General features: G+C 35.2%; 2 protein-coding genes across 6 annotated transcripts; one reads left to right on the top strand and one right to left on the bottom strand.

Moving 5' to 3' along the window:
* Window positions 1–44,808: 44,808 nt before the first annotated feature.
* On the bottom strand, window positions 44,809–47,959 carry LOC120260004 (phytoene synthase 2, chloroplastic-like). 2 transcript variants are annotated; one of them, XM_039267458.1, is made up of 7 exons: window positions 47,178–47,959; window positions 46,834–47,054; window positions 46,696–46,746; window positions 45,786–45,958; window positions 45,475–45,710; window positions 45,207–45,399; window positions 44,956–45,138 (listed from the first exon to the last, which is right to left on the bottom strand). In XM_039267458.1, exons 1-7 carry the CDS (start codon window positions 47,255–47,257, stop codon window positions 44,956–44,958), a joined length of 1,137 nt encoding a protein of 378 aa, XP_039123392.1. In that variant the 5' UTR covers window positions 47,258–47,959. The 2 variants fall into 2 exon arrangements, with proteins under 2 accessions (XP_039123387.1, XP_039123392.1); XM_039267453.1 differs by having other exon boundaries at window positions 44,809–45,138; window positions 46,834–47,257.
* Window positions 47,960–60,244: 12,285 nt separating this feature from the next.
* Window positions 60,245–65,567, top strand: LOC120264519. 4 transcript variants are annotated; one of them, XR_005537460.1, is made up of 9 exons: window positions 60,245–60,455; window positions 61,301–61,347; window positions 61,699–61,837; window positions 62,596–62,794; window positions 63,677–63,806; window positions 64,206–64,382; window positions 64,646–64,913; window positions 65,054–65,184; window positions 65,259–65,567. XR_005537460.1 is itself a non-coding variant. In XM_039272342.1 (7 exons), the coding sequence occupies exons 1-7, from the start codon at window positions 60,287–60,289 to the stop codon at window positions 64,805–64,807; spliced, it is 1,023 nt and encodes a 340-aa protein (XP_039128276.1). In that variant the 5' UTR covers window positions 60,245–60,286; the 3' UTR covers window positions 64,808–64,991. The 4 variants fall into 4 exon arrangements, 1 of the variants encoding a protein (XP_039128276.1); XR_005537458.1 differs by having other exon boundaries at window positions 64,646–64,878; window positions 65,054–65,567; XR_005537457.1 differs by having other exon boundaries at window positions 65,054–65,567.
* The last annotated feature ends 4,053 nt before the right edge of the window (window positions 65,568–69,620 follow it).

Below are 69,620 nucleotides of genomic sequence, written 5' to 3'. Positions count from 1 at the left end.
AGCATCAACTAATGTCCGATGGACTGCAATGATGACATCTTTCATGTTAACATCTCTTGTTGAGCAAGCAAATCTTGACCTTAAATCTAATAAGGGATTTAAGAATGTTGCTCTCAACGCAGTTGCAAGAGCTGTTAGTGCAAGGTTCAACCTAACTGTAAGTGATACACATGTCAATAATCATCTTCGGCATGTAAGAAAAATATGGTTAATTATTAAGAAAATTAAGAGTTAAAGTGGTGTGTCATGGGATGATGTGGAGAAAAAAATAGTCATGGGGGAAGAGGAATACCAAATATACATACAAGTAAGTCATATATTGTGGTTAATGATTAATAGTTCATATTACATTTTGCACATTAACCTTAATTGTAGAATGTAATGTTTTTTATATAGGCGCACCCCGGAGAGGAGATTTATATCAATAAACCAATACAAGATTATGATGAAATGGCCATTGTATGTGGAAATGATCAAGCAACAGGGTCTTTTGCAAGAACGGGTGCTCAAAGTGCTAGGAGCCTAGGTGCACGCATGGTTCAACCACCAACATCACCGGTAATTGATCTTGACAACCAAACACAAGGATTTTATGATTTTGATGACTTTGCACCAAGTGAAACTCCTACTAATGACACACCAACGACTGCAACTTCCTCGGCTAAAAAAAGTAAAAAAAGAGCGAAGCATGCTAACGCAGATCAAGAAATCATGCAAGATGTAAAGTTTGAACTAGGAAGAATTGCAAATGCGTTAGAGGTGGACAAAAGCAAATTTATTAGTAAAGAATTGCTTGATGAAATCATGACTTTGAGTGCTCACTATAGTGAGTACGACCTTGGACGAGCATATGACTATTTGCTCCAAAATCTTCCTTTAGCAAATGGATTTATGAATAAAACCCATTCTCTTCAGTGTATTTGGATGGATGACTTTCTTGATCGTTTAAGGGATGATCGCCGAGCATGAGTTAAATTGGGCAAATATTAGGTTGTGCCTTGTTTGTTGTTTGGACAATATTATGTTGTATTGTATTTTGTCATTTGGACAATTAATGTTGTATTTTATTTTGTCATTTGGACAAATGTATTGTGGTATTTTAGTTTGTTGTTTAGACAAGTATTATATCATGTTGTATTTTATTTTGTTGAACTCATGGACCAATGTTGTATTTTGTTTTGTTGAACTCATGAACCAATGGTATATTTTGTTTTGTTGAACTTATTATGATGCTAAATTTGGACTAATGTTGTATTTTTTAGGATGTTACGTTTTGAATGAATGTTTAATGGTGCATTTAATGTCATATGTTTAATGGTGCATTTAATGTTATATTTTGTTTTGTTAAACTTATTAATGGTGTTTATAATCAAATTTTGTAGCATATATAATAACATGATTATAAAAATAATAATTTATGCTTTATTTAATTTAATATTATATTTTTAAAAAACCAATTTGTTATTTAATTTAGATAGGAAAATACTTTTATGGCATGTAAGTAAATTGTATTATATTTTTAAATTAATTAATTTTTTAAATTAATCTTAATCCTAATTAATGCGAGTTAAATAATTAATAGTTTTTAAAGATAAAATTGAATCATAATATATAATTAAAAAAATTTATAAATAATATTAAATAGTTAATGTTAACAATATATGATAGGGGTAATCTTACCACTTCACTTACGTGGTAATTATATCCCACAACTTACATCAAACCAAACAAAGAAAAAGCAAATACAGCATTTCAAATTACAGCAAACCAAACAGATATAATGTAAGTTAAAATACAGCATTTTCACTTACACTGTAATTTTATTTACATGTAAATTCACTTACTGACAACCAAACAGCCCCTTAATAGAGAATGGCCACCTGTTGATGAGGTGGAGAAGATCGAGCTACCGTCGAGCAGTTCTTAGGGCTCTTTGCATACCGAATAAAGGAAATGATTTAGTTTTAATACAAAACAATCAATATAGTACATATAAATGTCCACCATAGCAAACTTAGAAAAGGAAGAAATTTAGGGGTTTGATACTTGAACTAGCTAAGGTGAGAGATGGGAGGTGGCGCTGGCAGTGAGAAAGGTAGTGAGAGACCTCAGGCAAAGCTTGGAGATTCCAATACTTGTACTGATTGGGGAGAGAAATGGGATAGTGACGTTGCACAGATGGCACAAGAGGTCGTGGTGAGTAGGAAGGGAACCAAGGAGGTGCTAGTGGGAAATTAAGGCCCCCTTGGTCCCGACGAGATCCCGTTATTTTGGCTGGAGCCAGCCACCCTCACCATCGATGGTTGCCCATCTTTCCTTTACCTGTATGTTGCAGCCCCTCTCTCCACAAGGCTGAAGGGCCAATCTCTCAAGATGGCTCTTTATCTCCTCTCCTTAAATTCTGCTTCCGGGTTTAGGCATCGGTGGTGCCTCGTGATATGTACAAATTATATTGAATTGGATGGTTTATACCTCTTGATCTATACAAATTACATTGGATCTATGATCCAGCCACAAGATTTAAATCAATTAAGTTTGGAAATTGGAATTTGTGGGCTTGTGTTGTGTGTGAGACTTGTGGGCCAGCAGGCTTATATTTTATGGGCTAAGGAGAGGCAAGGCAGCTAGCATATTTAAACTAAGTTCTGAAAATTTTTTATATTGGTTTGCATCCTTGCAATTCTGTACATTGGTTGGAGATAATAATGAGTATATTAATATTTTTTTTTCTTTTATTCAATCATGCATTACTTCTTAATGTAAATGAGAATGAATGTATAAAATTTTTGGGTGAAAAACATAGAACGTGATTGGCAACTTCATCTTTGTGATACGACTACAATGTGTTTGATTAAATGCCTCAATGCGATCATTGAGATGTAATGTTGAGAATATCAAACATTACACAATAGTATATATCACAATGTATATATGTATAATTAAATAAGGTTTAGTGTTAAGTCTACATAACAAAATGCATAAAAAAAAAAATTGTTATATCTACATAGGAAAATGCATAATAAAATTGGTTGTTTAAATCAAAAATATATTGTCACACTATTTTGTATTGGAAACATTTGTTATGTTAAATGAATTTTCTTTGACATTTTGCCCTCAACCTTCTATAATAAGTCATAGTTCCGTTCTTGGTGGTGAGTATCAAGAGTGGGGAAGAGATGAAGAAAAGGACGAGATGGAGGTAGGAGTGCGTAGGGTTACCACCAAAGATGGGGGAAAATCCAATATATATATATATATATATATAACTTTCAAGAAAGACAACCAATAAATGATGGGCAAATGTTCACTCAAAACAAACTGGGATTGTTTGGTTTATATTACTACGGTAATGAGGTCTAGAATACTATATACCCAAGTTGTGGTAATTTGTGATAACCATATTTAGTTGGAAACTCATATTATATAGTAATTAGTAATGTTCCAAATTTTCCAAAATACCTTTATATTTACATTATGGGCTAATTTAAATTTTTAAGTAAAACAAACTTTGGGATCAAAGTAATTAAATTATAATTTCAAAATTTAATTTTTTTCACATTTTCCCAAAATACCCTTGCATCTAAAATTTTGATTAAATTTAAAATTAAAATAAAATAATTTTTAACATAAAAATAATTAATTATAATAAAAAAATAATTTTTTGAAGTTGAAGATATTTTAAAATAACATCATTCAAATTTATTTTTTTTTATATCCAATGAGTAAAGTATGCAATTTTTTTAATTATTTTTTTAAAAGTATATTTGTTAAAAGAAATCCATTTTTCTTTGTGAGGGAAGTGGAAAGTATTGGGACACAGAAGGAATAAAACCTTCCAGTTGACTCATAGCTCCCCGACTTCCTCCCATTCATTCCCTTAAATGGGAAAGGGTAAAGGTGACGTACAGACTTAAGAATATATCCAAATTGAATAATGAGGCTGGCTTAGATGTTCTAATGGGGCATTGACATAATGGGAGAAAGAAACTCACCTATGAATGACTCCCTACTTGGTAATTCAACATAGCCGCATGTTTTGATGATAATGGAATTATCAAATTATTTAAATAATATTCCAAGGTTAGTAATTATATATTACCATCAATATTACTATCGCCATCAATTTAAACATGATAATTTTTTCAAACTACCATATAACATGCGATAATATGAAAACATTACCATAAATCAAACAAACCTTAAGAGTAAGTATATATTACTCTAATCAAAACCCCCCAATTTTATATTAATAACAAGCATTTATATAAAAAAGATAAAAACAAAAAGAAGAGAGAGAGTATTAAATAACAAACATTTACATGAAAAACATCGAATTAAATATTTGAGGCACAGAGAATTAAATGTTTTAAAAATATAAAAATGAAAAATTTTCTAAAATTAAGAAAGAGACAAACACAATAAACAAGTTAGAAAGAATATAAAGATTGTGAGCTCTTCTTATTCACCTTCTTCTATATATCATGTACAAACTCACAAAACCTATATTTATAGGCTAAGTACAACATATGAAAGGTCATAAATTAATATCATGTAATGAATGGTTTTAGGAGTTTTGTGGGAGAAAGAAAGATTTAGGAGTTTGGGGAGATAAAGAGTATGTGTTAATAGGCATCCACTCTATTAAGTTTCATATCACTCCCCCTTAGATTCCTATAATCAAAGGATGTCTCATTAAAACCTTACAAGTAAAAAACCATTAAGATAGAAACCTAGTTAAAAAAAAAAAGAGTACACTATCCTTAGTATATGCTATAATTTCTTCCTCATTAAAAACCTTACCAGGAAAGCCTATGGGAAAATCCATGTTTAAGGGAAAAAGAGTACAACACATATTAACTCTCCTCATGATAATATTAGTTGATATCTTTGAGTTGATGAACTCCAATATTACAGACAAGCTTTTCAAATATTGTAGTAGAAAGTGCCTTGGTAAATAAATATGCTAGATTATCATTTGAACAAACTTATTGAATATTAATCACTATTCTTTTAAAGATCATGATTGAAAATGAATTTTTATGAAATATGCTTTGTTCTATCCCCTTTCATATACTAGTCTTTCAGTTGGGTAATATATGCAGCATTATCTTCATATATGACTGTTAGGTCATTTTTCAGAAGACAAACCACAAGTCCATCGAATGTGTTGAATTACATATCTTAACTAAACTCATTCTCAGCTTGCCTCATGTATTGCTAAAATTTCTGTATAATTGATAATGTGGCTATTATAGTTTGTTTCATAGATCACCATGAAAAGGCTGTACCACTACATGTAAATAAATACTGATAAGTGCTTGTGCGATATGAATGAGAAGCGTTCATTCCTTATGTTGAGCATTATTTTTCTCAGGTTTTTACACTAATATGTGTGTTTTTATGTTATTTTCGTGCAGGTAGGGTTGTGAGGCCAAGTATGAAGGAAAGAAGCCAATGTGGATTACAATGCACCGATTTGGAGGAAATCTTGCTAAGGTTCAAACGCGAAGACATAGGTCGATGTGAGATGCTAGAGTGTGTGCCAACCTCCTCGTATTCGAGTTGGCACATCCATTTGGAGGAGCACAAAGACAGTCACACTCGAGCATTCTGACCTATGCACATAGAACAAGAGCTCCACCAACGTGCCTATCATTGAAGAAGCAAGTGATCCACGATGTGAACGTGTGCTCGTTTGCGTTACTCCGATGAAAGTATGGATTCGGGAAGTTATTCAGGCTGGATACTGTAGCAGAGCACTGTAGAAAGTACTGTAGCATCACTGTTCACAGCCGGCCAAGAAAACAGGAGTTCAGAGGATCCACACGGGCGTGTGAAAATTATCCACGCCCGTGTGGAAATTCCGCAGGGGCGCGTGAAGCATCCACGCCCGTATAGTCGCCCGATTCCAGCCCTATTTAAAGCCGAATCAGCCTCGATTTTTGGTATTCTTTTCTCTATCTTTTCCGGAACTTGAGAGAGGGCTTCGGCTAGGGTTTTGAGGGGTATTGGCTAGGTTTTGGAGAGGTTCTACAGCTCCGACATCGCGCGTCATTTGGAAGAAGGTTATTGGGAGAGCTTTCGTCGACACCGATCCGGCGAGGTGTATCCTAGGCCGGACAAAGGATCCTTTGCGATGAGTAGAGGACTCTCCACAAGACCATCGACACGACCATCGAGGGGGTTTCTCTATAGCTTCAATGCTTTTACATTCTATTTCTTTGATTGTACTTAGCTCCATGGAGAGCTAAACCCCTAGTGGGTACTTGGGTATTTGTGAACCCTAGGATGTATTCGTTTCTTTGAATCTCTTTATTATGCTTTCAATAAATTGATGTTTATTGTGAGTTCCAACCTTGAATGCTTGATTGTATGAACATTTCCCCTAGAGTGACACTATGGTTGAGAGTTCTTGTTGGTAACCTCGTGAGTGAGTGACACACCACGAGCGTTAGATAAAGCTAGGTTAGAGAGGGTTGAGAGGGTGAGTCGAGAGGTACAGGAGCGTCCCCTTTCCCCTCCGAAGTGATAGATTCTACCTCCGTTCCTCGAGTTCTTTGCGGTCATAATAGAGTGAATGGTCTAAGGGATGAACTTCCGTTGGGGTTTAGTTGCGCATGCAACGGAGTGAAGCGTTGAGGTGATCTTAGTATCTAGGGCTCAATTGTGGTTAGGGACCTTCCACCTGGACCAAAGGGTTAGGTCTATAATTAGGAAGAGATTTATCACTTGGAATCCCTAGAGCTCATTGCAACTCTATGTGAGTGCGAGGTGTTGAGATTGTTCGATTTCTCCTCCGGGACATGTATAGAGTTAGGCATAGTTGACCTTAGATTTGGGACTATGTAATTAAGGATTTTCATGACTCACCATTGCATTGATTAGGAAGCATAATAGAGGGTTCTTGCACTTGAAACAATTATCCTAGGCGGAGCATTATCCGGGTACCCCATCTTTATCGATTGCCTTACCCCCTTCTTTACTTTTGCTCTCTTATTTGTTACTTTTATTGTTGAGAATTGAATCATTGTCACACTCATCATCATTGATCTTTCACATAGCTAAGAATCGAATTAAGTATTTTTATTCCCTACTCCCTGTGGATTCGATACCCGCTCACCCGGGATTATTACTTCGACAAACCCGTGCACTTGCGGGATATATGCAAGGGGACCTTGTCAAATACCCTATTTGTAACTGACATCATGTGAGTCAGATAAATACCCTGCATTTGCATAACCAACGAAATCTGATTTATGTAAATTTGGAGAAAAAAAAAGTCCATATCCATTATACCTTGATTGTAGTGAAGCATATATTTTACTCCATTCCAATGCCTTCGTGTGGAAGAAGAACTATGTCTTGCTAATAAATTAACATCAAATGATATATCAAGGTTTTTGCGACCGATAAGATACATTAGTGCTCCGATTACACTAAGGGGCCGTTTGGTTCGCGGTAATGTAGAAAGATTACCACGTGTTACGTGGTAATCTGAAAATATTACCACGTTTGGCATTACATCGGTGGTAATGTGGATGGTAATATCACATTACCAACTTATAAATATTACCAAAAAAGTGGTAATCCTATTACCACCAAATTTGGTGTCTATCTTGGATTACCATGGTAATCTTATAACTTTTTATATTTTAACAAATTGATTACCATGATAACCAAACACGGTAATGAACTATTCCCGGTAATAAGAGTTCCCAACCAAACATGGTTATATTAAATTACCGCAATATTCCCAACCATATAACATTCCCACTCATATTACCATGGTAATCTCGTTACGTGGTAATATGTCATTACCCCGAACCAAATGACCCCTAAGATATGGTACTTCAGGATCTGATAGTTCTCACCATTTTCTCGAGATCGAAAAAGGTCTTTATTCACATCTAGTGACCTTACGACCATCGGGGTAGTTAATGGATGTGATTTATCCATACAAAATCAATTCAGCATGTTCATAGTACAAGCTTCTTGATGCGTAAAAATCTCAATTTTCAAATGTTCAATTTGCAACCCAAGGCGAATCTATGTTCTTCCAAGATCCTTTATGTCAAATTCTTTTTTTAAGTAATTTTATGTCTTTTGAAGCTCTTCTGGAGTTCTAATAATATTTAAGTCATCAACATAAACTGAATTATAACAAACTCATTCTTTCCGAATCTTTTTATAAAAATACATAGAAAAATAGGATCATTTTTTATATTCTTCTTTTAATAAGTATTCAATGAGACGGTTATGCCACATGCGTCTGGATTGTTTCAGTCCATACAATGACTTATTTAATTTGATTGAATAATGTTCTCAAGAACTTAAATTGCATTCTTTGAGCATTTTAAATCCTTCAGGGAGTTTCCTACATATTTCACTATCAAGTGATCCATACAAATAAGTTGTAATGACATCTATCAAATGTAAATTGAGTCTTTCATGTACTGCCAGACTAATTAAATATCGAAAAGTAGTTGCATCCATCACAAGTGAGTTTGTTTCACCATAGTCAATGCCATGTCTTTGCGAAAATCCTTGAGCCACAAGTAGTGCCATATATCTCATAATTTTACTTTTTCATTTCATTTTTACATGAATACCCATTTATATCCAACTGCCTTTACACTTATAGGTCTATGAACTACATGTCCAAAAACCTTTCATTTTTGAGTGAATTTAATTCTTACTCAATTGCGTTTTTCTATTTTGGCCAATCATTTCTTTGTCTGCATTCCTCAAAAGACTTGGTTTATGATCCTCATTATTTATCACATTTAGCGCTACATTATATGCAATAATATTGTCAATGTTGAGTTTATTTCGGTTCCATTTTATTCCATTTAGAACATAATTTATTGAAATCTCTTTATATTCACACATTTCAGGTACCTTAAATGTGTGAATATAAAGAGATCTCAATATATAAACTAACTGAGTTCATACTTTTTCTATTGCCACCCTTAGACCAGAAAATCCTTCTAGCAGCCTTCGTTATGCCATCCAAGATCGTATCAGGCACAGGATAAACTGACAGGTAATACACAGGTGTAGACATAAGAATAGAGTTAATAAGGATGGTTTTGCCCGCCATGGAAATGTAAGAATGATTCCAGAAAGACAAGAGCTTCTCAGTTTTGTCAAGCATTTTGGCAAAAGTAGGAAGATTAAGTCTTTTAGGAGAGATGGAGACCATTTGCATTTGCATCCAAATGAATTTCAACATATAACACCCATAATAAATAATTCTTCTCCATAATGTCAAAAGGCACAAAATCAAGTTTTGCACACAATAAACAAGTTAGAGAGAATGTAAAGATTGCGAACTTCTTTAATTCAGTTTTTTCTATATATCACGTACAAACTCACAAAAGTGACAAATTAGTATCATGTGATAAATGGTTAAGGAAAAAAAAAGAATTTAGGAAGATAAAGAGACTGTGTTAATAGGCATCTACTCTATTCAGTTTTATAAAAAAAAAATAATAATTTTTTTTAATGAAAATAATTTTTGACAATATTGAGCAAAATAAGGAGGCTTTCACTCCAAGTAATTAATAAAGGATGAAAGATTAGTGGGTCATGCATGTAGGTTCGTGGTTGGAATGGGACATGCAGAAAGTGGGTCCCACAAAAAGGTTCGCTATCTTGTGCGAAAATATAAAATGTATAATTTAGTCTAGACTAGACTAGGACAAGGTTGGTATCAAACGTGGCTAATAAAACCGTACTCTGCTGTGAATAATGTTTGTTTTTTATATTACGTAGGGCGACGAGGACGTGTGTGTAAGAGACTTGCGTTTTATTTTAGCGTTTGATATTGTATTTTTTTTTTTTTTTAAGAAATAGGCATGTTACTTATAAGATTCAGTGTTAATATATAAAAATTATTTTTACTATAAATATTATTGAAAATAAATACTATTAGAGGTAAAGATTTTTTTTTAAGATTTTTTTAATGTAACTTTTTCCCCCTTAATTATCAAAATACTCCAAAAATAATTTTATTCATGTAACTGGCAGTCAAAATATTAAATTACATCCATACTAGCCAGGTGCTATAGGTGGACAATTTAAAAAAACAAAATGCTGGTTATGTTTCAAGAATACTTTTCCCAAAAAAAAAATCACAAAAGTTAAATTTTTTTTTATTTTAATTTTTTAAGTTATTATTAGTTTTTTATAAACTTATTTTTTTAAAGCACTTTGTTTTGAAAAATATATTATTATTACGGGGAAGTACCAGAAAAATCCTCCAAACTTTCAATTTTTTCTTTTAATCCCCCAAACATTTGTATTTTCTCAGGGGTCCCTCCTTTTTGTTGAAATTATTTTTCAGCCCAAAAGGAGATAACGGGCTTGACGGAGGCGTTTAGTGGGCTATGAAAAAACACTGTTGCCCCTGGTGCTGTGAAGTTAATTGAACCGTTGTGAGAAGATCCTTTTACCCCCGCTTTTTCGTAGGGAACCGCTCGCGATGGTTGGTGATTGGACGGCGATACCTCGAGAGTCGGGAATGAAGCCACCCCTTCGGCCAAAGGTCGCATCCTCTCGCCTTCTTCTTATATCGATGAACGCCGCCGAAGTCCTTTTTTCCGTTCATCTTCTTTCTTGCGAAACCTCGTCTTCGAGATTTCCGGCGACTTTCATCCCCGGTTTCCACTTGCTGACGATTTCCTTTGGCAAAGATCTCCGACGAGTTTGTGTGAAAGATTGGCGAGTCACCTCAAGGGAAAAAGGCAGCACGAAGGTGAGAAGACATATCTAATTGCCCTAGAAGGAGGGTTATCTGAGTGGGTTTCCCTATTTCCTGTGTAATGTTGTGCGATTCATTTGAAAATATAGACATTGTTGTGTAAAGTTTCTCGTTTTTCCTATGTATACTGTCTGATTTGTTGTGTAAAAATGATACTTATCTCTTAGTGATTCAGTTTGTATTTGTTTTTTTTATATAGATCAGAAGATGGCAAAAATACTTGCTAATGCTCGGTGTTATCTGGGCCCAGTTGTTGAAACCATTGAAGAGTTGAAAAAACTAATGAACAGGCGCCATTGGGAGATACTCCGCGGTACGCAGTTTGCCCATTTTATGGACATTGGTCCCGTGTTGCAAGAGAGAGGGGTTCTCAATGCAGTGCTGCAGTTGTACGACGAGAACCGCCAAATGTTTAAGATAGGACAAAGCATGCTGCCATTCAGGTCAGAAGACGTCGCTTTCATCCTAGGCCTCAGTTGCCATGGAGATGCTGTCTCTTTCAATCACGTGAGTGTCCAGTCAGATTTTGAGAAGAACTTTCTTCATAAAATGCACAACCGTCACCGAGATGCAATCAAAGATAGCCTAATGAGAATTGTGCGCAGCAAACACGGCGATGAGGAGACCTTCGTGAAGCTACTTGTGGTGTACTTCATGACGACGATTCTGTTCGCCAACACTTATCTAAATGCTCCACCATTCGTGGCAAGGTACGAAGACGATCTGGGGTCACTAGTTCGATACGCATGGGCGCACGCTACTCACAAGTGGATGATGGAAGACATCCCTGCGACAGCCGCCCGTGTCAAACTTCGTTGTAAAGGAAACTGTCCTAATGCAGGGTATTTTAGAGGATGCTCCATTGCTTTGATTATTTGGTTTTATGAAGTGACGGGCAGTATCAAAAAACAAAGAATAGGCAAGACACCCCATATCATGTGCTATGGGGATTCCAGTTTCATCAAGTCGGCGTCTATCGAGCCACTACTAAACTCAATCAAAGGGAGAAAAGTAAGGAAAATATATTATTGTCTAAAATGATTGGTGATTTTATGAATGTGTTATTTCCAGTGTTTGCAATACTGTACATACGTATGAAATTGTGTTCTTATATATAGTATCGTTTTCATGTGTATAGTATAGTTCTCTTGTGTATATTATATAATTAATGTGTATAATTTCTATCAATGTTCTAACGTTACGATGCTTTGTATTTACTTGGCAGTTCTCCGAACTTCTGCCAGCTAACGACAAGGAGAATATGTTAGTTGGTAATGTTAAGCGTCATCAGAAGCATACCCCTGTTAGTGCATCGGAATCGGGCTACGATACAAGGCACTCCCGCCGACAAACAAAGCCCCCGGCCGCTGGGAAAAAATCAAGCCCTGAGCCAACAAAAAGCGACACCGGAACCAATCCCCCCCAACCACCCCTCAAGAAACTGGCCGTCAACAGTCACCGGCAGAAAGGAATGGGGAGGTTCCGCAAAGTGATGATGAAATGCGGCGATTATTAAATCAAGTCTTATCGGAGTTCCGTGACCTGCGAGCTCGTATAGACGAGCGTGAACGTGAAGATGCAAAGCGGTAAAGGTTTGACTCATCGTCACCGCCTCGGGATTCAATCCCCCTGTGAAGGTAACTGAGATCAAGCGGCCCCCTTCGTCAGGAACGTCCCCTAGTCCTGGCGTTAGGTTCAAGAGGGTTGCACGGCTTCGAAAAAGCAGTTCTACGCAGTACAATACGAAGTATACGGGCGAGGCAGACATCCCTGCACCGCATGATGAAGACGATGCGAAGGATGTTCAAGTCCCACCAGCAGCTACTCAGGAAGAAGAGCCACAAGCTACATCACATGTCCCCGCTTCTGATCGGTCCGTCCGTAGTGATGAAATTCCCTTTCCTAAAGCCAGAATAGAAGAGACAGAAGCTGCATTACAGGCCATGGATGAAACTCAACCTAATATCCCGCCTCCTGAAGCTGCAGCAACCACTAAGATCACAGTCGAGACCAAAGATGGCCCCCAAAAACGTGTTACACGACGCATGGTTGCGCAAGACAAACATTAAAGCAGTCCATCTCCGAAAGAAGTTCCACCAAAACGAGCCCCAGCGAAGAAGACATCGCCTAAACAGGTTCCGCCAAAGAGACCCCCACCGAGAAAGGCTCAACCAAGGAGAGCTACAAGGAGTAAGGTCCCAGCACAGAAGAACAAACCTGGAAATAATGAGGCAGCATTACGCGCTGTAGACGCACTACTTCAATCCCTGAACTCTTTGAGAAAGGAAAAACCTGCAGAAGCGATGTTCGCGATGGTCACATATAAGCCTCAATAAGAAGGGCAGTCGTACTTTGAGGAGGAGCAAAAGGAGGATGACACTGTCTTCCTACTACAGAAGAAGTCCTACCCGGTTTGGGGAAGGCTCAAACAATTTGAAAAGGCAGCACTCACCATCTTCCTGAACACACGTGTCGACAGGTACTATTTCGTGTGTATATTATATGTTTTATTGGTTATATTTACAATTTAATGTGTATATATTTTCTTTCGTGTGTGTGTATTTACGTTACTGTGTATATATTTTATTTTGTGTGTATTTATTTGATTTCGTGTGTATAAATATTGCTACCTTTGCGTATACGTATTTTTGTTCGGTTGTGTGTTTCTTCTGTACAGGTCTGTTATCTGGAGGGATGATACCGACCACGGGTATACCACCCGTGCCCATCTGTTCATCCTCCTTGATGGGAAGGAAAATGTCCACGATGATGTATTGTATGCCCTTGTACTCATACTCAGTGCTGAATTGCTAACAAATCCTTTGGCATTCAAGAGACATGGCATTGTCACACGGCCCTTGGCTCTTGCTATGCAGAAATTGTAATTCGCTGCGGAATAGGCGGTGTACATGATGGAAGATGTCATATACGGGCACCAAACAGCTGACATTATACTTATGTCAATCCTACTTCATGGTCATTACCATCTGCTCGTTTTGGATAATGAGAAGCATAAGTACATGCACTACTCCTCAATCACCTCTGACATTTATGATTCTGAAGCCGTGGACATGGTCAGTGCCAACAATATCTTATAGAAATATGATATCGTTTCCTATGCCTTCTATATTTAGTGACTAACAGGGTTCATTAAACTATTCAGCGGGATCTTTTCGAACTATGCCTGGAGGTCAACACTAAAAGTAATCCATTTCGAGACCTCCCACTTGAGCATGTACGGAATTGCCACCAACAGGCACCTGACACCGTTGATTACTCGGTCTATTGCATGCGGTATATGGAGCAGCTTCTTAACAGGGAAGAATTGTCCATATCACAATCGGATGTCCAAATCCTCCGGCTCTGATATGTCGCCCATATACTTCTCGACGCGATGAAAAGGAAAATTATACCAAACACTAGTGTGAAGAATGACACCGATGGTGAGAAGAATGCGGCCGGGGAGAAGGACAGCCAAGCTTCCCAGGAAATAGAAGGAGGCCCAGCGGGGAGAAGGACAAGGACAGCCAAGGTGAGGAGGCCGCCGGGGAAAAGAACACCACCGGGGGAAAGGACAAGGACAGCCAAGGTGAGGAGGCCGTCGGGGAGAAGAAGCCCGCCAGGGAGAAAGTGAAGGACAGCAAAAGTGAGGAGGCCGCTGCCGAGGAGAAGAACACCAATGACGCTTCTTCCGGAGAAAAGAACAACAAATGTGACAAAGACGCTGACGACGTGAAGGACGTCGAGACTGCGAAGGAGGCCGCCATGGAGGAGAACGATGCAGGTGAAAAGGACACCGTCAATGACACGGAGGACGGCAACGAAGACAAGAACACCATCACGGTCAAGAAAGACAACAACAAATCCACTACTGAAGATGCTACCGTTGATGAAGTGAGGGACGATGAAAAGGTGTAAAGTTCTTGGGAAAAAACATGAACAGTTACGCAATTGAATATGAGATCCTGCGTTTGTAATGTCTAACTTTGTTTGTAATTGAAAGTTAGTACATATACCACCAGCAGATAACCATAGATTACAGATTTAATACACAGCAAATAATATAATATACACAGTAACGTAAAACTATACCCAGGAAAATGAATTCTACAAACGACAAATAGAAAACATACACAGTAAATAAGGTTTTACACACACAAACGGGAGAATAACACAGCTAAATAAAAATTTCAAAAAAATCGTACTTCCGAACATGTGAAAGCAAAAACAAATGTCATACGCTAGCGTGAGGTTTACAATGGCCAGCCTCATGGCACCGGCTATAATGTAATTCACGGACATCGAAGGCTTTTGACTCTATCCGCTTCCTTCAAGGACGTCCTGGCCATTTCTTTGATATTGCTGGCTGAAGTCATAGTGGACGGTTGTCGTCAGATGGCTTGTCACCGTCGGGAACAGGGGATATTGGCTTTACATACGCCCGACGATACCATTCCACTGTGAAGTAATCCGCAACATAAGAATGGTCATTCGTAAATATTTGCATAATCGCTACACATGCATGCTTGTACGGTAGGCCATGTACTTCCCACCTTCTACATGAACAGCTACGAGACTGGAGGCTGACAGCATTGTTGTTATTATCAATGACTTCGTACGTGTCATCAGTAGAACGACCAAACCTAAGGAAATGACTTTCATCAACGATTTGCTCATCCTTTTTTCATATTTCAGGACAAAGGTGTGTATCCCAGTTCTTACATTGTTCACGTCTTTCGGCTAACATATTCATAAGTTTAAACCTCCAAAACGATAGTTGCGGAGGAAATTTATTATTTACACAGAAATATTTATTAGATACACATAAATAATAATTATATGCATAGGAAATGTAATATATACATATGAAACATGGATTTATACACATTAATACTAATAGTTTACACACGAAACAAAATATATACACACAATACCTGTAGAATACATGTAAATGCTAATATTGTTCACTGAAACACATGACAACATCCTGTAGGTGACTGGTGACTAACCTGATAGAGTCAACCATGCTTGTTACTGGTAGATGTCGTGCCTCTTTAATCCAGGCGTTGAAGGACTCTGCCACGTTCGAATACATCTAGTACCATCGCATTCCTTTAAATAAATAGTTCGACCAATGATCAACGTCGGACTTATTCATCAACCAACCGTGTGCATCGGCTGATAGACATGCAAGTTCATGAACTGCATCATCAAACTCTTTGGAAGTGTATGGGTACGCAATTTTGACGATTACTGCCCAGCATTGCATTCGCAAAGCTTTACCGAGGCTAGAGTTGGTCTTCATGAAGTTTGCCTCCAAATGTCGTAGGCAATAACCATGTGGTGATGAGGGGAAGACTCGCACGACGGCATTGACCAAGCCCTTAGATCGATATGATATGAATGTTATAATTTTATCATATGAATCTTTACCATATAAGGCCTCCCCAAGAGTAGCAACAAACCAAGTCCAGTTCTCATCAGTTTCATTGTCGACGATAGCAAATGCTACATGGAATAGGCCTTCATTGCCATCTTTGGCTGTAGCCCCTAGCAGAATCCTGCCATACTTGGCTAGCAAATGGGTTCCATCAATAAAAAGTAATGGCCTGCACCCGTGCTTGAACCCCAATAAACTAGCCCCGAATAAAAAAAAACACACTTAAACCGCTTGCCCTCATTTTCAATAGTTACAACGCTACCGGGATTTATCGCGGATACTTTATCTGCGTACCATAGAAGCAAATCATAACTACTAACCTCGCTACTGTGGATCGCTGACCTCGCAACCTCCTTTCCCATCCGAGCACGCTTGTATGGAAGACAAACATCGTGGTCACGCAATATGTCTTTCTGTATGTCAACAGCTCTGTATAATGGTGTTTCTTTTAATTTTTGCATGACACGTTCAGAAACCCACTTTTTGCTTGCTTTTGGATGGGCTGTCGTACCAATTCCTCCACCACAATTGTGAGTTGCTTGCAATGTCTAGCCGGAATGCGCCATGAATTCCATCTTTAGAAGCATGCACTCGCCATTGGCATTCATGAGCAACGCACCTTACAGTCACCCGAAGTTTGTCGTTTTTTATAAATGTAAAGTCAAAATTTTTCCTTATAGCAATGCTTCGCAGGCAATCTTTAAAGTGGTTTGCATTCTCAAACCATTGTCCTACTTGTATAGTGGAACCATCATGGCTATCGGTAGACCCGGCAATACTGCACACCCAAGAAGAATTATGTTGGGAGAGAAAATTGTCACCATTGGGGTTGAGGTTGTCTAACAATGACTCTCTACGGTAAAAAAAATATACACAATCAAAAGTATACACACGAAATGTATAGTATACACAGAAAACATATAGTATACACAGTAAACATATTGTATACACAGGAACCAAAAAGTAGACATAGGAAATATATATTATACACGGGAAATCAAAATAAGATACAAGAATCTTATATTATACACAGCAAACATTTTTAATACAGTAAAATATACTAATGCACATAATATATTAACAAAGGAACACATAAAGGATAAGTAAACCAACAAAATCAGTGAGTGTAGTATTACAATGGGATCAAGGAGGCTGAGTTCCCAACTGCAAAGACACTGACATCCTCGATGATGATGTCCACGACAAATTTATTGAAACTATGGTATATATGACACATACATTGAAAATCAGCGTCAGACTTAATGGGGCAAAGCGTTTTGTATACGTCAGGCATTATGAACTTCACTTTCACTTCAGAAACATCTACAGCCCAGCGAGCACATATCTCACCCATGACTGACTCCCACGAACTTAAAACGGTGAATTGAAGCACACATCCTTCACCTTTGTATCGCGCCACGGCGAAAAATGTTTCCATTGTTACTGACGCCTACATGGAATTCCAAAAATGACAAAAGTGATTAAGCTCCGTATATTACAGATGTAAAAGCGTGCTTAATTAGACTTAACAATAAGAAGAAGAAGAAGAAGAAGAAGAAGAAGAAGAAGAAGAAGAAGAAAACAAGATGACCAAGATGACGAGAAGATGACGAAGACAAAGGTTAACAAGATGAAGTTGATGAAGAGCAGATGAAGAAAATGATGTAAAAGAAGGACAACAACATGACCAAGACGAAGAAGAAGAACAACAAGAAGAGGAAGAAGAAGATGCCGAAGATGAAGAAGAAGAACAACAACAACAACAGCTTACGTATAAATATCTTCACTTTAAGCGGCTAACTAAACAAGGTGAGAGACCAAGTTGAAGCTTCGACAACCAGACCAAGATGAAGAAGCACAACTTGAAGAACAATGGCAACGTTGAGAAGAAGGAGTGAAGTATCACCTTTTCTCTGACAAAGAAGCTGCGTTGGATTGCTTGGCCATACTTTGCATTAAATGTGATGTGACTTGGAGGGAATTTTTTTTTTCATCATCTCACATGTCACATGGTTACATGGGCATTTGAGTCGTTTTACCTCTACTTAACTGACGGAACTAACAGCAAGGGCTGAAACGAACATGGCTAAAAAAAAGAAGGATCTAATGGGAAACGAAATTGTCAGAGGGATTGCAGTGGAAGTTTGAAACAGTACATGGACTTTTAGGTAATTTTCCCTTATTATTATTATTGGTTTATACATTTTCTTGGTTGAAAAGATTATTATTATTATTATTATTATTATTATTATTGCTTTTTTAAAAAAATAAAAAGTAATTTTTAAAAAAAAATTAGGAAAAATGAATTATAAGTCACTGAAAGTTTTAAAATATCCCAAACAAATCCTCTGACATTTGAATTTGTTAGGCAGTACCTCCTTTTTATGACAACTCACTCAGTCAGTTTATTCTATTTTACAACATTTACTTCCCGCTAAAATAGATAGTTTCTATTTAACACTGCGTGTTTTCAGTGTAACCACATAAGTTTTCACTTACCATTTTCGTTTAATATTTGGCCTTTCCGCTTAAAAAGCTTAGAGGCATTTTCATCAATGTCAGTTACCTTTATGACAAAAAGACAGAAAAGTACACTATCAGAAAAAAGAATGATTTTTTGGGAATACCCAAATTTGATGGGACAATCTGTGAAGAAGTGAAACTTAGAGGGAATTTTACGGCATTTACCATTATAATAATAATAATAATAATAATAATAATTATTATTATTATTATTATTATTATTATTATTATTATTATTATTAGAGAAATTGTTCATATCATCCCTCCAACTTTCTCACTTGATCAAAAAATCCTTGGACTATTTCATATCCCCAAAAAAAAAAGTTTCTGACACCATCTGATATCTTATTTTTTAGTACTTTTCTCAAAAATGACCCTTAATGATTTTAAATGGAAACACAAAATATTAAACAAAAAACTAAGATATTAAACATCAAAAACAAATAAGAACAAAAATATTAGTTTTAAATGAAAACTTATGTAGTTACACGTAAACACACATTGTTAAATAAAAAATATACTTAATAAATGGGAAGTGCACTTCGTAAGAGGGGCACAATTGGATTTTTAAATAAAATAAATTGATGCAGAGACTGAAAAATAAGTAAACTAAAAAAGGAGGGACTGTAGGGGAAATTGAAATGTTAGAAGGACTGCAAGGGATATTTGAAAAGTTGCAAGAACTAATAAATTATTATTATTATTATTATTATTTATTGTGTATAGGTCATATACATTATTAACCGAGAAGATGCAGGGAACATAAGGGAGTGGAGTAAAAGCATCTGTCTTATTGGGGGAGCATAGGTTTGATAGGTTGGGGGGTGCAAGGGCATCACCCTCGTGGTACAATATCACTATATTTCTCATCAGCTTGTAAATATTTCCCATACTTTTTTTCCCCTTTCATTCCTATCAAACCATCTTTACTAATGCTAATGCAATCTTTTTCAGTTTAATAGCCAAAACCATTTGCATGCAAAGTATTCAAAAAAATTAGATTCTTCTTTAATTCTCGAACATGTCTAACATCTCACAAAATCCGAACAACACCATTATACTTCCAAATCTTGATATGTCCCTTTCCAGCAATAGCACATGCTTTATCGTTACCCATGTACAAAACCAAAATCACCTGATCTATATGAATCAAATAAGTCTTTATTTGGAGTCATGTGAAACGAACATATCGTATCCAAACTCCATGAATATAGCTACAATGATCAAACCAGAAAGATTGTTGGTATTAGTATTATCAAGCTAAAGATGTATTATGCCACAGTTTATACTATTCAAAAAGTTCGACATGTGGAGGATCTGAAGAACAACTTATTGTCTAGGACAACTCGATGATCTTGGTTACAAAATTAAAGTTCTCAACAAGACTATGAAGGTAATTCAAGGAGTACTGGTATGCATGAAAGAAGACAAGACAGCTATAAATTTATACATGCTAAAGAGAGAAACCTTGCAAGAAGGAGATGCTTCTATTGCTGATCAGTGCTAAACTGATCATACTTTCTATATCATTTACACTGCATCTAGCATAAAATTGTACTTGTTTAGCATCTCATTAGGATGAAATTTCACTCTTTTGTTCATAATGACCTTTACTTCTGTTTTATGAAGAAAGAAGCGAATTCGAGGACATTTTGAAGCAAAATGAAGCAACTTGTTGAATCAATGTTGCACCACGACTCACAACGGGCATTATGGCAACACACAACACTCATTGTCAACACTCACTACTATCGTGATCAAGTTGTGGCAGCATGAGCTCACTAGTAACAACATAGAAGCCTTAACGGCCTCACAACAGCTGTTGTCAAAACGCATAATGCCCAAAGAGCGCGCCAGGATGCGACTTGGAGCCCAAGCAACAACTTACTCACAATGAGCATCACAACGCGCGTGGTGAGGCCGTGGTAGAGCCAATTACTATAAACACCCCAATATTCTCAAAATTCGGGGAGTCTCTTTTGCCAAAGAACCTAGAGCGGCCCAATTTCTAGAGATCTGAGTGGCGGGAGATGGTGTTGCTTCCATATTCCAATGGATTCTAGTGGATTTTTAAGAGTACATCAATGAGCATCATCAGAAAAGATTGCGCGTGATGGATATCTTCAAAAATCGTCATCAGAGAGACGTGAGTGGCACACGCCATCGGACAACCTTGGGATCCTCTAATCCCTATCTTCGGAGAACTATTGGAGGAAGTTAGTCTAGGAATTCATTAAACATGTATTTATTCTTTATTTGGTCTTGTGGTTCTCTTGTGCATTGATGCTTTGTTTTGTATGATCCATAAGAACCTAATTCGATGGGAATCGTATGTCTAGGTCCCTCGATTATTATTTATGACTCTTGATTGATTAATATAAATTTTTCTAGTTTTCATAATCATTGCATGTTCTTAATTCCTTATTACATGTTGATGTGGATGAGGAGGATATGCCCCATATTGATGACACCCATGCCATGATAAATCTATGCATGTTCTAAGAGGTTAGGCATAGCTCAGTTTCTAGATTAGGGATTGATTGTCCCTTAGGCTTAGGGTCTAATTGCTCTCTTCTCCTGGGATTCCCTCAATTAAGGCAAACCTACGAGGCTGGGGTGGAAGAGATTCCATCTTAAGTTCCTAGTGTTTTAAACCTAGTCGCCATGGCTTATTGGGGCTAGTAGGCCTTTGAATTCCCCCGGTCCAAACCTATAACACGATTGACACTTAACGCCTACCACAATTAATAATCAAGATAACTTAGTACATACTCCTAACTCTTTCTAAGTGTGCTTAACGTCATCTCCAATTATATTGTTTAATAGTGTTGTACAAGTATAACTAAAGAAAGAGCGTAAACGATTAGGCTATTGATTAAGTGAAAAGAAAATAATAGGAGCCTCTTACCATTGTTGGGAAGATATGACCCCATGTTCATCCATGAGGTATCACTTGATGACCCATGCACTTGCGGTATAAAGGACCAATTGTAGTATTAAGTGCATACTTGCATACTTATATATTTGCACAATTTAGACACCCATAACGCATTTGTTAGTTGCCAAGAGTAGTCCAAGTAAAATTAGGCAATGACATGGCACTGGATACTTGGAAATATGTCAAAGAAAAGAATGAAGATTCTTATAGAAAAAAAAAATCTACTTCTAGGACTCACTTAGATAACACTACCCTTTTGTGAGCATTGCATTGTGAGCAGGTAGCATCAATTGAAGTTCAACACATCTAATTTTAAAAGCAAGGCAATTCTAGAATTAGTTCACTCTAATGTGTGATAAGCGTCGATTCCGTCCTTAGGATAAGCAAATTATTTTGTATCATTCATTGATGATTATTCTAGGAGGTATTCGTTGTATCCTACCAAGAGATTTGTAAATGTGTTTCCAATTTTTAAATTTTATATAGCGCGAGTAGAACTTAAATCTAGCAAGAAGATCAAGTGTCTAAGGACAAATGATAGAGGAGAATATATTAACAAAGAATTCGATAAATTCTGCAAGCTAGAGGCATTAAAAGGTTATTCATTATAGCATATACTCCTCAACAAAATGGAGTGGCAGAGCAAATGAACAAAATTTTGTTTGAAGAACAAGAGCAATAATCAAAGTTGCAGTCTTAGAAAGAAATTTTGAACAGAAACAATCAACACCGCATGTTATGTGATGAATTATGCTCCATCAACTCCAATCAACTTGAAGGCACCGATAGTGATGTGGACTGGTAAGCCAGCTAACCATTAAAACCTTCATATATTTGGAAGTCCTATATACATGGTGTGCAATACCCAAAAACTACAAAACTTGATCTAAAATCCAAAAAATGTATATTATTCGAATATGTTGATAGAGTTAAGTGGTACCACCTATGGGATCTCACTGCCCATAATGTTGTAATTAGGAAAGATGTTATGTTCATGGAAGACAAAGAACAAGAGCAAACAGAAGGTGATAGCATTTCAAAAGAGAACATAGAGTCTACATTAGTACAAGTAGTGAAGGAAGTTGAAGCTACACCAAAGCACAAGGTACAAGAGCCAGCTGAATCTAAAGTTCCAAAAGTTCGGCGGCTAACTCATACAAGAAAGGCACCAAGTTGGGATTCCAACTACATTGTGGAGAATAATATTGCATATTGTCTTCTAACTAAGGATAGAGAGCCATCAACTCTCCAAGAAGCACTGAATAGTTCATACACATCTCTGTGGGCTCCTTTCTTTCCACCCAGTCTTTAATTAGGATTATGACCGGTTGAGAAGCATTAATCACAAATCAAATTTTAATTTTTTTTATGACTTCAAGAGATTATGGGTTCATGACTTCCATTAAAGACAAGCCTTTAATGTTAATTACCCTGGACAGTGTCACATGAACCTCCGATTAAGAAATAAGTGTGAAAAAGGAAACAAATTGTGACAATCAATTTCATTTATTTCAATAAATATGAATTCATAGATTTCATTGAAAATACAAGAAATTTGAAATCATCTTGACTTGTGTTCGAACTTGTGTCTTGGACATTTTTGTATTTTGGATTTGATTTGCATCTCGAGTTTAATTTGAATTTAAAGTTATGGCTTCTCCATGTTGATGAACCATAGACTTGATTTTGACTTTTCATAAACTTCGGCCTTTATGCATATGAAGCTCTCTTCTTGACTTGTGAAACTCTTTGGGTCTTCGACTTTCAATGTCCTAAAAGCACTGAGTTCAATTGTCGATTTATATGAATTTTTAAATATTGACTTGTGAACTCTTAGGGTCTTCAACTTTTGATGTCCTGAGATCACTGAGCTCAATTGTCGATTTATATAAATTTTTAAATATTGACTTGTGAACTCTTTGGGTCTTCAACTTTTGATGTCCTGAGACCACTGAGCTCAATTGTCGATTTATATGAATTTTTTTTTTAAAGTCTTGACTCTTTTCATATTTTGAGTCTTGACTTTGCTGCTTTGGTTTTGATTTTATATATCCATACATATGTTTTTGTCACATCATATATCTTTGAACATAACCACTGCATGTGCCTCGTCACCACATTATATGCCTTGTTGCCGTCTCGAGATAAATTTAGCTACTACCTTGAGATAAGCACCCTTGTCGTTGCTCTGAGATTAGCAGTGCATATTTTCTCTGCTATCCGTTTGCTTGCATATCATTTCCATATTTTTTTATATAGATTTTTTTTATATTTTTTAATCGACACTAATCATAGTGGGTTCTTCATTCTGATTTTCTTATTATCCCTTGTATATCTCCTTCTCATGGTGGGATCTATATTTTTTTCCTTTTATATATTTTATTTATTTTAAGGCACGTGGGTATATAGCATGCTTTCCAGTTTTTTTTATTTTTTGATGTCATGGTTCTTATTTCATTATTTTTATTTTTATTTTTATTTTTATTTATTCATTTTTATTTTGTTTATGCATGCTTTTCAATTTTGTTTATCATGCACGTTTGCATGTTTCTCATTTAATTTTTTTTTATTTTTTTAACTTTATGAGAGGATGCCATAAATTTCATCTAATTTTCAAGGCTGGCTGTGGTCATTGTCATGTTAATCACAACCTGTTTGATGTTTCTCATCATCACAATTGTTTGGAAGCAAACCGTAGTCTTAGCACTCCTTTTCACTCTAATCTTTGGATCAATTGAACTTGTATAGTTCTTAGCATGCCTTGCCAAAATTCACCATGGAGGATGGCTCCCTCTTGTGTTCTCTTTACTCATTCTAACGTTGATGTCTGTATGACATTATGGAACCGCAAAGAAGCAGGATTTTAAGAGAAAACACCGGTTCATGCATCCTCTATTTCACACATAATCATTTATATATATATATATATATATAATTCAATCCATATTTATCCCATGTTCTTCTATTGAATAATGGAGCCCACCTTTGGATTCTATATGTGAATGAACAATGGTGGATCCGGTTTTATTATTTTTTTATTATTATTATTATTATTATTATTATTATTATTATTATTATTAAATATGTATGCATGCTTATCTGCTCGTAAATTGAGATTTATTTTTATCATTTTATGCTTTTATGAATTGCCTCGAAACTCCATACTCATCATCTTCTTACTCCCACATGCATCTTTTAAATGGTGGGTCCAGACTTTTTCATTTTTTTATTTTTATATATGCACATGAATATGCATACATTTTTTTCTTTTTATCATTTGGTGATTTTCATACCATCTCTTTCATGGTGTGGAACCCCTTTTTCTAATTTTTTTATTTTTTTTTTTATTTTTTTGATTTTTTTGATTTTTATTTTTTGCATACTTCTCATTATTTCATTTTTTTATTATGCTTCTCAATTTTTTTTATACCATGCATCTTAGTATTTTCTTATTTTTTTTAATTTTTTTTACTTTTTTATTATTATTGTTTTTTTTTTGCATGTTTCTCATAGTTGAAATCAACGTTTGACACTCATCCAATAAAGTTCTTGATAAAGAGTCATATAGAATATTTTCACTCATGTTTAAATCAGAAATATGATCTTGAACAACTGCTTGAATTGAAGATGGATTCTGAACAATAATTCCATTATCATCTTAGTTCATCTTGTAGCTAACACCCAGAAATTTTTCCAAATACTGGATCACATCTGAAGCACGTGCCACATCTTTAAACGCGGTATCTGGCAAGAGAAGGTATAAGTGATCTCCTCATCTAAAGTTTCTTTAATGCTTCCAATTTCCCATAATATTGCCAATTTTCCATCATATTTTACCAGAATAATTTCACTCTCCTGCCATTTGATTTGCATGTGAGCATATAGCATGCATTTGATCATTTTAATATGTCATTTCTCATATTCATGCTTATCCCATGTGTGTTCCCTGAATGATGGAGCCCACCTCTGGACTTTTCTCTTTAGTTCACGTAAGTGTGCATGCACACAATAAGGTAGTGTTTGGATGCTGGATTGATGCCTTGGGAGTAGGAATCACAAGCACCCAGGAATCCCACTCCCATGTTTGGTAACCAGCTTAGGAGTGAACAGCAAAATTTTATGGGATTGGGATTACTAACTTGGGTGTTTGTCACTCCTGAGAATTTTGAGAGGCTTGGGTCTCCTTAGTTGTAAAAATACCATTATACCCTCCATCCTCCATGACATAAAACTTTCTCATGTTCTAGATCTGGAAAATTAAAGCTTCACACCAACCGAGACACCTCACCGGCGATCAGGGTGATGAATCTTAGACTGATTGAGATACCTCACCAGCAACCAATCCGACGGTCGCCACATCTTCTCCACTCCTTTCTCCTCTCCTCCCACCTCTCTCCAACTCATCAACAGTCTCTTCATCAACTTTAACGACTTCCTGCTCCTTCAATCCTTAAGGTTTCCCTTTTCTCTCCAATCATTTTTTATATTAATGGTTAATCATTCTCAGCACAGATGATGTATTTATCTTTGTTCCTGGTTGTTTAGTTGATGCAAATGAAAGCTTGTTGTCACACACTATTATCTCAGCCATCCTGTTGTGGGAGCTAATAATAAGCTTTGCTTGTTCATAAGAACTCACTAGCTTCATGTATTTTTGCATGAATGTTATGAAGGCAAATCACTCTTATTCCCACTTGTTAGTAGTTAGTTACTCTGATGTATTTAACCATTTGAGTTCATTCCATGTATCTATTCCTTGAGAGAATATTTGGTTGCTTGGTTCTCAATTATTGCTTGTTCTTTGTTTCACTTTGCTTATGTTGTCTACTGGTTTGCATTTATACCCTCTATGGAAGTGTATAATTCTGTATAACCTCTAAAATCTCTCTTATAACTGTCTCTCAACTATTATTTCACACTTTTTACTTGCTCTATTCTCTAAATGTTAAGCATGCATCGCCCTTCCTTGACACAAGAATAGAGTAATGTACAAGTATTTAAATTATTTTATTTAATAACAAAATTATTTACATGTTATAATTTAATGGTTACATTAGTGGGTAAGTTATATTTATTTATACGTTATATTAATTAGATAAAATAATTTAATAAAAATAAATTAAAATAAATAATTAAATATATTACAAATATTTAATAATAATCATGTTAATTATTAATTATTAAATATAAACTATAGTTTTGTAAAATTCCATCATATTTATATGAAAGGCATAAGTGTAATTTTCTTATATTTCTCTCTCTTACTTTTCCCATTCCTAACTCCCATTCCCTCCAACCAAACACCTTCATCATTATCCTCCCCTTTCCCCCTATTCTCATTCTCATTCCTCCCTTCTTCTCATTTCCCCCTTCTCATTCCTACTCCGCAATCCAAACGGCCCCTAATAGCATGCTTTCATGATACTATATATGAATGAATAATGGTAGGCCCATGCCTTTATTTTATTTTATTATTTTATTATTTTGCATGTCATGAGACTATAGCATGCTTTTCATTATTTTCATTTTTTTTATTTATATATTTTTTAACACACCATTTAATATGAGTAATGCTACTCTCACAGAATTCATTGCCCGAATTTGCTTCCCGATCAACGTGGACAACCACGTGTCTCACCCACTTATTCTCTCTCTTTTACCCACTTATTTTATTCTCTCACCCACTAATTCTCTCTACTTAAAAAAATTAAAAGCATTGTCAAGACACTCACGGGCTGAAATTTTTTCTCTCCTAACAACCCACTAATTCTCTCTCTTAAAATTATAATTTTACTCTCTCACAGGGCTGAAACTCAACTCTCCATTGCTCCTCTCCATCACTATCTAAAAGCAACTCTCTATCACTTGTTGAAGAAAAAGAAGGAGGCTCACCGGAGAAACAAACGGCAATCGAGTAGAGCTTCACCATCGTCACCGACCACCTCTCACTCACAGGTTGAAAAGCAAATTTCCTGACCACTATTTAAAGAAGACAAAGAAAAAGACATCAAAGAAAAACCCTAATCTCGGAGGCTCGCCGAAGAAGAAGAACAATATTAGAGAGTATCTAAAGTAGCCACCATCGTCACCGACCACCTCCAACACAAGAGATCAGCTAGCCACCATTGGCAATCCACCAAGGGCAGTGAAGGATGGTCTGAGAAAGACATGATAAGGTTTGGATTAATGTTGTTGATTTCTTATTTGTTTGGGGATTTATTTGAATTATTGAAGTTGTTTTTATTTTATTGTTATCTAAAATTGAATTTTAGGTATATTGAGAGAGTAATTAGCTAGGTTTTTTTGTTCTTTATTTAATTAGATTTGTTATGTGTAATTTTAGATGTAGTTTATTGTATGAATTTTGACTATCATGATAAGATTGTGTTAGATTAAGTTGGCTATTTTTTTATCCTAATGAGGGTTAATAAATTCAAGTGAAATAGGATTATACATCTACTATGAAGTGTATCTTTAATTTAGTACCTTCATTTCTTAGAACTAATCTGATATTACTTATATGTGTACAGAATTATAGTTGTGTTGGTTGCATTGGGTGCAGTGAATTCAGCTAGTAGCAAAGTTGAAAGTTTTTGAAGTACTACTATCTTATCAATTTAATTCAAATCAAAAGCAATATGGCAGAATTAGAAATGGAGTTTGCTAAACAGAACCTAAAAGAGGCAGAAGTCAATTATTCTAGTTTTGAAACCTCAAATAAAGAGAAGGAAAAAATGGTAGCTATGGAAGATTCACTTTGTGAAAAATTATTCCAAAAGCGGGTGCATGGTTTTTTGATTCGAAGAAGAAGTTTATGATCATTATGTTAAGTATGCACGAGCAAGAGGGGTTTGGTATTACAAAAAGAACAACAAAATCGAGAGAAGATGGAAAACTCAAATATTACACACTTGCATGTATACGTGGTGGTAAAAGAATATCCACTGCCAAAAATTCTTTCAATCCTAGACTATCCACCAAAACAAACTGTCAAGCTAGGATTAATGTTATTGTTGGCAATGATGGGTGTTATACTATTTCTCGCACTCATTTTGAGCATAATCATGCACTAAGCCCACAAAAATCTCGGTTTCAAAAATGCAACAAGAAATTGGATGCATATGTGAAGAGAATGCTTGAATTAAATGACCAAGCAGGTATTGGTTTGAGTAAGAATTTTCATTCTTTAGCAGTTGAAAGTGGTGGATATGAAAATCTAACATATACAGAAAAAGATTGTTGAAACTATATTGCAAAAGCAAGACAGTTCAAGCTTGGTGTTAGGGATGTTGAAGCGCTCGCCAATTATTTTTCTCGCATGCAAAGGAGAAATTCAAATTTTTTTTATTTGATTGATATGGATGAGGAAGGCAGACTAAGAAATGTGTTTTGGCAGATGCAAGATCTATAGCAGCCTACGAAGCTTTTGGTGATGTTATATCATTTGATACAACATACCTAACAAATAAGTATGATATGCCCTTTGCTCCATTTGTTGGAGTAAATCACCATGGGCAAACTATCCTATTTGGTTGTGGTTTGTTATCAAAGGAAGATAAAGAAACTTATATTTGGTTGTTTAGAACATGGTTAGAATGCATGTCAGGCAAGGCTCCTAAGGCAATAATTACAGATCAGTGCATGGCTATTCGAGGTGCAGTTAAGACAGTCTTTCCAAATTCTAATCATCGTCTTTGCCTTTGGCATATTATGAAAAAAGTCCCTGAGAAGCTTGGGGGGCTAGCTCAGTATAAAGAAATTAAAAAAATCTTGAAAAGTATTGTTTATGAGACCGTAGATAGTCAAGAGTTCGAAGATATTTGGTTGAAGATGATTAAGGATTATGACATTGAAAAAAATGTGTGGCTGAATTCTTTATACATGAATCTTCAACAATGGGCTCCGGTATTTGTTAAAGGAGTTTTTTGGGCTGGAATGTCTACCACCCAAAGAAGTGAAAGTATAAATGCTTTCTTTGATGGTTATGTTGGTCCAACAACATCTCTCAAACAATTTGTGGAGCAATATGATAATGCATTAAAAAGTAAGATTGAGAAAGAAAATAAGGCTGATTTTGCTTCTTTCAATACAAGCTTTCCGATGTTAACTGATTGTCATTATGAGAAGCAACTACAAGAAGCCTACACCAATGAAATTTTTAAGTTATTCCAAGATGAGTTACGGGGAATGTTATATTACAATCTCACATTGACCAATTCAGATGGGCTAACATGCACATTTCAAGTGACGGACATTTTTAGAGGGAAAGATGGCAGACTCAGAAGACAAATGACATTTAACATTTCTTACAATGAAATTGAATTTGATATTAAATGTTCATGTCGTCTATTTGAATTTAGAGGAATTTTGTGTAGACATATATGCAAAGTTCTTATTGAAAAGAATGTGAAAGAAATTCCATCTCAATATATTTTACCTCGGTGGAGAAAGGATACTAAACGTAGGCATACTTACGTGAGGAATTGTTATGATGATGCACAAACCAAAGAAGAAAAAGCACGCTACAGCAAATTATGTTCTCATTTTTCTAAAGCTGCTAAAATTGGAATAGAATCCAATGAAAAGTATCATTTTTTGATGAAATGTGTGGACGTCGCAATTAATAAGCTTATGGATGATACAAACTATTGGGGGAGCCATTCAAATCAAGTTATGTCACCAATATTTTTGGAAGAAGGCCATGAGCACCATCAAATTACATCTTCAACCACAAAATTCCTAACTCCTTTGAAAGTGCGGAGTAAGGGGCGGCCACCATCGAAGATAAAGAAGTCAAAAGTTGAAGAAATAATCATTAGAAATAAAAGAAAGGTACTTATATTTTACATCATTCCATTTGAGTTACATAATTATTTTATGGTTTCAAACTAATGTTGTTGATTTCAGAAAACTCAAACAAAAAAGAATATACAAGCTCAAAATGACACACAAGCCGAATTGTGTACGCAAGGAAGTGTGGTAATCTTAAGTTATTTAATTTATAATTATCTTGATATTGCACACAATGTTTTTAATATATTGAATTATATATATTTTTTCTTTTTAGGTGAATTCGAATTCTCATGTAGATGTAGTGACTATGTCGGTTGATAGCTTCAATTCACATAAACATAGCTTTGATGCTTCTTCATAGGTAAACAAAATTCACATATATTATGGATATTGTCTTCTTATATTGATTGGTGTTTAAGGTGATGCAGTTGCAAAAACTTCAACAGTAAGAATGGCAGGGCTTCTATATTGTGCAGTAGGAATGGATTGGTTAGTGTAAGTTATAACTATCCTTTTCTTATTGGTGTGTTCTTTTTTTGTTGGAGTGTTAATGAAGATGTTATTTTTGTGATACAGGGCATTGCTTTGCTAATATGGTGGATAAATGGAAATCAAATTGTTCTAGCAGTTTGTTTTTTTGGCCTATGTCCAGCATCAGGTGTATCTGTACTACAGTTTGTGATGTGTTCTTCAATGCTTGAGTCTTATGTTCTCTATTTTTGGCCTATGTTCTCTATCAAATTGTTCTAGCAGTTTGTTGTGTGTATGAATTTTTCTCCTTGTGGGATTGAATTAACATCATGCCATAGCTTTATGTATTAAATGGTTAAGACTGTTATATAGGTGAACATGATGTGAATTTTACAGGTGAACATGATGTGAATTTTGCAAGTGAACATGATGTGAATGCAGGTGAACATGATGTGAATTTTGCAGGTGAACATGATGTGAATTTGTAGGTGAAATTGGCATTTGATTTATGTGGATTCTGTTGAATTTTTTTATGTTAGACTTTGTACATTCTGTGATCTAGACTAATTTAAGAATGGATATTGATTAGTTGTTGCTTTCCCTCAAACCCAAATACAATCACTCACCATTCATATAACCCCATTTACAAGTAAATATTATGTATGCATTAAACCCCATCTAAGTTAAGTTATACAGATTATCATCCATATAACCCCATTAAATCCCATTAAACCCCAACTAAATTTAATAAGGATTCAGGTTATATCACCAATTCTTGATTTTGAGTGTGGATTATCATTGGCCTTTGGAATAAAAAGATTAACAACATAGATGTATTTCCAATTAAAAGCACCACTTTCACATATATATAATGTATCATATCACATACATGTAAATAAAAATAATAAAAAAATAAAAACAAAAACAAAATGCATTGCTGGTCTTCTGGGGAGTTGAGTTTCAGCCCTGTGAGAGAGTAAAATTATAATTTTAAGAGAGAGAATTAGTGGGTTGTTAGGAGAGAGAAATTTCAGCCCGTGAGTGTCCTGACAATGCTTTTAATTTTTTTAAGTAGAGAGAATCAGTGGGTGAGAGAATAAAATAAGTGGGTAAAAGAGAGAGAATAAAATAAGTGGGTAAAAGAGAGAGAATAAGTGGGTGAGACACGTGGTTGTCCACGTCGATCGGGAAGCAAATTCGGGCAATGAATTCTGTGAGAGTAGCATTACTCATTTAATATAGCCCACCATTGTATTCAACAGCAACCATGCATAATGTTTAGATTTTAATAAAATAATCCACAATCCATTTCCATATGATGGTGAAACCGGCCTCTTAGCTACGTGAGCATGCTTCTATTTTTGGAAAATTCTATGTGACTTTATAGGCTTCAGTGACCCCCATGTTCCCATAAAAAAAATCATTTTTTCTCAAAGTCTGAGTCATTAGTGACAGGATCATCATCATCCTTTTATTTCACATATGTGGCTTCCTTATAATATTGCTCCTTCTTCTTGGACGTGAACTGTTGGAATCATCAGTGCTACTAAATAAGAATCTCCACATGGTCCAACACTTTGATGATAATAATAATTATATCATTTATTATAGACATACATTAAGCCTTTTGTCCTTCTGCTTTTACTGAGAACATTACATATAAAGAGAAATGTATTCAAAAGAGATGGGACAAAGCAGCATCATAATACTATAGTTTGTCCAATAACCTGGCAATCTCAAAGTTCTTTAATTCAATCTGAGACTTCAACTTGAACTCAGCCCGGCAACAACCTCTTCGGATTAAAGCAGCCACTGCTCGAGCAATTCTAATTTATCGAATGTTTAACGAAGCAAAACACAATCAAGCTCTTCTCTGCAACAAGCACGGTAGTCCTTATCGCCTTCTTACTGGAAGATGAGTTACATATTACCATCATCACTCACTGGAAAGGCTTCATCTTCAGGTACTACTTTCATCTCAAATCAATTAATCTGTGGACCTTGTAATGTTCATTGAAACATAGATAAAAGAAGAGCAATCTCACCGCATCCATCATCAGATGTATTGAAAAGATCAGGATCATTCTCATGCAGGCCAATCTATATCTCAAAATTCATCAATAGTGAAGAGAGTATGCTCATCATACATTGGCAATAAAATTATAAAATATCAGTGATATCATTAATGTGTTCAAAGTTTAATCATATCGGCATCAATGAGGCCACGTGGCATAAATCATGCACCTACAGCATGGTTTGTTTCATATGAACATTTTATAATAAACAGCCCAAGCAAATAGTAGACCTGCACCGGCCAAGCCTATAACATTCTTTTACTTCTTCCAGCCTAATGAAATCCAAGGCAAGTAATTACCATCATTGAGCTTGAGCTGGAGGCACAGGATTTTCGTTTGCAAGATGTGTAATTAACCAGAGTTTATATCCAGATAGATGAGATGCTTGTCAAAAGAAAAGCTTGATAATATGTTGTTTCCCCTCTCATGCGCTTTCTTCGTGGCAATTTCAGCTTTTCTTGCTCGGATTTGAGAATGACAGGAAGCTTCTAACAGTTGAGCTCTGCTTGGATTGGCTTTGAATGTCAGTATGCCTTCTGATAGTTCTTTTGTGGAAGTGTTAACTTCGTGAGAACTACTGCTGCTTATTGGAAATAATTGATGTGTAAGCAAAATGGGATTGTAGCTTCCAGCTTGTTGTGACTTTTGATGATAAAAAATCAGATTAAAATTAACTCTCAAGGCAAGTAAGAGGGCCTGAACAGACAAGCAATGCTTGGGTGGGTCTCGGAAGATCACAGTTCTCAACATGCACTCTTCTCATATCACCGTCATCGGCGAAAAATTCCATCAGTCCGGAGAACTTTTGTAGATCTGAAATCATCCCGTTCACCATCATCTTTTCCAAGAAAAAGTCAATATATGCAATCATCGAATCAGGAGTTGAACCAACCTTCATCCCTTCAGGTAGTCATACTTTGACCTAACATAGTCTTGAAGACATAGAATTTTCTTTCGTGGACGCCACTACTTCCAAGACCACGCACAAGGGTATGCAAGCACTGATAATAGAGGCAGTGGGTAACGATGGCAACGAGTATCATCGACAGCAGTGAGCAGCAGCAATGGCCGCGAACAGCAGCATGCTTGGCGGCATTATCTCAGCCACTCAAGCAGCCATGGCGGTGAACAACAGAAGCGGCGAGCAGCAGACGGCATACTTGGCGGCATTATTTCAGCTACTCAAGCAACTAAAACGGTGAACAACAGCATCGGTGTCAAGCTGCTGGCGGTATTATCTCAGCCACTTAAGCAGCAACGGTGACGAGTGGTAGCAGGTGATGGCAGGCAACAATAGAAAGCAGCAACAATTGGCAACATCGGCAGTGATAGTGGCCAGGCAACAACATCAGGCGTGATTGGCGGCATTATCTCAGCCACTCAACCACGACAAGGTCAAGAGGCGAATGGTGACGAGCAGCGGGCGGCCAAGGCAGCATGACGACGGCAGTTCTCTTTTTTTTTCTTCTCCTCATCTGATTTTTTTTCTGTTTTCTTTTTTTTCCTTTCTTTTTCTCCCTTCTTCTCTGGGTTCGGCCTCCTCCTTTTTAAAAGAATTTTTTTCCTTATCCCCAAAATTTGATCCCCTCGCGAGAAATCACAACCTTTCGTAGACTAAGTCAGAAGAAGAGGATAAGATCTGATTTAAAATTTAAATTATTTTTTTTAATTTAAAATTTTAATTATTTTTTTCAAAATTTAATTAATAAAATTCAATTTGTCTTGGGTGCCTCGGGATTTGCGTTTCTCAAGTTGCCTTGAGATATGTTCTCAGGCTATATGAAATTTAGGATCGCCTCGAGATGTGTATTTGGGCTATCCTAAGATTTGACATTGCCTCGAGATATGTGTTCTCGAGGGCAATCTTGTAATTTGCATTTTGACTCGAGATATGTTCTCAGGGGCAATTTTGTAATTTGTATTTTTTTTATTATTTTTTTCTATTTGTATTTTTTTATTTGCCTTGTGATTTGTATTCTAGTCCAAGACAACCAGATAATTTATTTTAGAGGGAAATTCCAAAATCAACTATGATTAGGACATTTAAATTTTAATCCTAACCATGATTTAAACTTTAATTAAATTAGGATTTGGGTTCTATTATGACATATGTTACATATTTATATGTAAACAATCTCAGTGGATGGCGATAATGCAAGAAGAAATTAGAGCCTTTCACAAAATTAAGACATGGGAGCTGGTGTCACTACAGCTAAGTAGGAAGCCCATTGCAACAAATGAGTCAACAAGATCAAGTGCAATAGTGATGATCAAATGGATTGTTATTGTGCTAGATTATTGGTGAAAATATATGCTCAAACAGAGGGGATAGACTTTAATGAAATATTTTCCATTGTGGTTTAACTAGCTACAATCCGAGTGGTCCTGGCAATGTGTGCTACATTTGACTTGTATCTTGAGCAACTAGATGTAAAAACTGTTAGATTATATCGCAAATTAAATAACATCATCAAAGGCATGCGAAAGCAATAATAAATTTGTGATATGATCTAATTATTTTGATGAACACCGTAATTTAATTAAAAGGCCTAGAAAATTACTTCTTAATGTTTGAAAGCCTTTCTTTTGATGTACCGAATTTGTCAATCAAATTATCGTAGATCTCCTAGCGCCAAATGAAAGTCCCACGCTTCTAGATCAGACACCAGAATTAAGAAACAATCTCCTCTTCTTCTCCAAATAGCGGCTAAGGTTAGAGAGGAAGAGAGAGCTTGGAAATTTTTCTCACTAGAGAAAATTAATTGATTGATTCTAGGGTTATAAATGAGTCATATTTATAGAGACTTTATAAAACATGATAAACACTATTCAATTATGAAGTCATATTCGAAATATGAACCTTCATAATATGATAAACATTATTCAATTATGAAATACTATTCAAAATATGAACCTTCATAATATGATAAACATTATCATAGAAGTTCTATTAGAAATATGAGTTCTAATGTAACTAAAACCACTTTTGTCTTTGAGTTCTTATAATTTTGATAATCTATTTGACTCCATCAAATTTAAATCAAAATTTAAACTTAAGACAAAAACCCTAGACCAATTTACAATTTCACTCATCCCATGAAGTAAAATTATAAATTGACAATTTTACCCCTGCACTCAAAAACGAGACTGATTCTTTATCCCTTTAAGCGTAACTCCCTAGGTTCGTTCCAATTGGCAATGGGAGTATAACAAAGGATGTGGGTGACACTTAGCCAGCCTCGTGACCCCACATAGTAACCCAATTGAACATGAATGAGTAGATCATTACAAACCTTTCCGATTATGATTACCATATATGTATAAACCTTTCGTTCTTGTATCCCAACTGAATTAGAGCTATAGTAATTGTCAAACTCACTAAACTCGATCATATGCAAATAACTTTAGTAGAGTGAGATTACCAAACTACCCTTCTTGTCCCACATAATTAGTTTGACTATCTTGGCCAAGGTTTTCAAATATCACATACTTATAATTGCATAAGATACTAACTCCTTTACTTCTAGGAGAATGAACTCTTTCTTAGTGATCTCTCATAACTGCTACTTTTCGGACATAGGCGCACTTCGAGGTCAGCCCTACCAAAAGGTAAACTGAGCCTAACGACTCTAGCAACAGACTAGATGTCATAAATACATTGTGATCATGATATCTCAGGTCTAAGGTCCACTCATATGATCATAACCAACAATCCCAATCATTGACTGTCAAAGAGTAAAACTCATGTGATTGGATTTTTGGGAGTCATGCTCAAATACACCAATCCTAGTAATGCATTTATGACATATGCTCCCACTATTTCATAGTATTCAACTAGCACTATTTGTTAAAGTATATGTCATATAAATCCTTACAAACCTTTAACACCCAATTAAAGGTTCTCCAATTTGCCAACTATTTAAGTGTATAAGTGCCAAACCCTTTTAGTGCTCTCCTCTTTATCCCACAAAGAATAGAAGGTTTAAATTAATACACATGGACTGCGATATTCAAAACTAATTAAAATGCCATCACAAGATTTATATAAACATCAAAATAAATGCCTATTTAATAACAAGAAGAATGTATTATACAGATTAAATGACCTAATACAAGTATCCTCGTTGCCATTCGAGAGCATAATCCTAACAAAAACTGCATTTCTTTATAGAGATCTTAAACAAAATATTTACATGCTCTATCTAGAAGGAATTGAAGAAAAATATAAAGAGAAATTAGTTTGTAAGTTGAACAAATTAATCTTAATTTGTACAATCTCAAACAGGACCTAAGATGTTGGTTCAAAATTTTTGATCTTTTATTATGAGCCTCTAATACAGCATACTCAATTTGAACCCTTATGCATATCTCAAGAGGTTTAAATAAGAAGATATTGTCTTCTTGTTACAATATGTTGATAACATGTTGGATGTAGAACCCCAACAAAGATCGTATCCAGGAGTTGAAGGCACAGTTGGCTAGAGAATTTGAAATAAGAACTTGGGACTGACAAACAAAATTCTAGGGATGTAAATTCACTGAGATAAAAATAATAAGAAGATTCAGCTTTCTTAGAAAAATTATCTGAAAAAAATTTTTGGCGCTTCAACATTCAAAACTGTAAGCCAATTTCTACCCCACTTCCTATTAATTTCATACACACAAGACACTGGCAATCTCATTCATTCACGCAAGGTGTTTGATAGTTTATCGAAACGCAATCAATTCATGTGGAACCGCATCATTCGTGTGTTTTCCATAGAAGATCACCATAAGACCCTTATGCTTCACCATCGGATGCTTTTGGCCAGGTTCATAGCCAATGGCTTCACTTTTCTCCTTGTCCTCAATCCCTGTGCAACTGGGTCAGTCTTTAATAAAGTGCAGATGGCTCATTCATTGATCTTTAAACTTGGTTTTGAATCACAAGTCTTTATGATGATTGCTCTAGTTCATGAGTACACTATGTGTGGCTCGATTGAGTTTACACGCAAGGTGAAATTCCTCAGGGTAATGTAATGTCTTGGAAATCAATGATTAATGGGTATTCTCAACTGCGAAATCAAAGGCAAGCATTTGGCTTGTTCAAGGTGATGAGAGATTCGGGATTGAAGTTGGATGGATTCATATTTGTTACCCTTCTTTTGATTTGTTCGCAGACAGGGAATCTCAAGTTTGGTGTGCTTGTGCATCATTTGATTCTTTGGTGGATATGTATGGGAAGTGCGGAGAATTGAGAATTGAATGTAAACAGATTATCCTTCAAAAGAATGCCAAAGAAGAATGTTGTTACTTGGACTTTAATAGAGTGCACTCTTGCTAAACATGGGATGATTGATCAAGCTAGATGTTTGTTTGATGAAATGCCTCATAAGAGCTTGATTTCATGGAATACCATGCTATCATCGTATGTACTATGCAGGAGATGCCGGGAAAGTCTTTTGCTCTTTCAACAGATGATCAATTCAAGAGTGATTCCGGGTCGTGCTAGTCTAGTTACTGTCCTTTCGGCGGGTAGCCAAATCAGTGACTTGATCATCAGAAAACAAGCTCATGATTACATTTCTGTAAACAATGTGAACCCCAGTGTCACTCTATACAAACACCATCATAAACATGTGTGCGAAATATGGATTATTGAATGTCTTATTGTAGTTGTTTAGTTCCACATCGACAAATAGTGTGGTTTCATGGATGTGATAATCAGAGCTCTAATGCATGGGCATGCAAATGCAGCTATTGATATCTTTGAACAAAAGGTTGTAATAGGATTTTGTAATGAACTCTTAATCAAGAGTGTGTTAAAAGCAATCTATCAATCAATTCATTAACTGAACATACCTCTCCAATCAATTAAGCATCTAATATATTGAGAAAAATCTCCTCAAATCTATAGAACATGAAATGAATCTCCAAACAAGCACCAAATAAATGAACTAAGTTAACAGAGCTACAAATTTGATGAAAATAAGCTGAAAACAGTAAAGATCACTAATGAAACTCACCAGAGGATCAACATCAAGGCCACACACTCTACTTCTTTCTACTCTACCCTTTTTCCAAGCCCCTCACTTCCTTTTTATATATCTTCCTTGGGATAAGCTCTTATAATCTATTATGGAATACCTATCCTGATGAGTCCCAATGAATTATAACAGATTTCTGCCCAATGGATCACATTCACTGGTTTGTTATCCGCATGCAGTCATATTGGATTATCAAAAATTGGTGAACACTACTTTAATACACTAAATCATATTTACAGAGTTCCATATGAAATCGAACACTATGATTGCATGGTATGTTAGAGTACTAGAGTATATGTTTATATAATTTGTATATATCATGTTCATACATACTAACATATGTACTCCTGTATCTATTTGTTGGGCCTCTACCCCAATGAACACAACACACTTCTCTCACCTTTCTTTTCATGGTATCGGACACTGGGTAACAATCTTGACGGATTCTGTATCGCCAAACTCTAATCTTCATCAGCTCTTTGCAAATATGCTCTTCTTGTCGAACTTCAGTCCAGGTTGTCATAGAGTTGCTCTAGCCACCCTTTGCCGCTGCCACGGCTATGTCTTCTTCTGCTTTTGATGAGAGAAGACTCTATTCTCCTTCCACCGCCATCGCCATATCTTCCTCTTTAGCCGAACAGCTCGTTATCTTCCTCTCAACTCCTTTTCCATTGAACTCTACCCATTAAAAATAAAAAGGTGCCGTCAAACTTCCCCTTGTCAACACCGTCAGCAGGTTGCCGTTGAACTCCATGCTCTCTCTCTCTCTCTCTCTCTCTCTCTCTCTCTCTCTCTCTCTCTCTCTCTCTCTCTCTCTCTCCCCCACCCCCCGAGGCTTTCCTCTCCTACCTTCATCTTCTCACTGCCCTTCCTCTCAGTTACAGCATCTTCACCCAATCAAGCCTTGGTTTACATGCAATTCAAGTCCCAAGACTTGAATTTTTCTCCTTCCATTTGTTGCAGAAGTCCCCGATCAAGCCTTGAATCACGTGCACTTCAAGTCCCAACACATGCATTATTCTATCCTTTTCCAGCACAATGACTAAGATTTTAAAATAAATCTCTTCATGACCTTTTCTTCTTCATTTTCTCCAAATGTTCTTGCTCGAGTGAACGTCAAACTTAATGGCTCCAATTTCAAAGAATGGTTTACTACCATTCGCATCATCTTCTTGGCTTAGAGCTGCTTCATCATGTTAATGGTACCTTTTCCCAGCCTTCTGAGCTTGACCCATCATAGATTCTCGCTGATCATCGTACCATAACACTTATTTGTCAGTCTTATAAGGTCAATATTCATATGGAGATCGGGCATCTTCCTACTGCACGTACGATGTACTAACACTTGAGTCATATGTTTGAGCATTCCAGTTCTGCTCATCAGTATGCCATTTTGTAGGACATTACTCATGGATAACAACATGAGCACTCTGTCAGGAAGTATATCACCGAGTTACATTCTCTTTGGAGAAAATTGATTTTTTTTAGAGGCATCTACCTGTTTGACATGCAAGTGTTGCAAGACTCGCACTCAGTCTCGCCAAACACAAGGCACTTTTGAGTTCTTAATGCGTCTTCATCCTGACATTGAGGCTGTTCACAGCCAATTGCTTAATTTAGATCCTCTACCTTCATTTGATGATATTGTTCACAGTGTCATTGCAAAGGAGACCTGGCTAAGCGCTATCCCCTAGGCTTATCTCTACTAATACAGTCTTCGCTATGACCTCTCCACACTTTTTTTGAATATCTTCCAGCTCTTCTGTGCTACCAGCTTCTGCTTCGCTATCTCCTTCTCCAAGATCTTCTGTCATGTGTTATTACAATAAGCGTTTTGTACATGTGAAGGGTTAATGACCTAAGCTTCAGCAATGACATCAGCAACAGCAACAACAACAACAACAACAACAACAATAACAACAATAGCAATCTTGCCCTCTGCCTTATCCTTATACTCCATCCCCCTATGCTACTTCTACTACAATCTTAGCTCCTGCCTCTTCTGCTGATTTACACTCTCAAAGTTGCTCAGCTTACCGAGCAGATTTATGCCATGCAGTGTGCTATGTACTCTAGTACTTCCTCTATTATATCTGTTGCCTCTGGTATGTCTTTCTCCTCATGGATTTTAAATTCTGGTGCCACTCATCATATAATTGTAGATACCTCTAGCCTAGTTTCTATTTCTACTCCACACTCATTCTCTAGTGTTCGTACTGCTTATGGGAACCTTCATTCTGTCACGCAATGCAGTCGTCTCCACTCCACTTCATTTAACATTCCCGACATCCATTATGTTCTTGTCTTAGCTCTAAACCTTCTCTCTATTAGCTAGCTCATTAATCATGGTCTCACAGTTACCTTTTTTTCTTCTGCTTGTTCTATGCAGGACTATCTTACAGGCCAAAGGATTGGGATCGGGTGTAAAGTTAGAGGACTTTATCACCTAGACTATTTTCATCTTCTCTCTCATCCATCTTCTGACATTGCCGCCTTTATATATTCTCTCGATCGTTGACACAATCACCTCGGTCACTTGTTTAGTGCTCACCTGAACTATTAACAAGTACAGGTAGTTTTGATTATATTTCTTCTACTTCTTTGCATCCATATATGGGTTGTAAGCTAGCTAAACCTACCACTGAATCTTTTTCAGAATCTACCTTTGATATTGTTCACTCTGATGTATGGGGCCCTGCCCCACTTTCATCTCTTAGCGGTTTCTTCTACTATATCTGCTTTATTGATGATTTCTCGCATTATACCTGGCTTTACCTGATGTGTTCTTGATCTAAGGTCTTTCCCATTTATTCTCAATTTGTACAAATTGTATATACTCATTTTGGTAAATGCATTAAGATCTTTCGTTCTGACGGTGCACGCGAGTATCTCTCTTTATTTTTTCGAATGTCACTCTCTACTCATGGCACTCTCTCTCTGCAATCCTGTCCTTACACACCTGCTCAGAATAGCGTTGCTGAGCGAAAGTATCGTAACATCTTGGAAACTGCTCATGCTATTCTCTTTACCTCTTCTGTTCCTCAAACTTTCTGGGCCAAGGCTTTTCTTACCTCCGTCTATCTCATCAATAGAACTCCCTCCTCCACTCTTTCTGATATCACTCCTTATGAACGTCTTTACTCTCATTCCCCCCCCCCCTTATGGTTATCTTCGAACTTTTGATTGTACTTGTTTTATCCTTTTGCCCATTGTTAAGAGAACCAAACTCTCTCCTTGTTCCACCATGTGCATATTTCTGGGTTATAGTTCTGAACACAAGGCCTATCAATGTTATGATCCTTTATCTCACCGTCTTTGTATTTCCCATCACATTACTTTTCTTGAAGGCACACCTTATTTTTCTTCCCCTTTCCGAATCTTTCCTTTCTTCAGTCTTCTTCTAGTGTGTTATCTCCACTCCCTTTAGTAGTTCATCCGAGTGCCACCATCAATGATAATATTATGCCTCCTCCTGAAGTCTCCTCAGACACTTCTTATGTTTGTCCCCCCTCCTCTAGGTGCATTGATGGTTCTAGTGATTTGCCTCCTCTCCCTGCAAGCTCATCCTCTCATGAAGATGCTCCTGCTGCCTCCCGTCATTACCCAGACCACACTCGCTGTCCTCCTACCCGATATGCACATTCTAGTTCCTCCACCTACTCCCCCAATTTCCATGCCTTCTATGTTACTATTCACTCTCATTCCAAGCTGCAATCTTATCGTGAGGCTGTGAGCCATCCCTAGTGACAGCAAGCTATGACAAAGGAACTTGATGCTCCTCAGCACAAGCATGCATGAGTGCTTGTTTTGCTTCCTTTGGATGTTACTCCTAGCAACTATCGATGGATCTACCGAGTTAAGACTCGAGCTGATGGAAGCATTGAGCGTCATAAAGTGCATCTTGTTGCTCATGGTTTCACTCAGGAGTATGGCATTGACTATGAGAAGACATTTGCTCCTGTGGCCAAGTTGATGATTGTTCATCTTCTCTTTACTACTCACATGCTCATCACTAGTCACTTCATCAGTTAGATGTGACCAATGCTTTCTTATATGGAAATCTTTCTGAGGATGCTTACATAACTCCCTCTCCTGGTCTCTCTCATCCTCCTCGGTATGTCTGTTATCTTCGTCGAGCTATTTATGGGCTCAAACAGGCTCCTCGTGCCTGGTTTGAGAGATTTCACACTATCATTCTTGCTCTTTGTTATATGAGAGTTCTCATAATTACGCCTTGTTCACTCGCCAGACTCCTCATGGTTTTACTATTCTTCTTCTTTATGTCGACAATATAGTTATTTCTGGTAATGATCATGATACCATTCTTTCTCTGAAACAACGGCTAAACACCGAGTTTCAGATGAAAGATCTTGGTCCTCGTTATTACTTCTTGGGTCATGAGGTTGCTTATTCTCACCTTGGCAACTTTGGTGTCTCAGCAAAAGTATATTTCTGATATTCTTCATCGAGCCTGTCTCACAAACCTTCGTACTATATCTACTCCTATTGAGCTTAATCACCGACTTTCATCTTCTAATAGTGAGCTATTGATTGATCCCACTCGTTATCGCACACTTGTAGGTGCTCTTGTTTATTTGACCATCACTCAGCCCGATATTGCATATGTTATTAATGTTCTTAGCCAATTTGTTAGTGTTCCCCGTTCCACTCACTATGCTGCATTCCTACAAGTTCTTCGTTATTTACGTAGCACTATCACTCGATCTATTTTTCTCTATCACATTATCTTTTGAGCTTCAGGCCTATTCTGATGCTGATTGGGCAGGTGATGCTACTAATCAGCAATCCACTACTGGTTTTTGTATTTCCCTAAGTGATTCACTCATCTCTTGGAAAAGCAAGAAACAATCTATTGGTGTTTTTTCTATTGTTGAGGCTGAATATGGTGCTATGTCCTCTACTGCCAAGGAGGTTCTTTGGTTACGTCAGATTTGATGGATTTTGGTGTCTCTATATCTGCTCCCACTCCTATTTATTGTGATAACTAGAGTGCCATCAAAATCGCTGCCAATCATGTGTTTCATGAGAGCACGAAGCATCTTGAGGTCACTTTTCATTTTGTTTGTCATCATTACTTTGCTGGCAACATTCTTCTTCCGTATATTGCCTCTACATAGCAGTTTGCCGATGTTTTTACTAAGGCACATACTGTCTCTCGATTTCAGTTCTTAGTTGGCAAACTATCGGTTTATAACCCACCATGAGTTCGAGAGGGCATGTTAGAGTACTATAGTATACATATATATTTTGTATATATCCTGTTCATACATATTAACATATGTACACCTGTATCTATTTATTGAGCTTCTGTCCTTATAAACACAACACACTTCTCTCACATATCCTTTCATGATACATCTTTATGGTCAAGGAGGACAACTTAAAAAAGCCATCGAACTGATAAGGTAGTTTCGAGTGCATTGATTGGAGCTTGCAGGATTCATGGTAATGTGAGGATTGGAAATCAAATACTGAAACACTTGCTTGAGATGGAGCAATGCGATGTTTGAACTTAATTTCTCATGTTGAACTTTTACAGTGAGGCTCACAGATGGGAAAGACCTGAAGAAACTAAGGAAATTATTGAAAATTAAAGGCATTTAAAAAGGATGCAGGAATTAGCTTGATCGAGATCTATGGTGTTGTGAATGAGTTTCTAGTTGACGACATGAGACATGAAAGAGCTGAAGAAATCTACATTTTTCTCAATAGATTGACACACTATTTGATGTCCACAAGGTATAATATTGCTGAACATATAACTTAATTTACGAAGCATCTTATACAAAGCAGGACGATGTATTCGTCACTTTCTGTCGATGATTACAGAACAAAGAATATATGAGCTACTCTTTTGAGCTATAATATACATCGTGTGACTATTTGTGACACTAGAATTCACAAAATCATACTCTGAGGAGGCTCGATTGCGTATGAGACAATGGAGAGATAAGTGATTTTCCATATGCCATTGGCAGTGATAATAGTTTCTTAGCCTTGCTCACATATGCCCTCTTTGTGAAGTTGTTGTAATCATTTGCTTCAATCTCATCAAGGATTTGGCGATACAACAACAGAGAAGCCCATACCTGTAATGTTAGACAGATTCGATAAATCCTATTGATAAATTGAAATGTAAGAGTTGTTCTTAACTTACCGGCCACCTACTGGCTTGACTGAGCTCTGTCACGCCCTGCTCTGCTTGCTTGAAGAACATTCTAGCCCGCTTAATTTGAATCTTCATGAAATTTCGCCATTTGTCAGTTACTTTCCCATTAAAAATGTCCTCGTCCGAGAGGCCCGCTTCTGCAAGCTCGTCCTGTGGCAAATAAATCCTTCCTCTTCTCGCACTGAATCACAAGTGTTCACTTTAGGTAAAAGGATATGCAAGATCGGCAAAATATTTGATGCGAGACTTCACTTACTCTTCTCCGACATCCCTAAGTATGTTCGTAAGCTGGTTTGCAATTCCAAGAGCCAAAGCCGCATTGTAGACACTCTCCGTTGTTGCCTTTGACTCCGGTGCAATGCCCATAACTGGCACACTCATTAATCCAACAGTTCCAGCTACATAGTAACAGTATAGATAAAGTTCATCGAAGTTCTCGTATCTTGACTTCTTGAGATCCATCCGCATTCCTTCAATCATGTCTTTGAACGGCTGAAAATGCATTTAAAACTACCCGTTAAAGATGAAGTCTTGATGTGTTTAACTGTGAAAGCTTGGAGAACATGCCTGAATGTCAACAGGAAACCTTGAAACTGTATCTGATAGAGCTGCATCAAGCATATCATATGGCCGAGCTGCAAAGAGATCCTCGAGCCTCAACTCCCATCTGTCCAGAGCTGTCGGTGTTATATGCGAGGCATTATGTCCGTCCACAAGTTCATCTGTCCTTCTGCACCAAACTGAACATGACAAGTGGTGATGAATCAAATCTTAGAATTACCATTATATTCCTTTTTTGTTTCTTGTTTTATGTATTCCAGGTTTAGCCTGTACTTTCACCAAATCAAACTGGCCGCAATGATGTAAAACTTCAAAAAAAAAAAAAATCATTGTAAAGTAGCTTTCCTTCATATGCATCCAAAGTTTCTAAAGATTAATTAATGAAATATCGAGCAATTATTATTATAACAACGGCTCACATTAACATCTGGTAACTCAGAAAGACAAGGTTTCAAAAGATTAATAAAGAACTCCAGCTCTGAAAGCAAACAATCACATGATGCTCTGCTTCAATAATTTTAAATTTATACTACATCTAATCCATCAAACTTTGCACTAAGCTCATTCCAATAGTTACCTTCGGATGCACCAAGAGAACTGTTTTTGAGTGTTTGGCTGAATAGAGAAACTGATAAATAAGCAAATCAAAGGTTCTTTTAGTATGTCACAGCAGAAGAAAAGCATCTTGTAAGTTACAATATCTCCAAAAGCTAACATGAAAGAATAACACTAACAAAGTAGCAACTTTCTGCTTTTATTTCAAGAGATCTATGCTAAAAGAAATATTTTCTAATTCGACAAAAGAGCCAAAGATTAACATTCACAAAGTAGCACTTTCTGCTTCGATGCCCACAATTCTAAAGAGATCAATGGAAAAATGACATATTCTCTAATTCAACAGAGAGCTTGAGATTACCATAAATCGCCCATATGGCCCTCCGTCGCTCTGGTGTCATCAACAATGTTCCTGCAAGAAGTGAACAAAAGTTAGATGCTAAAAACCATGGATGAACTCACAGCACAAGAAAATTACCGACAAGTCACAGAAGCTCACCCAAGTAGAAAGTCTTTGCATACTCAGCACAAACTTCTCCACACCGATCATAGGCTTCCTTCAACAAATACATGGTGCCAGGAATAACCATGTCCGGTTTCACATCGACAACTATCTCGGACCTCTTCTGATCCTTCACCAATGCTGCCTGCTTAAGAACAACATCATACACCTTCTGCTCCGAAGACATCACTACTTCACCAGCAGTGTTTGCCACCAAACTAGATAAAACAGGAAGTTTCCCATGCTTTTTAAGCTTGTCATGCAATGAATAAAAACTCCAGCTCTCCTTCTTCCTAGAGTTCTTCCCTACAAACTTTGAACCAAGAAGTCTACCTGCATACCTTGAACTATCTGAGTCTGCAAAGCCAAGGCCAGCAGAGATTTCGATAGACGAAACAACTCGAAGCAAAGAAAAAGCCATGGAGAAAAGCTTTGCAAATCCTCAGTTCTCTTGTTTCTCAAGATAACAAGATTCAAGAATCCTCCAATTGGATCTCAAACTATTCAAGCAATTTCATTGAACAAACAAAACAAGCAATTTAGAGACCATAATGAAGAATGAATCTCTCTGAGTCCTTTTCACAAACACCTCATCAGCAATCACTTTTTTCTAAAGCTCAGACTAGCAAACTGTAATTCAACTACAGAATTGGAACAAATACCTCATCTTATCACTAATTTATTGATTCCTATGCAAAACAACCATCAAAGACTAGACAGTCAAACTAATGTCTCCAAGAAACAGCAATCCAATATCAGATATGAAGCAAAAACAATCAGATTTGTGTTCCCACACCAAATGTCCCACTAAGCACAGCAAGAAAGCAACTTTTTCACATGGACACATAATGGGCACCCGAATTCAAAGAAAAAGAGAGTTTTTTTTCAAACAAAATGGTCCACTAAGTCCAATAAACAAGTTGGAAAGAAAGAAGATGAGCAAAACCACTCACCATTGCCTCTCACTCTCCACCATTCAAACACCACCACCATTACCACCAATCACCATCAAACACTCCAAAAAACACATTGAATAAAACAAAAAAAAAACAAAGAAATTTCTCTTTCTCTGCCGAAATCCAAAGGTTTCCAGAAAGGATGGGAAAATGGGAACTCTCTACTGATGCTTGTTCTACCGAGGTGAAAGTCTATGATTGTTCCTGTGAACTATATTTAAATGTTGATTTTTTTTTTTTTATGAACTATATATATATATAAATATTTTTTAATAATTTTTATTATATATTTAATCTACATGTAATTGTTTCTAAAATATATATAATAATGTTTTCATGCAAACATATTACATATATATATATATATATATATATCGACTTAATGATAACAATACTAACAATTACTTACATAAATACAAAGCTTAAAATGGACAAATTATCACATTCACGCAGACCACAAGTTAATTTTTATTTTTATAAAATATGATAAATATATGTACAATTGAGACTAATGCGTGTAAGACAAAAATTCTATAAAACACACAAAGTTCTATAAGTCTTCCCCAACTAACATAAGATTAGATTACAAATTTTGTCATCACTATATACAAAACAAAGTCAGACAATAAATATTTCACAAATTAAAATATTTTATAACAGGGTTAATACTACTGGATTAAAAAATATTTACGTAATAAAATTTCAATCCTGCGTGGAATGATTTGAAACCTCAAACTCAATATTTCAAATATTTAAACAAAATATTTTTTTTTAATACATAATTAATTTTTTTTAATGAAAATAATTTTTGGCATTTTTGAGCAAAATGGGGGGACTTCACCAACTTAATAAAGAATGCAAGTTTAGTGGTGCATGCATTTAGGCCTCGTGGCTGGAAGTGGACACGTGGATGAGATAGGGTTTTCACATGGGAGATATAGGCGATTGACCAGTGCCATAACGCCACGTAGCAAATAGGATCTGGGTGATGGCGTAGTGGGTCCCACAAAAAGGTTCGCTATCGGGTTGGGGGAACAGGGTACGGGTGTCGGTTGGTGGGCCATCGCCGGTTATCATCCTAAGTGCCACGTGTTGTTTAGAGAGGTCTTCAGACCGCCACGTGACTCACTCGCTCTTATTGCAGAGTTTTTTGTTTACACAAAAAAAATTATAATATTATAATAATAATAATAATTTATAAAATGTATAATCTAGACGAGGCAAATAAGATTGGCACTCACGGGGATGTCAATGTGGCGAAAATTTACCAAGAGATGTATTTTTTACCCAAACTTTGACTTGTTAAACCCGTCTCTGAATCCAAGTTATGAGAAAAAAAAATTTCTTGTTCTGGCCCCGGAGGGAATTATTAGGGTTGGGAGATTCTCCATCCCTGTTTTTATTTTTGTATATATTTTTTTTAATAACATATATCTTTATTTAATATAAATAATTTTTAATATTATGTATGTAATAGCTGGCTTAGCCATGGCTCTGGTCACTAGCTTTGTTACGCGCTCTACTTCTTCAGTGACTAGATGAGAATCATGAGATGAGATGATCTTTTGTACGATGGAGGCCCAGACTATCTATCTATATATGAGGGGATGCATATGATGAAACTACCCTTATGTTGATGATTTGGTGGCGGTATTTTGATTCTTTGATCAAGCTGATTTTAGCAGCTATGGTCTTATGGAATGATGTAATGGTGACACATGGGTAAGAGTAGGTGTGGTGGGTGGCATGGGAAGTAGATAAGAGTGAGATTGGCTTGGAGAGTCATATGGACTTGTGATGAAAGGATAAGCCTATTAGGATGGAAAAAAAAATAGTAATAATAATAAGTTATATTATTTCATAAATGTTTTTTAAATTTTGTTTTAATATTTTATTTCATTAATGGGTTCTTTTAATATGTGATTTAAAAAATAATATAAATAAATCATTTTGAAAATATGCGATGCTATTTTTAGCGAATAGGTTTCCTGAATGATGTGATGCCAACTTGCCATCCATGCCATTCTTTTTTATATAAACTTCAAATTTAATCATTAAAAATCCTTAAATTCTTAAAATTTTTAAAAATTATAAAACAATATCTAAAATCCTAAACCCAAAAATCTAAAATTTTAAACCCTAAATAATAAATATTATTTCACTTTTTCATTTTGATATAGTTTTACTATCCATTTTGTTATAAAATAGAATTGTAAGTGATTTTTTCCATCATGTTATTATAATTGTTAACATGACCGGAGTATTGTGCAAAAGAAGAGACTAACTTCATCAACATCACCATAGATTGGTTGAGCAATTGGAGAGAGTAGAGATAGTAGGTGGTAGAGGAAAAAAAATCAAGAATCAAGCTTAACAAGATCATAGAATACTCATTGGGAATCTCATTGCGCACTGCCATTCTCCAACTAATTTGTCTAGTGTTAGAGGTACTTTAAAATGCGCATAATGATGGTGCTTCTAATGATAATAGAGATGTAGCAGTAAGTTTGATTTAAAAAATAAAGAATTATCAATGTCTTTCTAGTAAGTTTGATTTAAAAAATAAAGAATTATCAATGTCTTTCTAGTACTGACGCTCGCATTGGTTGTAGTTCAAGCATGCACAAATAGCTATTTTATATTTTCTTCCAATATATGTATTGGAATTTTAAAGTGTGGTTGTTTTAATCAAAAGTTATATTATCTCACTATATTACATTTCGAACAATTCCTTTTTATGGACGTGATTTTTTTTTCTTTACATTTTGAATTAGTCCCATACCAGTAAATCCTAGTTCCGCCATTGCCCCTCCCTGGCCTCATCCTTGGACCCTGTTTATCGAATTTTAACCTGGCTCTGACCTTGTTGGGATGGGGAATCAAGTTCCCTATCGAATCTGGGGTAAATTGATAATCCTAGTAGTCACTTGATATGGTTGGTGATAAAGGGCTACAAAGGATTTAAAAATATATTTTAATATATATATATATACAATAATAAAATTATAAATTTCTATTAATGATTAATTTGGTGATTTCACATTTAATAATGGATGATTTACGAAACTAAAAGTCATATGTGATGCTATATTTGTATACTAGATTTTCTAAATGTTAACATGAGATCACGTCATTTTTTTCATAAACTTCAAATTCAAACCATGTAAACCCCTACACTTTAAAAATTTTAAAGTATTATAAAACTCTATCTAAAACTTAAATCCAAAATACTAAACATTAAATTTAGGGAGTGTGTTTTAGGTTTACATTAATGGTTTATATTACAAAAAATTATTTTTTTTAGAAAGTAAAAGACAGATTGAGAAATAATAACATAGATGCCAACTTGGGATCCAAAAAAAACCTATTTTATAAAAAGATTATTGTTTAACATTGTATGTTTAATTGATAAAAATATATTTAACAAGGATTATAAAGACATTTAAGCATATTTATATTTGCATTAATAATTAAATCAGATTTGGAAAAAAAAAATTGGAAAATCGAAAAATTTTAATTGAACAAACACCTTCTAGTTCGGTAATGAATCTATCAATATACCCAATTACCAATAAAATTCTGGTAAAATCTCACCGGTGCCTTAGATTAGTAGGTAAGATTACCTATTAATGGGTTTTGAACAACCTGTCTCATTTGCCAAGTCACATGTTTGAAGTGCTTGCGCACAATAGTGGGGTCCATATACGCATTAAAACACAAATAAATTTTATTAGTGGCTACCCACAAGTATGATAATAACCCACTAAGTTGGTTTATTATAATGTTTATAACAATGTTGGCTGTATTTCCAATTCATTGCTAATCATGAATTTGTATTAACTTTAGTTGTGAAATTTATCCTAACACCTCAATTTAATTTTAATTTATTATAAATAATAAATAATATATAAATAAATAAACAACTACTTGGTAAAGGTGCAAACCAAGCATTGCCACTAGGGCATAGCATGGCCCAGAACGACTTAGGTAGTGCCTGATGTGGGCATGACTCTACTGTGCCATGCTAGGCTAGGCAAGGCCCAAAACCTAGGTTGTGCTGGGTCTAGGTTCCATAGCCCATGTACCAGCATGGCGCGTCTTAGGTAGTGCCAATCTACGCATGTGGGCTAGTACAACATCACTTGTGATAGTCACATAGTAGGCCACCGTGGCTGGCCAATTTTTTTAAAATTTTATTTTCAAATGGATAAATTTCATTTTTAAAGCTTTTCAACAACTATAAAAATGCTAGTTTTGATGATATTTTAGTTTTGCTGGTTTTGACGATTTGTTTATAAGGGTATTTTGGGACTAAAAAATTTAAAAAAAAAACCTATAAATGCCCTTAAACACTAAACTTTCTCCACACAAAATTATTCATTCCTACTCTAATTCTCAAGCATTTAAGCCCTCTTAGCTCTCAATCTCTTCAAATTCAAGATTTGAAATTTGTAAAATTCAGGTCAAGTTCTTTATCAATTTCTCAACTGCATTTCAAGAAACGTGGGTATTCAATTTACATCTTAAATTAATCTTAAAGCAGTTGAGGAAACCCTAAACATTTTCTTTTAATTTTACATAACAACCAGCTCTCCCAATTTTCTTTTTGATAATGCATCATTTTATTTTTATGAAAATACCCCCACAAATTTTGTTGATTATGATGATGGATGAGCTTGTTACTAAATCCCCTAATATAAGACCATCTAGTAGCATGCCTTAAACAAGCACAAAAAAATGAACTTTTGGGTTATGACAATTCTATAATATTGTTGAATTTCCAGACTCGTGTAGTTTATAAAAAATGCAAGAAGGATCATTTAAAAACAAGCATGCCACAAGTCAACATTATTCTACCCAAACACAAATAGTTTACAAATTCAAGTATTGGGACTTTTGTTTTTAATTATGAAAATGAAAAAAATTGCAAAATTTATTATTCAAGATAAACAATGTTAGTGCAATCGCACTATTTAATTGGCATGATTTGACACAAAGGCAAGATGACGTGGCAACCATGGTGACAAGGCAAAATTGATGACATGGAGAGCATGGTGACATGGCATAGAGACTTGGCTTGCAAGGAAATTATCTTGAAGATCTTGGTGGAATTATTCTTGGAAACATGAAGACAAGATCATATCAAAACCATATTTAGAATCATTGAATTGATTGATTGAAGATCTATTATTGGGAAGATTTGATGACCAAACTTGGGTGAATTGAAGATCAAGTTTGGAGAATCTTTAAAGACAAAACTTGGAAGATTGAAGACTAAGTTTGGCAAGTTTCGTGAAGACGCACAAGGGCGTGCGCCCCTTGCGAGGGGACTGCGTGATGAGGAACTAAGGAGGTAGGCTAGTTGCCGGCAGTCGGGATCGGGAGATTTGGCTACATCGACTCGGACTAAGCATGACCGGGAGATTGATGGGTCTTGAGGTCGTCCGCAACGTAACCAGAACTCAGTCAAGTCAGCAGTCAGGGCCATGTTGCAATTCATGTTACAACAGGAGTTGCAACAGCTAATTTAGGCAGGTTTTGAAATTAGTAGCCGCGGAGATTCTAAAAGAGGTATGTGTTATATTTGGGACGTTAAGACGTCTATATAAGCTACCTTGCTAGTAGATTGTAAGTGTGACTCTTGGGTGTCTCTTGGAGGAGAGGTGGCGAGCACTAGACAATCTAAAAAGAGTAGTGATCTTCATTGAGAGTGTGAGTGACAAGTATTTGTACTCATGTATTTTTACCTCTTTTAATGGATTGTTTATCTCCGGGCTTGGCCCCCCAGACGTAGGCGAGTGGACGCCGAACTGGGTTACCAATTTTGTGTGTCTCCTTCTTGTTTTGTTTGTGTAAACTTTCTTTGACGGTTTGTGTGAGATCTATGAGTGCTTGAGTGTTCCCTAAAACTCACAAACCACACCGGCAGAACTAACAAACAACTTTCTATTTTGCCAAAAATCCCATGATTAAAAAAAATCAGTTTTAATCCAAATTTTAAACCCATTTTAAGGACTACTGTAAGAAAATATGGACTTATTATTTATGATGAATATAAAGAAAAATTAATTTCCAAAATTTCTAAAAGTTTTTAAAAATTATCTTACTTCCTATATTTGGTCTTCTCAATCTAAAACTGGTTATTTTTGTGTTAATACTTATTATATTGATAATAATTAGACTTTGCAAAAATGTATTTTGAGTTTTATTGAATTAGAACACCGACATACAACAAGTAATATTGGGGCCTACATTATAAGAACTATTAATGACTATAAAATTCAAAAATTGAAATTTATATTTTCTATTACTTTTAATAATGCTTCAGCAAATAATGGTCTCATTGAAATTTTGAAAATGTAATTAAATCCTATGTTTGCTAGAAATTTTTTTAATGTTCGATATGTATCCCATATTTTAAATTGATGTGTTAAAGATGGTTTAAAAATAATTGATACTCGTATTTATAGTGTTAGAGAAGCTATTTTATTTTTTTAAAAAAAACTTCAAATCAAAGGCATGAATTTAAAAGATATTTCAATCAAATGTGGACAAAAATAGAAGAAATTTATTTCGGATGTTGGCCATAAGTGGAATTTAACTTATGCAATGTTGGACTGTGCCTATAACTATAAAAATGTTCTTTCAATGTATTGCAACAAGTATTTCCCCGAAGTTAGAGTTCCTTTTTATGATTGGGAAATTAGCAATAGGATAAAGGAATTTTTGGAAATATTTTATACTTATGATTATTTTTTCCCTGGTGTTTATTATTGTACTACTTTTATGAGTATTAATCAATTGTATTTTATTAGTGAATTTTTTATAAAATTTAGACATGATCCTAATTTTACTGCTATTATCTTTTATTTGGTGGACCAATAGGATATAATAGCCTTATCCTATTAACCCACTTTATCCTACCGTCGACATGATAACTAATCTTATGGGGGAGTCAGAATAAAAACATGTAGAATATGGTAAAAAATTAAATTTAGTTTTTCCCTTTTATTTGGTTTCTCTCCCTCATCTAGGGTTTCACTAGATCCTTTTTTAATATTTTGAACCTGAGGCTGTTTTTCATCTAAATCTCTTTTTAATCATGTCTTATCTTTAGTTTCTCTGCTCAGGAATTTTTTTTTTTAATTGATTTTGATGTGATCTATTTATTTTGCTGCATGTATAATTTAAAGGATAATTTTGTCTATTTACATACAATTCATATCATACCCTCCCATTATCCAGTCCACTTCAAACATAAAATAGGATAATAAAATGCTATCCAATGGTTTATCTGGTATGCATCAAACTTAGGATAGGATATGAGCTTATCATGCCCATATCCTATCTATCCACCGAACAGGCCCTAAAAATCAAAACAAAAATAATAAAAAGTTTTACTAATCATACGCAATACAAAAATCAAAAATCAAAAATCAAAATCAAATAGTGCCTCATCAATGATGAAGGCTAGAGAGAAAAGGTGGGATGATAAGGCCTGGGAGAGAGGAATTAAAAGAAAAAAGATTGTAACTCTTAAAAGCATTAGATTAGGGATTTGAATAGCCTCTGTAAATTTAAATTTATACACACACACACACACATATATATATATATACATATATATAAATGTTAAGGCATGTTTGGTTAAAAGGGTGGATAAGATATGAGGACTAAATAAGAGTAGGAAAAGATGAGCATGATAAGCTTATATCATATCCTATGTTTGATGCGCACCACCAGATGAGTCGGATAGCATTTTATTATTCTATTTTACATTTGAAGTGAACCGGATAATGGCAAGATAAGATATGAATTGTATGTAAATAGACAGAATTACTCTTTACAATTGAGTTATATAAATATATATATAGTTTTTTTTGGAGTTTTCATTAATGATTTACTTATAAGTATATTTATTAATTTCTATTAAATTATTAAAAATACATAACCTATAAACAATGCCTATAAATATACTAAAAATTGTAAGAAAAAATAACCAAGAATCCATACAAAAATAAATAGATCTGGGCCTCTTTCACATCAAAATCAATTTGAAAAAATAAAACAAAAGAAAATTCATCCAAAGAAACTAAAGATAAGACAAAATCAAAGAAAATATTTAGATGAAAAACAATCTGTTCAAACAAAAGGACGGATAGATATGATCCTAATTTTTCTTATGTCGTTGACTTGCTCCTATTGCATGAAAATTAAAAAAAAATTGAAAAAATTGATCCTCTTCTCGCTTTATCGATGACTCTTGGCCCATATTTGAAAATTGATATACATTTTTAATTCTTATGATGAAAATATTGGACTTGGGCAGTCTTCTTGTAAAGATAACTATCATTGTTTACTTTATTAAGTGTATAATGCAATATAATGCAATATATGGAAATAGACGAGCTTCTAAATTAGGTACAAATAGTGAAAATCCTTCTTCATCTTCCAAACATAAATCTATAACCCATCTTGTTCATATGATTAGAAGGATATTTGTTAGTAGTGCTTCTTCTTCTTCTTCTTCTTCTTCTTCTTCTTCTTCTTCCTCTCCTTTTTCTTCTTTTTCTTCTTCTAATACTAGTTCTAATTCTTTTCATGAATTAAATCTTTTTAAAATAATAATTTTAATGATTTTTTACTTACAAAGAAATTAATACTTTTACTATTCCTATGGTGGAAAGCACAACATCACAATTATCCTGTGCTAACCGCCAGGACGCGTGATTTATTAACTTCACCAAAGTCTATAGTAGCATAGAAATCTTGTTTTATTGTGGGGAAAAGGTGTTCATGGATAGGAGGAGCCAAATGAACCAAAGAATAGTGCAAAAATATTCATATATTTAAAGGTTTGGTTAGATGCAGCAAACTGATTACAAAACTAAGGAGGACATGACGTATAATACTAAAGAATGACCGAAAAACTCATGAGTTGATTTGAATACTCAACACAAAAAGGGTTGGCCAAAAATCATTCCCAAACTTAACCGTCGTCGCGATTAAGAACGGGATCACCAAGGTTAATTATACATTCAAAATAAAATATCAAGTCAAGCCCACCTTGCCGTTGGCCTCTGAGTTCATCCGTGTGGTAAGATACGGTGTCTCAGAACCAGTGGATTTTTACCCACTCCCAACTCAAGTTCTCTCTGTGCCTCCTGAGTGGGTATTACCAATCAGCCAGTCAACCACGCCACCTCTCACTTGGTCGGACTGTGGAGACCACTACTGTAGCAGTCGAGTCATAGACTCGCGATCACCAATATTCAAAATCAACATTTTAAATTACACCATAAATATATGATAAAACATCATAATTTGTCCACAATACCTCAAAGAAAACAAACTCAATTTATAAGCCAAAAATTCATTGTAAACAAACGACAAAATCATAAAAAAAAAATCTTTATGGAAACATACACTCACAGTGCTTAGACTAGTAGGTCTAGGAGCTCAGGTGTAATCACTCCTCCACAAGCTCTTTGCCCTTGGCCGAACTTTCACCGCCTATAAGGTTTTAAATAAAACAATAAAAATTTAACTGTAATAGTATCTTATTCTTAGGACCACGTCACTTAGCACACAAAAGTGGGTAAACATTATTAATATAATCATGAGTAGATTATGATGGCGCATCCTAGAAGTACAATTAAACACACACACACACAAAACTAAATGTTTACAACCCATGCACATATAAATATATGTATCATATGTTTTGATATAACCATAGAATGTAAATTAACCAACAGTATGATATATATATATATACACACACACAGAAGACATGCTGATTTGTATAATCATATATAAACATATGAATAGATATGATGGCCCATCCTGCGTATAATGGCTTTGTCAGTCATGCACACATTTACACATAGTATGCATGTAGCCCTATATATATATATATATATATATAATATGCACCTACGAACACATGGTTTACAATGAGAGCATGCACAATTCCGGCATCAACAATTTACGTTTTCCAAAAATTCCCTCCTATAAGCTATTCATCACAACCATGCAGCATCTTAACAATAATAATAAAAAAAAACATGTAAAAATTTTAACTAAATCTAAACACCACTTTAATTAAATCGTACCTTCGGAGGAAGAAAAAAAGAAGACAGGGTTTTAGCCAACTAGGAAAGAATAAAAATTTCGCCTGAAAAAAAAAACTAGGGTTTCTAAATTCTATTTTATAATCACTCAAAGCTAAATTGCAAAATAACCCCTAGAAATTCTCATAATTAAAATGTTATTTTATTATTATTATTATTATTATTATTATTATTATTATTATTATTATTATTATTATTATTATTATACTAGGTATTACAAAAATTGCCTTCACTTAGCAATTTTAATTGTAATTTAGCTCAGCATATTTTCTTCTAATTCATTTGATTTATTAGGTGGATATGTTAAGTGAAGGTAACTAAGAAGAAAGAAACATAATGCAAAGAGAAGGTTATCAAGAACCACTATCACAGGTTAGGATCAGTTTAGCTTATATAAATTGTGATGTATGTCAGGATCACTTTAGATTTTATAAAATGCATTCTCTCACAGTTATGTAATTTTATTTAGGTTATTAATGCACCTAATGAACCTCTCCCCAAACTACTAGGAGGGAAAAATTGATTGTGAGAGGAGGCAAAAGCAAAGTTGTAAATGCTCACCAATATACACAATCTGTTAGTTATATCAACAACCATGCAAAGAAAGTAGCAAATAAAAATTTTGCTCCACCTACTGCCAAACATCTGTGCTGAAGCATCAAGGGAGAAATAAAGATACTGAGGATAGAACTAAAGAAGGAGATGTTAGCAAGAAGAGAAGGGTATGGCTCCCCCAAGAACATCCACAGGTGGAAGAGGTCTACATGGAAGGAACTAAAAATAGATTGCAGTTCTGGGAATAAGTTTTGGACAATCTTTTGTGGACATTATTATAATGAAATAGTTTTGCAATTGTTATGTTTGGATCATGAACTTGTGAACCCCAACAAATGTAAAATGTTGAAAAAATAGAACAACGATCTAAAAGAAAAGGACAAGCAATCACACAAAAGAGGCACGAGATTTAACGAGGTTCGGCAAAGTATGCCTACGTCCTCGGGAGCAGAGCGACTGTCGATTCTCTTATTAGAAAAATTAGGGTTACAGATTTATATGAATATATGTATAAATCCTATCCGGTACAATTTACCAAAATAACCCTGTACCTTACCGCGGGGGAGTTGCCCCCGCTCCGTCGCTCCGTTCCGCTCCGCTCGCTCATCTGCCCGTTCACCATGTATATGAGCCATATACAACATAAAACTTTCAAATTGAGCACCGAATGAAAAATGCAAATGCAAATGTTATGTTTGTGAATCCCACCAAATGTAAAACTTTCCAATTTAGCTCAGAATATTTTTTTTTACTACAGGTTGTATGTTTGTTGATACAAATAATTATGGGATGTAAGGAATTTTTTTCCTTAAATCCATTTGTATGTTGAGTGCATATGGTCATGTTCACTTCTAGTACAAATTATGGTGAAATATGTGGTGAAGTGTACAAATCCATTTCTAAACCTATGTTAAAAATTCTGTGTTTCTCTTCTATCCTGCATAAATTCCAATGTGGCATTTAAGATATGTGGCTGATTAATAATTTGATTACTAACCATGTGTACTTGTGAGAATAATAATCAATCATGTTTGGAATGCACTAATTAATCATTAGTGTACACTATTAATGCTATGAATGTTTAAAATGCTAACTGAGTGTTTAATTGTAACGATTAAATGTGAGATTAACATCCTAATAATTGTTTAATTATCATGGTTACTTTCGACAAATTTAAAAGCTAACAATGTTTTCTTGTGAGATTAGTAATCAACCATGTTTGAAATTTACTAATTAATCATTAGTGTGTCATTAATTCTAACAATATTTAAAATGCTAACATGGTCAAATAGGGGAAAGTAATAATATTTTCGCAAATGTCACTAATAAATTTCATTTTCTTGTTTTATGGCTAGGTCAGCCAACTAATGGATCAAGAAACTCTTGAATGAACTCTTCAAACTTCAAGAGGACTGGAAATAGGCATTGTTACACCATCCTCACAAGGCCTCTTCATCCCATTGTCTCCATTGGCTCTTGATTTCATTCCCAAAGAAAAGAAGAAGAAGAAAGTGATGATGCTGACGTGATTTGTTTCTAGCTAAGTCAGCATCTGTTGCTGATGTGGTCAAGACAAGTGTGCAAGATGAGTTGGCAAGGGGATACTGACATCGATTATCAGGCTAGGATATTTGGAGTTGTGAATTATCGGGTGACTCACTGGTGAAAAAAAAAAAAACATGGTTGGGTGACCAAATTGATAATAATAATAATAATAATTTAAAGTGAGGTGTAAAAAATTTACCCTAAAAATAGCATTGTTTAAGTCTAGAACGGAAGCAAAGCGGGAAAGGAAAAGATTGATCAATGGAGGGCGGAAAAGAGGAATCAGGGTTAGGGCACGAAGAGAGACCTCAGGGCTTGACGCCATGGGAGCAGCATTCGAAGGTGATCCTCATCCCTCGCTTCGATTACAAAGCATCTTCTTCTCTCCTCGAGCGCTCTCATTCCGGATTCCTCATCACCTGCCCCATCAGTAACTACTCTCTTCTTCTCTTTTCCAATTTTTTTTTCTTTTCAGATGAAATCAATAGCTTGGAAACTCGTTTGTTATTCTGTGATTTTTCGCTGCATTCCACAACCATTGGACCAGTGTTTGTTATGAGAATGCTTCATGTTAATCAATAGCAATACCAAAGTTAAATGGATTGAAATATTGGATCATAAACCCCTGTGATGTGGTTGTTTGATTGTTGCAAATCAATTTTGAATTGAACCCTAAAGAACTACATAGCTAAACTTGTGTTAATTCATAGAAAGCAAAGAAATTATTAGAAAAATGTCTACTTTGATTAGCCGGTCTTACAATTTTCTTTCTATTGTCCGTTTGCTCATGAGACTTAGTGTGAAATAACACTTATGATTATTGATTAAGGATTAGGAAGTGAGTAATGTAAAATGCGGAGTTTCAGTAGGTGACTTTCTATGTACCCTCTTATGTTTATAATGAAATATTGATGCCCTTTTTCAGTTATCTCAGATACATTTTCAGTTTGTTCAATGCCCTTGAATTTCAATGTCTTCCATGTGGGAAATTCCTTCTAGTAGTCATCACATATCGTAGGATGGAGTTTTCTGATGTGTAACGTAAAATGAACTTAGTGGGACATGGCTAATTGCATTTATATTATCTTTTATTTATTCATTCATTTTGTCGTTCACTGTTTCTTTATCTTTGGTTGAAAGTTGTTAATGATTTTCTCAGATCGAGAATATTCTTGTTGTGCATGTGTTAATGATTCTATATTTTGTTTTGGTATGCTTACCAATCATGCTTATTAAATTAATCATGCATATTTTTCTCCCTTTTTTTTGTCTCAGAACGAGAGAAAAGTGCCACAAAGGAAGCCATCACAATACTTGAAGAGGTCATAACTAGCACATCTATTGTGTTTAATAAAAGTGTTGATAGTCGTGGTTCACAGTTTCCATGACAAGTGAAATGGAAAATTGAATTCAATACATAGTTTATTCACCTATATAATTCATAAACTCAATTGTGGCCTTAATTTAATAGTATTTATTGTGTGTATACTATATAGTCTTTTTTCTTTCCTGTTTGTAAAGTTGCAGACATTTCTGATTAACAATGGATAGACTAGTTTGAGTTGAAAACAATTTTAAAAAAAAAATGATTAAAATGTTACACCAAATCATTTTGATGTTGCAGTATGTATTGTCAGGTTTTTCAGATTTTTTATTTTCCTTTACTTTTGCAGTATGCTGGCCCTATGTTTGGCAAAAATCTTGATGAAAGTGTTCCTGTAAAGAGAAGGAAAGTATGTCTCATTGAAGAGGAGGAAGGATATGACAAATGTGTGGAAAGCATAGAAACTGACAGCGATTTGCAGGCTTGCCGTAAGTATAAATGTGAAATGAAATTATCTTTTTCTAAAATGTCTACTGAGAACACACTACCATCAATAAGAATAAGAAAACTGATGTTTTTTACTATATTATGTTCAGCAATGTCTTTCATTTTTTTTTGGATGTGGCATGGCCAGGCCTCCTGGGGACTGCAAAGCTATATGCAACCTCATATAAGGTTTTGTATTAACAAAAGTTCGTATTTTTGGTTAGAAGATATGGAAAATTATTAGTGGTTTATACAATCATCTAATAAGAAGGAAAAAGGAACAGAAGGTAAAAAAAAAAATTGAGAAACACTTGATAATTCAAGTAAATGCTTAATTCAGGTGCTATTGGTGTGTTAATTATGCTTGTCGTAATTTCTTTAAAGGAAGATGACCTTACTCCAATAAGTCATTAAAAATAAGTATTCATGGCATATTGCCAATCAGCAATAGTGCAGTCCTGCCAGATATCAAGTTTAGAAATAGTAAGGATTAGGAACAAAATTAAGTAAACGAATGCTTCACATCTTATATTAATATGATGAACTGCATGTAAAATGTGTCAGATTTATCACTGCTTGACAATTTGTGCGGCTTGGGTGTATAAACATTCTAGATGCATGTATGGCTGCCCAACTGCATCAGTAATGCTATGCAGTTGGGTACTTGTGCCTACTTATCCAAGTAATCCAACTACATTTTAAACCATCCAAACTGAATTATGCAAATATCTCATATAACTTCACTGTTTAATGGAACTAGGTAAAGTTACGAAAGAAGCTAGCATAACTTCGTCTAAAATAGACGACAGTTCGAAAGCAAGTCCCAGTTTATCATTGGTTAAATTAACAAAGAGCGGGTTGCTTCTTCTTACCTTCCTGAGCGATAATGTCCATCAGACTGTTGATACATTATCTTGTATTTTTCATTCTCTGGGATCTGGAAAGCTAAAAGCACCAATGTAAGTTCCTCTTTTATCTTTTATTAATTGGTTGCAGCAGAAGTTTATGTATTAGGGATGCTTATATCATTTTTTTCATGTGGGTGTTTAGTCCTGTTAAGCTGTTTGATATTTTCTTTATGAAGATTCACTGTGTCAATGAATGAAAAATAAGCCTGACAATTTCTGCTATGAATGAGTTTAACTTTGCAGGTAATCTTATAAGAGATCCATTAATGACCTGGGTTATAAACTTATAATCATGATCGTGTCATATGTGCAGTATCACTAACAAATATCTAAATCTCCTACAGAGGAAAATTTGAGTCAATGACGTTTCACAAATACAACTTTGTTCTATATATATATATATATATATTTATTGTGTCTTGACTAGCTAAATTCCTTTGTGTCTTGTCATTTCATTGGTCAAGTATCATGCTTTCTGAAGATCACAATTTTGCAAAACACTAGACTATCTATCCTTCAAGCATTTGATCTTTTTCAGCTATTTTGTCAAACTATTGAACTGTGCTCCTGATGTGAATATTCGCTATTTCTTCTGGTATCAGTTGGTGTAATCGGATCTTTCCTATCCAAGAAACTTGTATCACTAACAAATATCTAAATCTCCTACAGAGGAAAATTTGGGTCAATGACGTTTCACAAATACAACTTTGTTCTATATTTGATTTGATTTGATTTTGTGTGTGTGTGTCTTGACTAGCTAAATTCCTTTGTGTCTTGTCATTTCATTGGTCAAGTATCATGCTTTCTGAAGATCACAATTTTGCAAAACACTAGACTATCTATCCTTCAAAGCATTTGATCTTTTTCAGCTATTTTGTCAAACTATTGAACTGTGCTCCTGATGTGAATTCTCGCTATTTCTTCTGGTATCAGTTGGTGTAATCGGATCTTTCCTATCCAAGAAACTTGTATTTTGACAGAGGAGAACCTCAATGCTGTGGTCTCAAAACTTTTTAAGGAATACTTATCCAATAAACAGGTCACACCTGAGACGTCTATCAAGGTAGTCATTTTTGTCATTCTATTCATACAATTTCGTGCTTGCTTTTTAGTAGTCAATTTAGGCTTAATTTGCTGACCATCTATTGGTTCTAGATTTTGCTGTTGTGATGTTGATATTATATGTGCAAAAGAAGCAAACCATGAGGAGTTTGTGCAAAGCCTTACCATAAACTCATCTCTATTATTCGCAAGCACATCTTGAAGCAACACTTGTCCATCTAAAATCAGAGGACTATTACAACATTTGGCCTTTCAATGCACAAGAACAACCATATAAATAGACATTGCATTATTTATGCTACTGGCCAACTACTCTCTTTCTGTAATTTGCATCCCTTAATCCACCTAGTTTTTGTGGTTCATTCCTATGAACTTCCATCTAATTCAGAGTTCGTTATAGTTTGCTGTTGGGTACAACCGGAGAGGCATTGATGAAACAACAACAAAGGCTAGGAAGAGCACTGATGAGGATTCCCAAGGATTGGGTTTGTTGGATCGAGATAAGTGCTTTGAGGTTGTTGCTCGAGCTATTAAGGTTATTGCTAATAATGCCAGTGTGGATCTAAAATCCCCAGAGGTAATTTTCCTTGGCATTGCACCTAACTCTTCTATTTGGATTATCAGCTTACTGAATTCTCTTCGTATTCTTGAATGAGTACATCATCCTCCCACTACCGGCCTTTTCATGTACCACATAACATTTTTAATGGAAAATGTTTGTAGCAGTAATGAGCGGGTTTCAATCTATTTGCTTCATGTGAAGTATGTTGACCACTAGTAACCGGTGTTTTTTATCCTCACAACACATGTCCTGAGCTATTTTTGTTGGATTTCATCTAGGTAGCTGTGCTCGTTGAACTGCTGCCCGTTTCAGGAGTACTGCAAGGATCATCAGTTGCTGGTGTATCAGTCCTTCCACACAATCTCCTGACCACCAAGCCTCGTCTCTGCATCAAATCTCTGGTCTCAGATTCAAAAGCAGCAAAGAGAAAGGAATCTTGAAAACCGAAACTAGATCCCTTTGCCTCAAACAACATAATTTAAATTCCTGAGCACACGAGATCTTCCCAAATGTATTCACCTCACCATAATAAATTCCAAGTTAAAAGTATGTTCATGTGCTTGTCCTTAGTTGGAGTGAATGGAATTTTGACTGGTTTATAACTTTATACATCTATTCTCAAAACATATCAGAATGAGATGTCTGTATCTTTTGATTCTCCTCACATCACATTGATTTCACTCCAGGAGAAGAAAGGGAGAAGAAGACAACATCCTCTCAGCTGCTGCACAAAGGACTCATGATTCTCTGAAAACAGTGCAAATTAGGAACTTCTTGGCCTGTATTGATGTAGTTGCAGAGGGGACCATGTTCACAGGTAATGCAATAATTTGCATGCAAACTTCCTACTGTTATTTGTCATGGTGCCATAAGATGCAGGATATTGAACAGGAGACAATTAGAATGATGGCAACAGACAGGGAAAATAAATTCAAGAGTTGGATTGTTTTGTTCATGTACTTTGCCCAGCTGGTTGTGTTAAATGCTGGTCTTTCTTAGCACTGTGTTTGTGTGTTGAAGTTCTTGACTGCAATGATGTTCAACCATGTTCAACTCTCTACTCATCTCTGTCAAAGTGGTCCTATACCAGCACTATGCAACCAGCCTCTCTAAAACTTCAGGCATTTACTGTATTTGTTTGAAATTGTTATACTTTTTTGGTGAAGACTTGAAGATGAAATGGACCATGGCTTGCTATTATTCCTAGTGTCAGATTTTTTTTGTTGTTGTGGTTAAATATATCAGAAATTGTTGTGTGTGTTAGTACATGAATCTTGGATCTTCCTTGATTTTTTTGTTGTGAACAAAAGGAACACACATGCAAAAGGACTCGTTATTTGCATTGTTTTGTCAATTTTGATTTATGTTTATTGATAGGGACATTTCGCCGTAAAGTTTGCTATATGTCCTCAATTTATTCCGGAATTTCCAGGAATTGTTCATTTTGATTTTTGAGCTGCACACAAAATGGATATATTTATCCTTTATATTTAAATTACATAAATATATAGACTTGATCAGGTTATGTTCTGGTTCTGATCTGGCAGTCAGATAGAGATACCACTACACTACCATTGAGCGGCACAAGTATCGAAACTCTTGATTTTGGTAAAATACAAACACTTTATAATATTATAAAAATATATTACAATGTTGTTTGTTTACTGTTTATCAGGGCTTGTATTGTATAGGATTTACCATCATAAAAATTGATCCACAATATATCATTTTGGATGCATATGACAGATCTTCATTACCTCATCTGTTAATTTGCCTTTATATAATAAATTTTTGGATGATCATTAAATCATCATAATTGATGATGCATCTCTGTATCTATATGTCTTTTCGATAGTGTTTGTCATTTTTATCAAAATAAAATAAAATGTGGGCAACAAATGACAATAATTGTTCACTTTAGGTGTGAAATTTTGGTACAATTTAAAGCTTTGATAGAGGAGAAGACTTTGCAGTGGCTGCAACTTGTCCTTGACCCACTGAATGTGATTCAATCTTTTCAACACAAATCAACCACATCTCCTGCCTATCCATACACACTTCACATTCCCAATTTAATGTTTGAAGGACCAGTTCTCTCTAATCCAATAGGGATTTTTCATTAATATATATATAAAATTTATATTTTTAATAAAGGGGCCCACACATGCATATTTCAATAATAGTATCATATGAATGTTTTCAAGTATTATTTTGTGTGTATGTTTCCAATTATATTCATTTGCCTATGTGCATCACTAAGTTACATATTATTTCAAAATAAATTAATAGTGTATAAGATTTAAAAATAGAATTTTCTTCCATAAATATGGTTGCATTATATGTAAGAAATTATATATATATATATATATATAATTTAAAACAAAATGAATAAATTAAAAAATAATTATCTTATATTTTTTGGTATAAATATCAAAATGGTCCCTCTATTTTTTATTTTCCGCCCTTTTTAAATTTCCCTTCTAAATATAAAATCCGCCTTTTGTCTCTCAGATCGTATATTTTCAGCCCTTAATAGAATCCATCTTTTAATCTCCCTCTTATTTACATATTTTTTATCTTTTCATCCTCTGGCTCATCAACTCGTAGAGGCCAAAAGAGTGATCCGTCAATTAGAGTGACCTAAAAAGATAAAATATAAAATACGATGACCAAAAGATGATTTTATATTAGAGTGGACTAGTAGCTGGAGATACAAAATAGATGACCATCTTTTATATTTTCAATTCATATTTCTATAGGAATTATATAATATAAATGACCTATTCCTAAATAATTTAAAAGAGGAGCTCCCACATGCATGTGTCAAGTGCAACAATTTTATTAGTTAGTGTGTGTTTAGTGTATTTGCTGTTTTTAATTTCTAAATTATAAAATATATTTCTATTTATGTTGGGGAACACCCAAACATAAAAGAGGTCTTGCAGTTGGTGGGTATATAATTAATTATCTGATTATAGAAATTGATATATTCAATTGTAGAATAATTTTGGAATTTTTGTTTTTATTTCTTAGATTTTTATTTATTTATTTCTAACATGATTTTAAAAGTAGCACACAATGATCTTCACATTTTTACTTTGATGCCTTTAAAAAAATATTATATTATTTTTCATAGTATTTTTAAAAATAGTTTTACCAGTCACACGTACACAACATGATACAAAAATATCTTCCTTGTGATTACTGTGTATAAATAATTAAAGACATTGGTTTTGAAGCTTTAGAGAGTTAATTGTTTTTTGTAAATTTAATTTTTTTTTTAGTGGAAGGATCAAGATTATTAAAATAGATATAATTCAAACATTAAAATACATTGATTAAAATAAATACCACTTCTTTTTAAATATTTTAGAGCCTGAATAATTTTTTTATAAAAATATACTTTTATTTTATTATAAATATATCTACCTTAACCGTATCATAGATTCATAAACAAGGAAAAAATAATTTAAATTAAAAGTTTTATAAACATTATGTTTACGATCATCTAAACCAGTGATGAAAAACAATACATTTATAAAAATTCATAAAAATATATTTTCATTAATATTCAAAGTAAAAATGCTGTGCACAAATAATTTAGAAAGAGTAAAAACTTTTACAGAATGGAGATATGGTAATTTATGGAAAGAATATTAACTGAGGGCTATAAAACACTTTTATTTCATTTGACTTTATCCTATTTTGAACTTGTAAAGAAACCAAGAGATTAATAAAATAGGCAGATTTCAAAGATTAAAAAAATTTGATACCAACCAACTCTCCATTCTTTTACTAATTCATGGGCCTCTGGGTAGAAAACTACACTAGCCTAATGCATTCCGACAATAACATACTTTATATCACAGAAACTCTGAGAGAATAAACAGCCAAAGGAAGTTGAAAAGCCATGTAAATATGGATATTTATATACAGCAAGAAACCAAGAGCCATGTTCATTATATAGCCATAACTACAATACCCCAAGAACTACAGGCAAAACGCGATGGTTCCGTTAACACCGCTTCCACCGCATAGCACACATCCATCTGGAACAGCAGACCATGAGACGTGGAAAAGCCCCGCCTGGGAAGAGAAAGATTAGATATAAAGTCAAAGACCTGGGCAGCTCCTCACTAACACTAATACGACCTGACCATTGATTATAATCTTTTCATATCACAGTCTCTTATCTATCTGTTTGCCTGTATATATTATCAGGAAAATTTTATAAATGAAACCATTTTGAATCTAAGAATATGAGGCCTGAAAGTGCTGAAGGGCTTTTGGTACATGAAATTATTTGACAGATTCTTTAACTTTCTCTCCTTGTACTGCATGGGGTTAGAGCAGGATTGGAAAGATGCTGGTGGAAATCTGCAGAGCAAGCCATTTGGACAGCATCTTTTCTGCATTCTAAGGCAGTGCTTTTTGACCTTCACTTTCCACCGGCTTGCAAGCATGTAATATCATCAAAACTGATACTGAGAAGACTGTCTCACGCTATTCAGCAGCTTAAAATTACAGCCTGTACTCAAGTAAAGTTAATTCAAAACACAAAGGTTGGGAGAAGAAGGTGTTGTTTTTGGATTTTCTAATTGCTTTTTCCTTTTCGGTAGTTATGGGGAAGGGTGCATGAACTGATAGTCAGGTGGACTCAACATTACCTACACTGCTGCTGCTGACTGCTGCCCTGGAACATGGAGGATGGAAACACTATTACTATAGTAGTAGTAGTGATGGTATTATTACTATTTTTCCATCATGTTGCTCATCTGTACAGTATTGTCTTTATTTGACCGGTTTGCAACTCTAATATAAACATATATTCAAAGGAATATTGTGTTTAATGGTATATGTAAAATTGCAAGGTTAATAATCGTACCAAGTTTAATAGCATGGAGGTTAATTGACTGTCTACTAATTTGTTCATGTCATTCCTCATGCTTCTATACATCTGCACAGAACCAACCATCAATGTTAAGCAAATCAAAACAGTTCATTATCTAACTACAATCAATATATATATATATATATATATAACACACACACAAAAAGAAAGACAGAGTTGAGTTTGCGACCTTCTTTAAAACACACAGTATACTGAAGGTGGCTCTTGACATGAAGGAAATAGTGAGGCCTCAAGCATCCATGAGCTGAAGGACTAAGCTTTGGTGTGGCTTCTGTCACATCAAGCAAACAAAAAAAAGTACCATAAGAACAAGATAAAAAGAAAAGAAAAAGCTAATATGC

This window comes from Dioscorea cayenensis, chromosome 1, assembly GCF_009730915.1.
Source record: "Dioscorea cayenensis subsp. rotundata cultivar TDr96_F1 chromosome 1, TDr96_F1_v2_PseudoChromosome.rev07_lg8_w22 25.fasta, whole genome shotgun sequence".
Taxonomy (NCBI): Eukaryota; Viridiplantae; Streptophyta; class Magnoliopsida; order Dioscoreales; family Dioscoreaceae; genus Dioscorea; species Dioscorea cayenensis.
This window is presented reverse-complemented; position numbering and strand designations above follow the sequence as displayed.

Bases quoted from the DNA above. Each gene is read 5' to 3' on its own strand.
- LOC120264519 (XM_039272342.1), top strand. From the start codon at position 60,287: ATGGAGGGCGGAAAAGAGGAATCAGGGTTAGGGCACGAAGAGAGACCT. The intron at 62,795-63,676 runs GTAAGTTCCTCT...TTCTGGTATCAG, and splicing joins GGAAAGCTAAAAGCACCAAT to TTGGTGTAATCGGATCTTTC. The intron at 63,807-64,205 runs GTAGTCATTTTT...AGTTCGTTATAG, and splicing joins CACCTGAGACGTCTATCAAG to TTTGCTGTTGGGTACAACCG.
- LOC120260004 (XM_039267453.1), bottom strand. From the start codon at position 47,257: ATGGCTTTTTCTTTGCTTCGAGTTGTTTCGTCTATCGAAATCTCTGCT. The intron at 46,747-46,833 runs GTGAGCTTCTGT...CACTTCTTGCAG, and splicing joins TGCAAAGACTTTCTACTTGG to GAACATTGTTGATGACACCA. The intron at 45,139-45,206 runs GTAAGTTAAGAA...CTAACATTACAG, and splicing joins GTCAAGCCAGTAGGTGGCCG to GTATGGGCTTCTCTGTTGTT.